The sequence below is a fragment of the Mustela putorius genome, unplaced genomic scaffold (assembly GCF_011764305.1).
Source record: "Mustela putorius furo isolate JIRA1106 unplaced genomic scaffold, ASM1176430v1.1 tig00000640_pilon_pilon_pilon, whole genome shotgun sequence".
In the NCBI taxonomy this organism is placed as follows: domain Eukaryota; kingdom Metazoa; phylum Chordata; class Mammalia; order Carnivora; family Mustelidae; genus Mustela; species Mustela putorius.
Window position 1 is genome coordinate 3,527,316 of NW_025421432.1, and position 72,089 is coordinate 3,599,404.

Consider the following 72,089-nt stretch of genomic DNA (forward strand, 5'->3'; position numbering starts at 1 on the left):
CAAATTTATAAGTGGGTATTGATAACTCCACAGCCAGGAAATAAAGACATAACACAGATAACACCTTTTATCCGATGAGATTTTATCAGTATGTGAAAGTCCCATTTTCAAATCTGTTCTCCATCTATGACACCTAATATATACATATATATATGTTTTTATGATGTTCATTCTCAATAAACAATCCCTATTTCAACCCAACAAAGAAAAGCAAACAAAATAATTATTTCCTGTCCATTCTCACCAATTGATCCTCCTTTAGGATATTTGTAATTTGAAATGTTTCAGTACACCAATATTCAATACTGTTAATTAAGAAAGAGAGTGGTCATGAATATAATTAAATGTAAACTGGACTGAAAGTATAAGATATTTCAAAATAAAATTTGTCATACACTTTTTAAGGAAAATAGTTCTTTAGGTTATTGGAATGGCTATTTAATAAACAATTTAAAGAAACATAATAGTAACAGCTCCAGAAAAGAACTCTTCCTGAATTTGGTACACATACAGGCACCTTTATATTAAGCAAAACTGATGACAAAAACAAGTTTTTTTGGAACATAAACACCAAAACTACAGCATCCAGATGTTGTACTCTATTCTTGATGAAATTCTCAGATAAATTTGGTTATGTTTTTCTGTTTGTTTAATATGCTCTATACATTTTAATAAAGTTATCACTATTCTTGTTTTTTCTTGTTGAAAGGAAGTGTGAGATTTCTCCCTCATTTTATTTGAGGCAGGATTTCCACATAACCTCAACCCCACTGGGGATCTTTCCAATTTTTTCAAAGAAATAGGTTTTTGACACTCTCTTTTATCAATTCAGTGGGACCTTTAGTTCAGATATTACTGCAGTTCTTTTATTTCAGTTCAAATCATTCGGAGAAGACCAAGCCAGATGATCAAATGCAATTCTTCCTAAGGGCATCACAGTACAACAAATGTATTTGTTTTGGGATTTGTGACTAGTAGCAGACTCTGTTTATAAATACAGATTATGCCACAGGTATTAGTGACACTCTGTCACACCATATCACACAGTTGCCACTGAATAATTTTAAGGTGTCTGATTCTCATTCTTTCTGTGACTGTTTATAAGCTGAAGATGATCATCTTTGCTACACTGAAATAAAATTCACAGCAAACATAAATTCTATCCACCCCTTGGTCATGTCCATCCCTGTTTAGTCATGGGCATCCAAAATGACATCAAGGGCAGAAATTTCTTTTCGCCTTCAGAGAATACACATTTCATCTGATTTCATCTGTTCCCTTCCTTTTCTTTTTTTTTTTTTTTCTTTTGTTCCCTATAGTAGAAGAATCTGTCTTAAAACACTAACCAATTTATTACCGTCTGTAAAGTTTTGTGGTGAACTAGGCAGAGCTGAAATCAATGGAAAGTCTTTCCTGCTAGGCTCTTTAGGGTTTGATTCTCCTCCCATGGAATTTTCCAGGAAATCTCAATTATAGTTTGAGCTTTGCTGGAGGGTGTGACTCCCTGTGGGGAGCCTCTCTTACAGAAGGGATGAAGACCCTCCCTGCTGGACTGGTTCTGGAGTAACTCAGAGGATAAAGAGACAACACGGTCTCAGGAGCCTCTGTCCAGATACACGGAAGAGGGATTTAGCAGCCACTGCCAGGTCTTAATTAGAAACAGGTGCGCTGAATCCTTCACCAACAGTTCAATTTCTGTCCTTCTTTATGTTGTAGTGGTGTGTTCATGTTTGACAATTCAACCAAAAAATGCAGATATCTGACTATAATAGAAAAGATTATGAAGTCAGGGAAAAAGATGATTCTAGGAAATAAATTCTAGGATTCAAAACCACATATAATGGAGTTGCTTTTTGAGTTCATATAAGACATTAATTTGTAAGACAAAAATAAATTATCCATAATTGTACTAAATAAGCAGACTTCCTAGACAATGAACACGTTCAAGTCTGAAGTAGTCATTAGCAAAACTCAGGGAAAGAAGATACTGATGTGTGTAGTCGTTCTCAGACACTGAGGAAGACATGAATATGTAAAAGATGCTTAAGCATGTGAACTCAGGAGGCAGGTGGCCTGAGTGCAAATCCTGATCCCTCTCCTTGCTACCTGTATGATCTTGGACATGTCACTTCACCATTGGGGTCTCAGAGTTGTCATTTGCAAACTTGGAAATATGCTAACACTTGTCCCATGGAATTGTTGTGAGGATTAAGTGAGTTTTCACAGAACTGAAGTGCTCAGGACACTCCCTGGCATAAGGTAAGTGTGATGTGTGTTACCTATTGTTTTCGTTATTGTTACTACCTTTATCTTGGATATTAACTTATCAGCCATCATGGCCTTGTTGAACATTTCCTTTTAGAAACATTTACTTTCTGGGCACCTGGCTGGCTCAGTGGGTTGAGCATCTGCCTTCCACTCAGGTCATTCTCTCAGCATCTTGAGATCGGCCCGCGCCCCATGTCAGGCTCCTTGCCCAGCAGGAGGCCTGCTTGTCCCTCTCCCTCTGCCCGTTCCCCTTGCTTGTGCTCTATCTCTTGGACAAATAAATAAAATCTTTAAAAAAAAGAAAGAAAGAAAAATTTATTTTCACTTGATGTCCAAACCACCACATTTCTTTATTTTCCTAATACACTGTTCTTTTTCTGTATCCTTTGTTGGCCTTTTTTCATCCAGTTGCAATGTCTCTAACATTGGATTCTTCAGGGCCTCTACATTTTGAGTGTGCCTGAGGGATCATTCTTTGGACCTCTTTTCTATCTGTACTTACTCCCTTGGTAATCCATTCTGATTCATAACTTTAAATTCCCTCTGTATGCTGACAATTCCCATGTATATATATCACCAGCCCATACTTATTTCTTAAACTCCAGGCGATCGCTATTTCAGTGTTAGTGGAATCTGCACAAAGCAGGAGCAAAAACAGATTTTGTGATACCTTAAACATGTAATTGGGGAGAAATTTATAGGAATATAATATTATATAATAAAACAACATTATAAATAATATAGTATTATAAATACAAAAACTAGGCATAACAGTGATTTTTCCTCCACATGTGCTGTAGAGATTCACACTACTTTTTCCTGAAATATCTTTTGGCATTTCACCATGAATGCTCATTCTTTAATGTTGCCTGTAGGCAACTTGATTTTTCCTCCTCACTTGGAACATTCTGCATCCCACAAATCAGTATTCATTGAAATCTATACAAGATAGGTGTTAGAGCTTATCTCTCCCTCACTAAGTAATTTAGTAAATCTGCTTTAGTAGAGGTATATTTGCATTGATTTTAATATATTCCTCCCTCCCCATGTCTAGAGAATTGGAAAGCTAAAACATGCATTATGGAGATTCCCTTGAAGCCAGGGTTCTGAGTGTTTTTCTTTTTCTTCTTCTTTCCCCCTACCCCCCAGACAATTAGATGTCTTTGAGCCAGTCTTGGTAGAGAACAGTGGCATGCAGATCATTTTCCTGGAAGCCTTGGCTGTTGTGTCTAGCGATGTAGGTCAGATAATACAAGACTCTCATATAGTACTTTCCAATGTCCACTTTCCAGTTTTGTGGATGAGAAGATTCTATTGTCATGGCAGGGACTTTTGACCTTTAATCACTGGATCACAGATAAATGTACCTGTTATTTGGCTTCTTGGTGAGGATAGGAAGTCAGTGCAGCACTGAGAGAAGAGCTATTGTACATATCTTATTTCTGGGTCCAGAAAATTATCTGGAAAAGGATCCAGTGTAGTGGAACAACAGAAGGGCTTCAGACACATTTGTTGAGTGTGCATCTAGAGGGTTTGCCTTTGATTTTTTGATTCCTGGGTAGAATCAGTGGAGAATGCAAGATATCAGTGGAGCATAGAAGGAAAGGGGCTAGTGAGCCAAGTAAAGTTCTTATGTCTCAATATTCTAAAGGAGGAACAGGAATATTCCATTTGCCTGAGTGTGACATGAACTGATCTGAGGAAACCCAATGTCTTTCCCGCAGCTTCGCCTGGAAGAGCTATGACAAAAATTACTCCCATTCTTAAGAGAAACTGAGTAGTTGAAAGAGAGTGCCAAATGCAAAGGAGTCATGAGGTTGACAATAAGACAATTTTGTAGTAAACTTTAGACCTAAACTGCAGACCACATAAGAATGAGGAGCACTCAGAGAAACCAGTGTGGAAAGATGGTGTCCCAGACAAAATAGCTCCCTGTAATTTTGCTAGGTATACCAAGGAGAAATAAAAACCTTTATCCGTAGGAAGATTTGTAAACGATGTCTCAAAAGGCATTACTCATAATTGCCAAACATTGGGAAAAAAAACTTAAAATACCCAAAAATAATAGATAAACGATGTGTAGGTTCCAAATACAGATTAAAAAGTCAGCTGAAGCAATGTTGTCTCCCTGGGAAGTATCATTAAAATGCAGAGGTTTGTTTTTTTATTTTTAACTGTCATAATTCAGGTAGATATTGGACGAGTGAGTAGAGGCCAGATAGAGGTTTTGTTAAACATTCTAAAATGTACAGGATACCTTCTATGTAACAAAATATTACTCAGCAAAATATCATAGTGCCACTGCCGAGAAACCTTGCATATGAAGTACAGGAATATGAATATCAGAAACTAGCAATGACTTTCTCAGAAATACAGATATCTAATGTGTCTTTTCTTAAAGTGTCCCAGTTTTATAAAGGAAGTGGTCCAGCTTTTTCTATTGGGGCTTTGATCTCTAAAGTTAGTTTCTCTTTCTTGGAAATGAAAAATTCACCAAATTGTCTATTAGGAAAATAGATTTTCCTTCTAAGTGGCGAAATAAATCTTTTCCAATTCCCAAACACTTTGCTAGTCTTCTCACTATGTAACTAGTACTATTGTGCATAACTGAAATCCCAAGAAGTCACTTTTTGTGCTATTTTAAACGAGTGAGTATTTCTGAATAATTAGGTATACTATACCAAATAGAGAAAAATCAATATGTCATTTTTGTTTGGCAGTTTAGACTTTAATTACATCATTTTCCTATTTATGTTTGCCTTTTCAAGTCTAAATAATGTCCATTAGCTTTTTTTTCTTCTATATTAAAGTATTACTTTTCTCATATTGAGATTTTAAAATATATCTTACATGTATGTCATCAATATCTTAAGTACTGGAATAAAGGGACTAGTTGGAATTACTGTAATGTCAGCAATAGCCTGTATCTATTGCTTTGCAGAAGAATAAAGAGCTTACATTATAAAGATCTATACCCACCAAAATGTTTGAAATATAAAGTTAATGGACCAAATATCTGTTTAAGAGTATAGAAAAATACATAATGATATTCAAACAAAACCATAGTTGATAGTAATTCATAAAAATTAGTTAATAAGATAATTCATTTTGTCGTAAACTAGTGAGTTTGTGATCTCTGGATCTTTTTTTCTTACTTATATTGAATGTCATTATTTTGGTCTTATACCTACCAAATATAAAAACAACATTTCAGAAAGAAGAATTTCATATATTGATCTGTGGATGAAAGATGAAGAATATGTCAAGATCTTTAAATGCAAAACATTGAAAAGGTAATTAAAGCATCTGAAAAATGATTTGCTGTATATATATATATATGTTAAATACATGTATATATATGTTAACATATATATATGTTAAATACATGCCTGTATTTAACATATATATATAATATATGTTAATTAAATACATATTTAATGTATAGTCAAAAAATATATGCCCATTAATTAAAATATTTAGTGACAATAAATAGTTTAATTTTAAAAAGTTAAAAAAGAAAAATTTTAATAAACCGGCCTTGATTGAGAGGAGTGTTATATTGGCTTCTCCTGTGTTACGTAATTCGATTTTTCCAAGTAAATTTGGCAGGAACTTAGAAATTTTTACTGTCTGACTTTTTTCTTTTTATTCTATCAGGATGTAAATCTGATGGATCAGGATGGAATGACGTCTTTCATGCGGGCAGCTTATAGAACACAGAGGTAGGTAATCATTATAAAATATTTATTCAGATCATTTTCAACATATTAAAATGTAAAATAAATGAGGATAAAAAACAGTTAATGTTCTATTTGTTAATATTTAAAATGCTTATTATGAATATATACTGTATAATAAATTACCTTACAAAGATGAATTTAAAATAAGTTTAAAAAGTCAAAGAACTCCTGTTCTATTTAAGAGATAGATGTCTCAGGCATATAGGATAATTAGTCCAAACTGGAATTAAGAGAGAGAATTTTAGGGAGTAAAACTGATAAAATCCGTGATGCATCAGGATGTCTTAAAAGGAGATCAGGATAACTAGGGAAGAGTTTTGATTGAATAGATGTTAGTTTTAATTGTAATTTGTTAAAAAACAATTTGGTAAGCCCTGGATGATGAAGTATGAAATTGTTAATGACTATATATAAAAGAAGCAGATTTTTGCAAATACTGATGTCATTTCTAGCACCTTCATTGTGACTATAAACATGTTATTTAAAAAGAACACTCCTGGGACACCTGGGTGGCTGTTGGTTAAGCATCTGCCTTTGCTCAGGTCATGATCCCAGCATCCTGGGATCAAGTCCCACATCAGTCTCCTTGCTTGGCAGGAAGCCTGCTTCTCCCTCTGCCTCTGCCTTCCACTCTGTCTTCCTGTTCTCGCTCTTGCGCTTCTCTCTCTCTGACAAATAAATAAATAAATAAATAAATCTTATAAATAAATAAATAAAAAGAGCATGCCTCCAGGCACCTGGGTGGGTCTGTCTTCCCTCTGGGTATGATCCTGAGGTCCTTGGGATCAGCCCCTCATTGGGCTCCCTACTCAGCAAGGCCTGCTTCTCCCTCTCCCACTTCTCCTGCTTGTGCTCCCTCTCTCACTGTGTCTCTCTCTACCAAATAAATAAATAAATAATCTTTAAAAAAGAGAGCACTTTTCAAATAAGTTATTTTTAATAAGTTATTTTTAATTGTTAAAGGGTCACAATAACTAATTTAGCTTACTATTATAGTATTAAAAATTACTATAATTCTTGATGAAGACATCTTTAATCCCATGGAAAAGGACTGCACTTTTTAGTTAACAACTAACTTCTTTTTAGGGCTTTATTTTGAAAAAAAAAAATGCTATATCACTTGCAACTCTACATGAAGATCAATCCTTTGCAATTTAACATAATGAGAGATTCCTATCTCATAGATTGATAACATATTTTCTTTTTTTTTTACTATATTTATTTTTATTTTATTTATTTATTGTGGTTAAATATACACAAGATACGATTTACCATTTTAATAATTTTTAATGGTACAGTTCACTGTCACTAAGCACATTCACATTGTTGTGTGACCATTATCATCATCCATCACAGAACTCTTTATCTTCCCAAATTGGGGACAGCTTCAATTTGGGATAACACGTTTTCTTAAGAGAAAATATGAACAAATACTGCAATTAAAATACGTTAAACATAAATATTCTATGCTTTAAAATTTTCCTGGTTCAGCTATTGAAACATTTTTAGGTATAGAAACACTGAAATCATTTCACAACACTTAACAAAATTTTTAGTGTTTCCTTCTTTTGTTTCTCCTAATATTCTAAATATCTGGAACATCAGCAATTACTATTTTTCCTCACTAAATGGTAAGCATAAATTATGGAATGTGTTGATGATTATTATACAAATTTGGAACAAAATCAGACTCCAAAAATTGAATTACATTAGGGAAAATTGGGAGAGGAAACAGGGACTAATATTTACCCAAAGCCTGATGTGTGCCAGGCTTTGCAAGACTTATTAATATGCATAAAAAGTGACAACTTTGTAGCTACATCATTATGCCTGTATTTAGAACTGAGAAATCTGGGATTCAGAGGGATTATGTTCTGTCCCTGATCCTCACAGTCGGTAAAAGCCTATTAAGATTTTATCTAAGTTTGACTCTAAAATTTGACAGCTTTTGTTTTTGTCATTTTTTTTTTTGATGGAAGTTTTCATTTATTTACTTTGTTGAAATTTACTGTAAGAGTTGCTTAATAGTGGGGCGCCTGGATGGCTCAGTGGGTTAAAGCCTCTGCCTTTGGCTCGGGTCATGATCTCAGGGTCCTGGGATTGAGCCCCACCTCAGGCTCTCTGCTCCACGGGGAGCCTGCTTCCTCCTCTCTCTCTGCTTGCCTCTCTGCCTACTTGTGATCTCTCTGTCAAATAAATAAAATATTTTTAAAAATAAAAAGTTTAAAAAAAAAGAGTTGCTTAATAGTGACATGGAAAAATTTGTATATTCTTAATGTGTACAACTTGATGAATTTGGAGATAAGTATACATCTGTGAAATATCATCACCATAATCAGTGCCATAAACCTATCCATTACTTCCAAAAGTTTTTTCCCTGTCCTCTTTATCATTATTATTTCTATCATTATTATCACTATTAATTTATGATAACACAACATAATATCTGTCCTCTTAACCATCTTGTACTTATACAGTACATTATTGTAACTAAGCACTGTGCTATAGCAGCTCTTTAGAACTTATTCATTTTGGGGCGCCTGGGTGGCTCAGTGGGTTAAGCCTCTGCCTTTGGCTCAGGTCATGACCCCAGGGTCCTGGGATTGAGCCCTGCATCAGGCTCCCCGCTCATCAGGGAGCCTGCTTCCTCCTCTCTCTCTGTGATCTCTGTCAAATAAATACATTTTAAAAATCCTTTTAAAAAAAAGAACTTATTCATCTTGCATAACTAAAATTTTGCTCCCTTTGACTAATAATACATTTCTCTCTACCCCTAGATTCTGGCAACTGCCATTCTCCTCTCTATTTCTATGAGTTGACTATTTCATATTTCTTATATAAGTGGTATCATATAGTACAAAATGCGTAGGGAACTCAATAGCAAGTCCCCCAAGTAATGTGATTTTTAAAAGGCAAAATACTTGAATAGACATTTCTATAAAGACATACAAATGGCATAGGTAAATGGAGAGGACCCACTAAACATCACTAATCATCAGGGAAATACAAATCCCGTGATAACCTATCACTTTACACCAAATAGGTTAGTTGTCCTCAAGTACTTTTTTTTTAAATCAAAAAAAGAAAACAATTATTGATGAGGATGTGGAGAAAAAGGGAGCTTTGTACACTGTTGGCTGGAATGTATATTCTTAGCCAGTACGGAAAACAGTATGCAGATTCCTTAGGAAATAAAAAAACTAAAACCACTATATGATTCAGCAATCCCATCTCTGGGTACATACCCAAAGGAATGAAATCAGGATATCAGAGATATCTGTACCCCCATGTTCATTGCAACAATATTCACAACAGCCAAGACACAGAAGCCTCATAAATGTCCATCAATAGATAAATGGATAAGGAAAATTTGGTATGTGTACACAATAAAATGTTATTCAGTCTTAAAAAACAGAAAGAAATTCTGCCATGTGCAGCAACATAGATGAAACTGTAGGCTATTATACTGAGAAAAAAATCTGACTTTCTGCTCATTAGAATATAGTATTAAATTTAGTGTTAAAAGATGGCATTGGTATTGGACCTTGTAATAGCAGTTCACCTGAGAATAGCCGTAGTAGTAGCAATAGTAGTAATTGACAAAGGAGAAAGAGAAAAAGAGCTAGAACTATTAAATATTTGCGATATGCTAAGGACTTTGATTGGATTACTTACTTTAATCCTCAGAACACCAAAATGCAGTGGACAGTGCTACTTTTCACATTTTAATAGATGAGAAACCTGAAGCAGAGTTAGATTAGTTGTCCAGGTAACATACTAATAAATTACATAGTTCAGATTCTAATTCAAGAATCTAATTTCACAATCCCTGTTACCACCTGACTGATAACTTATTATGGTTCATAATATTACAACTAAAAAATGTATTAGATGTAACACAGTAATTCTTCTCTGATCTACAATGAGATAAAACATGAAATGGATAGGAAGGATCTTCAATGAACAAAAACAGAATGAAAATAACACATGCAGTATAATCAACTATATTCAAAATTTTGCAAAGTGTATAAAAGTTACTGATTATTTTCCCTGTGTTGTGGAATCATCGTCATCATCATCATCATTTGATTTTGCTTTTTGTAAATTTTCCAAAGTTTCATAAGTTATAATGTACAACTTTAACATTTTCATTAGATAATAAACAACATCTGTATGAGCTTTTACAGATAAGGAAACTGATGGGGAAAATATTTAATGATTACTCAATATCAATCTTTGATTTAAATGAAGAATAAAATCAAATAATATTATGAAAGGATTATTACTTCTATGCTTAGAGCAGGTACACACAAAATATAGGTGGGAAACCCTTTGTCAAGCTTTAAGGAGTAACTTTAATAACTGAATAGATAATTTTGTTGCTTTTCTTTGGGCAACAGCAAAACCATTTTAAATTTCATCTTTAACTTTCAAGCTGTTACAATTGGGAGGATTCTGTGATTTGTCCTGCTGTACGTAAAAACTGGTTTTCCTACTGAAATTTACCATTAGCATATTATCATGTGAAGAAATAGCTAAAGAGAAGTGACTATAGTATCTTTTGAACTGCCAGATCAAATTCTATATAATGAGGGTGTTCATCTGCTTGGAATAATTTGAATAAAACATGTATTAGAGGATTGTTAATGAACAAGAAGAATATGAGGTTTTATTCCATTTATATTTTAGTTTCAGTTCATGACCACATAACAGTAAATGAAATATGGCAATAGAGAAATGAAAGGCTCTATTTTTAAGATGCAAAACTGAAAGATAACATGACAATTTGAGAGACAAGGTTTGAGGAGAAGCAGTTTAATCTTAACCTCAATTACACATTAATTTTTGTTCAGAACATAATCTTTCCAGGGTTTAGAAACATTCCCACATGGACTGTTTTTATGACAGTACATCTTCAACAATGGAGTTAAAGTAGTTGTAAATCAGAATTTTAAAATAGAATTATTTATAATTATTAAAGAAAAATAGATACCTTAAAGATGAAAATCTGAAAAAAAACTTTTTTAGTTATCTAATTTATGAAATAACTTATTTTTGGTAATTTTAGAATGTTGAGACCTGGATTTTTCAGGAAAGCAATATAAAAACTAGGATAGAAACAGCATGTTAAGAAATTATGGCATACCAAATACATCATCATCCTCTCTCCATACACGTCATTTCATTTTACTTTCAATTATTAATTACATTAGGAATTTTTCTCTATATCAAAGTATGATTTATCTTAATGCTTTTATAATAAAATAATTTATCCACAGGAGCCATGTAAATAGCAGCTAGTTGGGTTGTTAAAACCTTGATCAAATCCTCTATACCACATTCCTAAAATAAAGTTTTAACTTAATCTAGAAACATTCTAAATTGATTACTTAGACTCTTATAAATAATAGATCATTGAAGAAAATATGAGGAAAAAGGAAACAATTTTGAAGGAGAAAAAAGAGAAAGGTAAACCATGAAAAATAATTGTAAAATTTGCCTTATACTAGGATAACAACTGCCCTGATTTTTCTGCTGAAGATTAAAGTTACGAAATACAAAACTATCAAAGAACACTAATCACTTGCACACTAATCACTTGTAAACTTCATCTCCATTATGTTCACCATTCTCTTTTCCTTAGAAGTTTTTAACTTGGAAAATCTAGATTTCACTACTTATTATCACAGTCATATAGCAGTGTTTACAACAGTAATGACAACAATGTACAACTAGCATATTATAATAATATCACTATTGTGTATTGTGTTTCTCTTGATGCAAAAGGTTTTTTTGTGGGTTTGTTTTGTTTTGTTTTGTTTTTTGAGTAATAGTAATCATCAACTTGAGATGAGGAACCCTGTTTAAACATTTCTATGAATAAATTCCAAACAGTAATTTCCTGATGATGATGGAAAGCAAAAATATTTGCAAAATGGCAGCAATGACTTTTGTAATATATTTGACAGAATAACAGTAACAGTATAGCATTTAAAAATAAAAAAGGATATTAGGAGGAAACATTGTCTCAATAATTTTAAAGTCTTTGCTTTCCGGAAAGTAATCTACCTTTCTTTCTCTTCTTTAGGATCAGTATTTTAGGTTCTTTTCCAGCTTGTCTGCCTCACTTTTTTCTATGCCAAATTTCTAATTGTATGGGTCAGTACTCTGTCAATCTCTCTTATTTTAAAAAACATTATGAAATTTTAACTCTTGACCTCCTTAATGGGAGTATTGTCAGTTCAAATTGTGGGTCCTTTGGCACTCAACAGTTTCCATCAGATACCGAGTTTAAAACTACTCTGCCACATTTCAAAACGTAAGTGCCAAAGAAAATACTGAACGAATCCAGTGAAGGATGTGGAGTTTAGATCAATTCTTTACTACAAGAACAAAAGCCCAAGTCTCTATAGTGATGAGTTTTGCTCTTGGAAAAAACCAAAGTTTAGATAGTTATAACTATTATATATTGCCTTTTTATTGATGCATTTTTTTAGACTGATAATCATCATCAAATTAGGATGAGGAATCCTGCTTGAACTCCTCTATGAAAAAAATTCTGGGAAATTATTTCCTAAGATGAAAGAAGGAAAACAAAAATATTTGCAGGGTCTGATTTGCATTATGCCCTCGGTTAACAAGATTGACTTTTTCTAGTATGTTTATTATAATAATAGGAAAAAAATACAGCATTAGAAAATAATTTTAGGAAGGAAAGCTCACTAATTTTTGCCACTATTTTATTCATCTTATCTCATACATATTTGAGTCACACTTTCTGTTTTTATTAATCATTTCTTTGTGCTTATATGATTTTTAAAAAGTTGAAATAAATGTAATTATAAAAGAATTTAATGCAGATTTTATATTGGATTAAATAAGGAGGGTTTTCCCCCCCCTTTTTTTCTTCTTTTAGTGGTAGCACTTTTAGAAAGGAGAACAGTCCTTCAGAGAAAAATAATTTAAAAATTCAGAGAAAAATCTAGCAAGTAGTATTTTCTGATATGTAATACTCTTCTTTAGAGGGTCTCTAAAAAAATTACCATGAGCTATTTTTATCCACTTGGTAGGCAGGTCTATTAGCTCCATTTATAGATAAATAAAAAGAGATTAAACAAAAAAAAAAAATTAAGTTACTTGTCTGAGGTCCTGTATCTGGTCAAGGATGGCACAGTTTCCTCAGCTGCCTGACCCTGGTGACAATGCTTTCATCCACTACATCTGTGTTGTTTCTTTGTATAGTTGCCAGGTCCAAGCATTTTATCAACTCTGAAGAGTTGTTCAAAGCTTTCTGTCAAGAATGATCATATAGGGGCACCTGGGTGGCTCAGTGGGTTAAAGCCTCTGTTTTCGGCTCAGGTCATGATCCCAGAGTCCTGGGATCGAGCCCCGCATCGGGCTCTCTGCTCAGCGGGGAGCCTGCTTCCTGCTTCCTCCTCTCTCTCTGCCTGTGTCTCTGCCTACTTGTGATCTCTGTCAAATAAATAAATAAAATCTTTAAAAAAAAAAAAAGAATGATCATATAGACAAATTATGTGTGTGTGTGTGTGTGTGTGTGTGTGTGTGTGTGTGTGTTTAAAACAAGTTGTGGCCAGTTTTATTAAAAATTCTGCGTGGTTTACTTTTCACCAGTCTGTTCTGGCAGGCTTCTTCTGATATCAGAATCACCTGGATCAATGATAGCCAGCGTGCACACTCTGTAGTATTTGCCACAGGCTGTACCCAACTCAATATTATTGCCACTGTAGTGATGGACACCAGTTTTGGCCAAATGGTATAGTATTCTATTTCAGATTTCCTCAAGGCTGAGCAGTTGTCAGAGAGGATGACTAGCTTCACTTTGCCATGTCTGATCATTTTCAGAATCTGCTTGTACCCCAGCACACACTTTACACTTTTCATAGCGAGCTGGAGCCTGGAGTTGATCGACTCCAGCGAATTTTTCGTCTTCTTTGCGGCCATCATCTTTCTGCCTTAGGTACAGGACAGCCCCAACCAAGAGCCGCCACCAAAATGGATGGGAGAGAGAATGGAAAGAGCTTATAGACAATTTTTTTAAAACATGTATGCATGTATTTTTTCGATAGCATCCAAATACTTCAATATAATATCAGAATATTACTGTCCTTTAGACAAGGGTAAATAATGATCCAATTACAGAAAATATAAATAATGGAAAACAGAATAAAGAAGGAATGCTTTATATAGATAAATAGAAGAAGAAACCAGAGTGAGAAGAAAATTCTCCTTAATATCTCACTGTCTAAATAACAAGTGTACAAAATTTGACTTCTCTCAAGATATATCTTGATATTTTAAGTTTACAAACATGACAGCATCTCTGTTCATTGTTTAATGTGTTTAATAAAAACTCTTAGTTCTAATAGAATTGAGTGAAGTTTTAAAGTTTTCATCTAAATATAGACATTTAATTAATATGAATAGTACAGCATGTAATATGGTATAAAAATAGGGTTATAATATAGCTCTAATTATTAACATTATAGATCTCCAACAGTTTCCCCTAAGAATGATGATACAGTCTTCCAAAACAAATGTTTTTTAGTTTTATTGCTAAATCAAACATTAGATTTATAATTATTTTATGCAGTTGTCATGGGTTCGATCTCAAAGTTTAAAAGTAGATGAGTATTTTCAATTTCCTTATTATTTATAGTCCTCAGTGAAATCCAGTTCTGAACATCAGAAAAGTTAAATGAAAGACAAATCAGCTAATTGGTATAGGAATCTCTTTTTCAGTTTCAGTGATATGAGAATGCTTTATAGTCTCCCTAGAATGGTGAAAAATGATGTGTTCATGCTATGATTAATACATGTAAAAGACCTCAACCTGCCTCACAAGAAGAAAATATATAAATAGCTTTCCTCTGCAAGATATTTTAGGCACTATTTTAATGTTAAAACTAATTGAAAGAATAATATATTAAATATATAAAATATGCAAATTAAACATCTTTTTTTAGATTAAGATAAATTTATCTTCAACATCTGCCTAACACATTTATTCAGCTGGTTTTTGTTCAGAAGTAGTATTTTTTTTAAGGATTTTATTTATTTGACAGAGAGGGACAAAGTGAGAGAGAGAGAACACAAGCAGAGGGAATGGGAGAGGGAGAAGCAGGCTTCCCCTCGAGCAGGGAGCCTGATGCGGGACTTGATCCCAGAACTCCAAGATCATGACCTAGCCGAAGGCAGATGCTTAACGAGCACCCACGTGCCCCCAGAAGTGGCATTTCCTTATGATGATCAATTTTATATAGGAAGCCACTCTCAAAAACAATTTGTTATGTCACTATTCGTATCTTCCTGACTGCATCTCCTAAAACATACATAATTCAGAAAAGCCATCATTTTGGCTTTTCCAGTGATTACTGTTATTATATTTTTCCCTCTTTTTTTTTTTTTTTTAAAGGAGACTATCCCTATACCCTCTTCAACTGCAGCCCTTTATGTAAGAAATATGTAGGGGTTTTTTGGTTTTGTTTTTCTGTTTTTAGGATAACATAATATATTCAGCTATTCCAATTAGCACATTTTCCTCCACCCCCACTGTGATTTGTTATCTGTGGTCTTTGAATTTTACAGTCAGTTACAACAGAATGTCTACAGAGATTTTCTATAAGGTCATCTAAGTGTCCAGACTTCAAACAATATAAATTTCACTCAGAGTGACTATATCTAATGAAAGTGAAATTTATTATCATTTAACTTCATTTTGCTAAACAGTTACTAGAAACAAATTCCCTTACACATGAACTTGCTTTAACAGTTGATAAAAAGAAAAATCAAGTCCCCTAAGATACTATAGCTTCAAATCATACTGTTTTATTGCTATTAATCTGTTACTGTTTTATACTGTTTTTATACTGTTTTATACTGTTTTAATGCTATTATTGCTAATAAATTTGTTTTAACAAAATAGTGTAGGAAATTTAACAAAAAATCCCATTTTTCAGGTACCTAAAAAAGATGCAGAAGAATGAGTAATAGTTCAGGACTTGGATAAATAAATATGTATGTCATTATAAATTTATACCAACAATTGTAAGTGTCTAATCACATCTCATCAATTAAACTACATATATTTTCTAATAAAAAATGTTTTCTTTTGTGGATAGGTAACACATAAACTTAGTTGTTAATACATGAAGTACTTTTTCATTACTTATGCAGAAAAAATCAAAATTTATCAGTCAATAGTCATATGTTCATGCACACATATTTTCATGATGTTCACATATCATGTAACCTTTGTGGCAAGAAAGTTAAGTATCATATTATACTAAGAGCTTCAGTTGAGGACTCATAACTCACATTGCAGTCCATTAGTCTCAGATAAAGCTTACAACAGCAGACATGATTACTTAAACAGTTCAGGAATATATGATGAAGGCATTATTCAGTCATCTACTATAAGTAATCATAAAAGATATGTCACAATTTATTACAGTTAGATCAGCCAATGGGTCCTGAAGCACTAGCAAAATTATTTCCCTTTATTGTATATCCAACTCATCTTATAAGTAGGTTCTCATGAAGACAACAGTCACTGAGATTAAAACAGACCAAGGGAAAAAAATAATATGTATCTGCTGCTTTTCATGTACACTATAATGTAAGGTCAGCAAAAAACAGAGTTTGACTTTCTCTTTTCCCCTATGAAGAAGTAAGATGCCAAAACATCTTAGAACTTGGCTTTGATTCACCTGCAGGTGCGAAGAGTTGAATATGAGTAGTCATGGTGATTGAATAAATAAAAAAGTAATGTGGAAAAAAAGTATACCTTTGAGATTTGAAATTTTACCTCAGCCAAAATGTACTGTAATATTTTAAAGACAGATTTTTTTAAAAATCAGAATTAAGGATACAAAATCTTACATGTGAATTCATTTGATTTTACAAAGTAATAGCTTATATTTTTTGGTAAATAGTCATGCAAAACTTTTTATTTCTTAAAGCATGAGAATTTTTATGTGCTTTAAAATTGCATATTCTGGAAAGCACTAAAATCCATGAGCTACATTCATTTTCTAAGTAATGACTAAGAAATGATGATAGATACTCAAATATTTTCTCCAGAATGAGCTTACAGACAGTGATTAAAAATGAAATGACTGATTTCATAGGAAATTATTTTTACAACCATTTAATCAAGTCAGGTTTATAGGAATCTCTGTTTATTACCAAATATAAACACATCTAAACTTAAACCATTTTTTGAGTGTTGTTTCAAGTATAGTCATCCTTTGATTGCCAGAGAATACAGTATCTAGAATACAGATTTTCCTAAACAGTTTACGTTAAAATGTGGCTTTTCTTTGCTATCTAACTTGCTTCTAACTTCTCACTATCACCAAGAAATGTCTCATTAGATGCTAACTTATTTTATTATTGTTTACAATTCGTGATTTAAATCACAAATTTGTGACTCATAAACAGTTAAGAGAATCCTATCTTAAACTGAACAATGTTTTCAAACACAAAAAAGAGTTGTATGTAAGTGTAACTTTGTCATAGAAGTGACATTAGCTTTATAGTTACCCTTTCTATTCAAAAACAGTAAAAAAAACTTTATATAGAAGATATTATAGATAATAATGATAGTGTCACATAATTATTATTCTTAATTCTTTTGATGTTTTTACCTAAGCTCAAGTCCGTAATGCTGATGTCTACCATCCTTCCTCTTGATAAATCTCCTGTAGGAAGGCTTTTGATTGCTAGGTTCATCATGCTGAAACCTGACTTGTCATTTTTTTTTTAAGATTTTATTTATTTATTTGACAGAGAGAGATCACAAGTAGGCAGAGAGGCAGGCAGAGAGAGAGAGAGGAGGAAGCAGGCTCCCTGCTGAGCATAGAGCCCAATGCAGGACTCCATCCCAGGACCCTGAGATCATGATCTGAGCCAAAGGCAAAGGCTTTAACCCACTGAACCACCCAGGCGCCCCGACTTGTCAGCATGTTTGCCCTAGTCTGTGGAGTAAGAACCTACAAGATCTAGTAGGCATTCCAAAGCCAGATATTTATCTGAAATAAAATGTAAACCTGCTCTCTATCTTTCAATTAAATATATTATTATTATTATTATTAATTATTGCATGTATTTTGTTTCCCAAGTTCTACCCTTTACCTCCCCTTCAAAGCCCTGACTCAGTCCCCAAAATATTGACACTTTGGAGGGGTCCACTCCTTTTTTCAATGACCAAGTTTTAAACCAAGTGAGAATGACACTAACAACATTGTGCAGGATGATTTTTTTTTAAGTATTTCCTGATCTTGGCGAGGTCCTCAAAGTTCATTTTTGCTTTTGTTTCCTTTGCCTTTGGAGACATGTCTTGAAAGAAGTTGCTGTGGCTGATGTTGAAGAGATTACTGCCTATGTTCTCCTCTAGGATTTTGATAGATTCCTGCTTCCTGTTGAGGTCTTTTATCCATTTAGAGTTTATCTTTGTTTATCGTCGAAGAGAATGGTTGAGTTTCATTCTTCTACACATAGCTGTCCAATTTTCCCAGGATCGTTTATTGAAGAGACTGTCTTTTTTCCACTGGATATTTTTTCCTGCTTTGTCGATTATTATTTGACCATAGAGTTGAGGGTCCATATCTGAGCTCTCTACTCTGTTCCACTGGTCTGTGTGTGTGTGTTTGTGTCACTATCATGCTGTCTTGGTGATCACAGCTTTGTAAGAAAGCTTGAAATCAGGCAACATGATGCCCCCAGTTTTGTTTTTCTTTTTCAACATTTCCTTGGCAATTTGAGGTCTTTTCTGGTTCCATATAAATTTTAGGATTGCTTGTTCCAGCACTTTGAAAAATACCAGTGGAATTTTGATCAGGATGTCATTGAAAGTATATATTGTTCTAGGCAGTATAGACATTTTAACAATGTTTATTCCTCCAATCCATAAGAATGGAATGCTTTTCCATCTTTTTGTGTCCTCTTCAATTTCTTTCATGAGTATTCTATAGTTCCTTGAGTACAGAGCCTTTACGTCTTTGGTTAGGTTCATTCCCAGATATCTTATGGTTATTGGTGCTATAGTAATAGGTTATGCACAGCAAAAGAAACAGTCAACAAAACAGAGCCCACCATGGAATGGGAGAAGATATTAGCAAATGACAATACAGACAAAGGGCTGATATCCAAGATCTATAAAGAAATCTCAAACTCAACACACACAAAACAGATAATCATGTCAAAAAATGGGCAGAAGACATGAACAGACACTTCTCCAAAGAAGACATACAAATGGCTAGCAGACACATGAAAAAAATATTCATCATCATTAGCCATCAGGGAGATTCAAATCAAAACCACATTGAGATACCACCTTACATGAGTTAGAATGGCCAAAATCAACAAGATAGTAAACAACAAGTGTTGAAGAAGATGTGGAGAAAGGGGAACCCTCTTACACTATTGATGGGAATGCAAGTTGGTGCAGCCACTTTGGAAAACAGTGTGGAGATTCCTTAAGAAATTATAAATAGAGCTGCCCTATGACCCTGCAATTGCACTACTTGGTATTTACCCCAAAGATACAGATGTAGTGAAAGAAGTGTCATATGTGCCCCAATGTTCACAGCAGCAATAGCCACAGTCACCAAAATGTGGAAAGAACCAAGATGCCCTTCAAAAGACAACTGGATAAAGAAGATATGGCCCATATATACAAAGAACTACTATGCCTCCCTCAGAAAGGATAAATACCCAACTTTTGTATCAACATGGATGGGACTGGAAGAGATTATGCTGAGTGAAATAAGTCAAGCAGAGACAGTCAATTATCATATGGTCACACTTACTTGTGGAGCATAAGGAATAACATGGAGGGCTTTGGGAGATGGAGAGGAGAAGTGAGTCGGGGGAAATCAGAGAATGAGACGAACCATGAGAGACTGTGGACTCTAAGAAAGAGAGAATTTGGGGCGGGGGTTGGATGAGCCTGGTGGTGCGTAATATGGAGGGCATGTATTGCATCGAGCACTGGGTGTGGTGCATAAATAATGAATCTTGGAACATTGAAGAAAAAATAAAGTAAAATTACAAAAAATTAAAAATAAATTTTTAATAAAGTATGTCCTATACATTTTAAAACAGTGTTTCTTTTTAGTAATATAAATACTACATGACATGGCATGCAGTGTAATAAAATGGGAATGGAATGAATATTGATGCTAAGAGAATATACCAACAAAAGGAGAAATAGAATATAGGACCTCATGTTTAACAGAGGTGAAGAGAAATGAGAGTTCATTCTAATTTTCAGTAGGATATGTGCTCGCTTCGGCAGCACATATACTAATTTTCAGTAGGATAGATATGGTCAATTCAGTTGAAAACACATTATTTTGAGAGCTTTCTCTATCCTGGTCACTGATTCATGCACTACGTTCATCAAGTGTTTATCCATGATCTACTGTCAAGGTACTGCAACAGATATATTGTAGAAAAATTAAAAGACACATTTTTTGTCTTGAAGGTTCTTTTAGTCTACTAAAAAAAAAGAGAGAGAATTAAGGGATTATTGCAATACAGTAAGTACTGCTATATTAGAAAGTGACTATGGAAACATTCAATGATCCTTTGTGTAGATTAAAAGATGAAAAACCATTTTGGATGAGATTTTGCCAAAGATTAGTCTTTTTTTTTTTCCCCAGAGTTACAAAATTTATCATTTATGCACTACTCCCAGTGCTCCATGCAATACGTGCCCTCCATAATACCCACCACCAGGCTCACTCAACTCCCCATCTCCTTCAGTTTGTTTCTCAGAGTCCACAGTCTTTCATGGTTTGTCTCTCCCTCCAATTTCCCCCAACTCACTCCTCCTCTCCATCTCCCAATGTCCTCCATGTTATTCCTTATTCTCTACAAGTAAGTGAAACCGAGTAATTGACTCTCTCTACTTGAATTATTTTACTCAGCATAATCTCTTCCAGTCCCTTCCATGTTGATACAGTCTTAAAGAGAGAGTTCCCCCATGTCAAAGAAAAAGAGCTGATTCCTTTTTGTTACTTATTTTTCATATAATCTACAATAAGAACTTATTCTGTCAATTTGCTTCCTCATTCCCCCCAGCACCATGTTCTTTTGTTATGAACACATTGAAAGTTTGTTTTTGTGTTGTTACCTTTGTTTACTTGTATATTTTGTTGCTAAGAGTTACTTAAATGTCAGGGTTGGTAAATGGAACCATTTTTTACTGATTGGAAAGTATTAATAGTCTCTTCAACATTAGAGAAATCATTTGTTTAAAAAAATAAATTAAAAACACTTTTCCACTCCATATAGCTTCCAGAATACCTTCATTCAATACAGACTGGGGCTTGTTCACTTTAAATCCTCCTCTTAATCCAACACTATTTCTTTCAGGTTGTTGTAGGCAGAAAACCTGGAAGACAGCTCCAGTTAATGTCCAGTATAGTTGGGGGGGGTGGGTGGAGTGAAACTTCATGTAAGCCACAGAATTATAGACTATTGGTATACATTTAGTGTCATAATTTTAACTATTTTTAAAATATATCCACTTAATTAATTTTTCATATTCATTACAGATTATGTCAAAATATTTGTATTTTTATTCCTTTAGTATTTGTGTATATAATTCACACTTTTTAATATGATTATTGCTATTATTTTTCTTATGCTCTTTTTATTAGCTAAACTTTATATTTAATAGCATTTGTAGTTTATGAAACTATAAATTATGATTATCTAATTTTAGTATATCTATACTTCCTAGTTTTTCTAATTGGTATAAATAATTTTTACCCTATTGCATTCTTATTATATTTTTCCTACAGTTTACCAGTCTATCTATTTTAAAAGACATGGAAAAAAATATAAGTTTTAGCAAACTGTCGCGGAAATATTTATGCTTTAATCAAGGAAGGGTTTTTATATCCCTAAATGGTTGTTCATGAATTAGCCTTTTCATGCTGTGTAACATCCACCCTTAAAAGTAGAGGACCACAAACTCAAAGATCCCTATCTTGCTGAATTCAATTATAAATCAATTACTTCAGGCACCTGGGTGGCTCAGTTGGTTAAGTGACTGCCTTCGGCTTAGGTCATGATCCTGGAGTCCCAAGATTAAGTCCTGCATCCAGTGCCCTGCTCAACAGGGAGTCTGCTTCTCCCTCTGACTCTCTCCCCTCTCATGCTCTCTCATTCTCTCTCTCATGTAAATAAAATCTTAAAAAAAAAAAAGAAATCAATTATTTCACAGGCAAAAATGTTTCTCTGTATATCAAATATACTTCAGGAACACTCAGACAAATAGCCAGGATGTTACCTCCTAGAAACTCAAACTCATATATCCCTATATGAGGAGACCAATGGGCATGAGTCAAGGAGCAGAGAGGGAGAAGCAGACTCTATGCTGAGTGTGAAGCCCCACATAGGGCTCATCCCAGGACTGTGAAATCACAACCTGAGGTGAAACCAAGAGTCAGACGCTCAACTAACTAAGCCACCCAGGTGCCCCAGATGTTCAACCTTAATTTAAAGCAAAACTGCTAGCAATAAAAACCAAAGACTCCTAAAATGTCTATAAAAACACTGTGGAAGTTACAGCAGAGTATCTGTTACCAAACTCAGAATTCTTGTCATACTCTGAATTCAATCTGTTTTCGTTGTAGTTGTCATTTCTTCCCAATTATCAAGAGAATGTTTTTCATCTTTTGTTCTTGATAGTAAGAGCTTAAAGGAAGCGCTTAAATCAACATTTATTCTCATGTCATTTTTACATTTTTATTTGCAAGTAGTGTATAAAATACTTTATTTCTAAACAAGAAGCTAGGGGTGCCTGGGTGGTTCTGTCAGTGAAGCGTTAAGCATCTGCCTTCCCAGAGTCCTGAGATCAAGCCCCCCCCATGTTGGACTCCTTCTTCAGCAGGGATCCTGCTTCTCCCTATCTCTCTGCTGCCCCTCCTGCTTGTGCTCCCCCTGTCAATTAAAAAAAAAAAAAATCTTAAAAAAAAAACCAAGAAGCTACCATCACATTTAATGCACAAACAGGACTATCATTAATAAGCCCAACCAAATTAAATAATTAAGATTCTCTTAAAAAAAAAAAAAAAAAGGAAACCTAGCTTTGCGCAGTGGTAGTATGGTAGCCAATGAGGTTTATCCGAGGCGAAATTATTGCTAAAAAAGGAAACCTATGCCATTTCTCAGCTATACATGTCTGTTAAAAGGAAAACATTTCCTTTTGACAACGAATTTGAGTAGATATTAAAAGCTTAGAGGGAAATCATTGCAAAGATTCCCTGACTTAACAGAGGAGTAAGATGTTGTAGGATTCAGAAGTAATATCAAAGACAATTTATTATGGTAAAAAGACTTACTTGTTGATTTTTTTTTTCTTTCTAGCAAACTAGTAGAAGCACATAACCAGGATTTATACTTCTACACAGTTGTTTTTGATCCAGGATTATGTAAGAAAAAAAGGGAGTGGGATATGGTACTTAACCAAAAGAGAACAAACAGTTGATGGGGTCTGGACGTTAAGAAGGTAAGTTTTGACAGAAAACAGTACTGATTAGGGAGAAAATAAGAGTTGATAGAGCAAATGGTTGGAGGAATACAGAAAGAGTAGAAAGTAGTAAAAAACAGTGGAATAAGCTTCGAATCAGGGTTTTATTAAAGGAAAAGCCATTTTTCTGGAAGCAGCCTCAGGGTTAGGAGTGAGATAATAGGTAAGCTGTAGGAAATGGATATTCTCAAAGGAAAATATATTGGCAGCGAAGGACAGAGGTAGAGAATTTATCAATCATAGAATGACTAGAGTTTCAAAGGACACAATGGGAAAATTTGAAAGAAGGTGTCAATTTAGGTCACTAGAGAGGAAGCTTATAGCTTTCTGTGTCTGTAGATAATCAATCAAGGTATAGATAATGTTATCAGTTTAGGCATGGAATAAGAAGAATGGAATAACTCTCATGGCAGACATCATTGACTGATGAGTGGCTATATATTAAATCACATTGGTCCCCAGTGTCACACTGAAAGCTCAAAACGAAGTAAATGCCTTCTCAATTGGTCTAAAGGCTATGGTGCGGTCAGGATAAGTTATCACACCAGGTGGCTGAGAGCAAATAATATGTTCATTTGGCACTTGTTCCTTTCCCATAAAGCCCTGATGCACAACGATGGGCAGAGAAGCCTGGGCTGGTACAGCAAGATTTGCAACTTCTGTCAAATCATATCATCTCTTGCATGTGGCTTCTCTGCTTTGCACTGCTCGAGGGCATGTTCCTTGAAATGAAATTTCGAGGGACCAAATGTCTCCTTCCAAATGTATTAGGATGGTGATACATATTTGAAGTAGTTCTGCCAGCTATATTCGGAATTTTCAAGAAACTTGGACTTGGAAAAGGTAAAGCCTTATTTCTGTGGTTCTTGTCATATTATACGGAGGGAAAAAAGGAAAGAAAGTGAGCAGGGACAAAGTTGACCACGTTTATTTGGTGAAGCAACCAAATTCATGTAATAAAAATTTCTTATTTCTTTCATTTAATTTAATGTTCAATGATACAAATATATTATGTCCTGGTGTTTATATCTTTGTACAGGATGTATGTGGGTTGTTTATATATCTGAACTAAATTTGACATCATTATGACTTCTGCCTCTTGTAGGTGCCCAATGATTGGAAAAAGTATTTCTGAAAATTTAAACAGCAGAACTAGAGACAACATTATAAAATCTCTTGAGATTAAGTGGACAGAGATTATTTCATCATTTGTCAGTATCTTATGGATAGTTAGATAAGGATAAATTCTAGAGAATTTCTTTTGTAACTATAACCTGGAATTAATGTTTCCAAGACATGGTTCTAGGAAAATGTATTAATAAGTACAATGTTTTGATTATAGAATTAACACCTTCTCATTGACTGTTACCAATCCTAAAGTGATTCCTTCAGATTATCTGGGAATTTATTTTTTAAATCCCATGTTTACCACAACTATTTCCTAAATGTGTTTTGAAGTGATAAGATCCAGAACTTAAAAGGCTAACCTAAATGTATATAGTTCTTATTCTTCCAGTAATATTTAGCTATGTATATAACTTTAAGTGATTATCCTTTTTCCACTGGGCTATATTATTAATAGAGTCAGCTGGATTTATATCTCCTCTGGCTAAAGTCAGACTAAAGTGAGGCTAAAGTGAGACTCACAGAATTTACTAATTTAAAGAATCTGTCAAGAGGACATAAAGAATGGAGAGATAAGGGAGAAAACACACACGAAAACATACAGACACACACCATACCTCCTTTTCTGGCTATATTTTTCCCTTCATTTCACCTTTCCAATGAAACATAAAATCTGCTTTCTTATTCCTGCAATTCCAATACTTAGAATCTCTCTGCTACTACAGGTTACCAATATGATTACATCTAGGGCACTGTTTTTGATACTAAGATAGTGGATCATGATCCATTAGTGGGGTTGTAGAATTAATATAGGGTTTAAAATTAAGTAGTACAGAATTGAAAATTTAAGTGTATCAAATGCAGAATACACTTGCAGAATAAGAATAGGATTATTTCATGAGGCTTTAGTTTCAGTAATTATTGTGAATGTGTGTTCATGTGTACATATGCGCGTGTCCCTGCACGTAGCCTGCTTTGCAATGTCTGCTGTACTTATAACTCAGGTTCATGTTCAAAAACATTTGAAAATAATGTCTTAGAAAGCAGATATTTATCCTTAAATATTTGATTTTTACAAACCCATGACTATGAAACTTTGGGTGCTACCACTTTGGGTAGCTACCGCTTACCTCTATAGGAAAAAAACCATTATACTATTTTACATCCTATAATGTCATGTTGCCTCTATTTATATGCCTGCATTTCTTTGATGAGGTATATTACTTTGATAGAGCATATTGATTTGTTAATTCATCTTCATAACTAACAATTTTAACTGACTGGCATATAATAGACACTTATGCATGTCTTTTGAATAATTGTATAAACTGGTGTATTATTAATTAAAACATGTTCTATTTGAATGAATTAGTACTTATTTAAGGAGATGCAATTTATAGCTTAAAGTCAAATATTTTATAGTTATAATCGAAGTTTTATTTACCATTGGACGTAGAAAGTACATTTGTTGGTGCTACCTTACCAAATAACATTCTTAAAATGAGTAGATGTTATTACTCAATTAAAAAAAATAGGTGGAACGATATTAATTATAATCATCTGGAAACTTTCAGCTCCAATTAATCTACACAATGAAGAATGGGCTCATTTGAAATGTAGATGTAATGTATCTGTGCCACAGTGTCTACAAACAAAATTTAACTACTCTGAAGAAAGCTTTATAATATCATTGCTAATATTTGCTCATGTCAGGGATCTGCTGTGTTTTCTCTAGAGGTCAGATGCTAATACTAGCAGAGCTGGTTGCCTAGGTACCACCACACTCATCCAGCCTTCTTAAGCTAAGCAGCAATTAGTTCCGTGAACAGAGAAATAATGGCTTTCTTCTGACATTCCTAAAACAACTTTTATTTGAGCTGCTTCATGGGTGTTTTCTTTACTTTTATACCACTAAATGATAATTAACATTTTCATTAAGTGGCAGATGACATGAAAACAGACACTTCTCCAAAGAAGACATACAAATGGTTAATAGATACATGAAAAAAATGTTCATCATCATTAGCAGTCAGGGAGATTCAAATCAAAACCACATTGAGATACCACCTTACACCAGTTAGAATGGCCAAAATTAACAAGACAGTAAACAACATGTGTTGAAGAGGATGTGGAGAAAGGGGAACCCTCTTACACTGTTTGTGGGAATGCAGTTTGGTGCAGCCACTCTGGAAAACAGTGTGGAGATTCCTTAAGAAATTAAAAATAGAGCTTCATTAAATAAGTATTAAAAATAGCAAATGAAGTCATCTAGAAAGTTCTTGCAATGGACTAGATTGATTTACTAGTATTATTGTGATCATCTTTTTCTAACATGTCCCAATCCACAGAATGAAATTACTCTCTAATAATTACTCATGGCATTATTATATGTTATATATGAAAATATTATATGAGATCTACATATTTATAATAGAACATATAGCACCAAAATAATACAATTATTTTTATTGTGAAAAAGTTTGCATGTATGTGTATTTATATATAATATATATACATATATAAATATACACAAATCAATAAATAATTTTCCCTCTTTAGTATGCTATTCATATGGAAGACTGTTTTTCAAAGAAAAACAAGAGGGAGTGACACTTGGGTGGCTCACGCCTTGTGTCCAGCTGTTGACGTCCCTCAGGTCATGAGCTCCTGGTCTGGGATCCAAGCCCCCAGGCAGGCTCTGTGCTCAGCAGGGAGTCTCCTTGAGATTCTCTCTCTCCTCTCCCTCTCTCTCTCCTCCTTCCCCCATGTGCACTCTATTTCACTCTCTCTCAAATGATGGATAAATATTTAAAAAAAATAATAATAAGAGGGAAAGTGTCCATTGTTTTGTAATTTCTTATATATAATTTATAGCTTATAATTAAAAGAAGAAATGGGGAAAAGTCAATGATCTTTTAAAAAAATAACTGACTAAATTTTACAGAAAAAAATGATACCAAATTCATTATTTCATTGCCTATAAAACTCACAAACCTTTGTATATTTACATATATTATTCATAATGTAATATTGTTGTTCATTCTTTAATTACTAACATTTTATTAACAGTGAAAAATGAACCCCCCTCTTCCCGGCAACTAAAGGAATTTCATAGGCATAACAAACAAGCCTGTAATGGGGGGGCGGAGATCTATTTTGATGTAATTTGGTTAGAAAACATATCGACACAGTTGAGATTTAGAGTCAATATTTGCCCAAATAATTGAAAATAATCGTTTAGCAAGATAAGATAGTATTTTGATGTGAAGTTGAATTATTCTTTTCAGAGCCACTGTGTTCCTTTTGTCTCTTTGTAAAGCTAAACCACAATTTTAATTGCTTTTATCTCTAGCAATATAAAATAAAATTTATTTTTGAACTTTAAGAACTAATTAAAATTGGACAAAGTGATACCCATCTTTTACCTTTAGCTTTCAGCATGTATAGAAAACATCAAACTGAACATGTATATTAAAAATTGCTAATCATTGGAAGTTAATGAATAAATACTACGTTAGTAATTTTTTAAAATTTTACTTGGCAACTAACATTATGTTTATGCAAATATCTTACGGTTTTTATTAATTTTAAAATACTCTGGTAAGCTATTGTGTTATTTTCACTAAATTCAGTAGGAATTTAGCTCATCTGAACTCAAATAATGTCAGTAGCGAAGTCAAACCAGATTACTTTGAAATTTTAAATATGACTCAGCAAATTTTTCAGTCTTTCTCTTTTGTCATATCTGTGGCAAATGGTTAATTCTAAAGATCAGTTCCGTCATGTCTGGCCAATTCAACAGATGATGAATGAAATCATAAGAAGTAGTTCAATAAGCATAACCCAGCTTTATTTCTGATTAGAAAGTAATTATTTATAAAGGGAGAAATCTCAATTTCTTACTGACAGTTTTAGTAATAGAAAATTAGTTGCCCTGCATATAATTTGTGATTTTTTAATCTTTCCTCCTTGCCAAGGAAGAAACTAACCAAATTAGGGAATTTTTTATTCTTGATAGGTTTGTACAAAGAAATGCAATCACTTCTCAATTCATAAACATTTCTGAATTATCTTTTCTAGAAGATGACTCCTAAAAATTACGAAATCAAAAAAGATGAAGCATAATTACATAATCTCATAATATGAGGCTAATAATGGGAATATAAATAATTAGATATATTCCTGGCTCTTGGAATATGTGATAAAGCCACAGGGGAGTTGATGTATCTCATATATTTAGAAACCCATTCTTGGAGACATTTTCTAATATTTGCAAAAAGTAAAATAAAATCAAATTGCTTTTGCTAGAGTTGCTAGTAAGAGGTAACTAGTGCATGAATATGACAATCATTAGTGCTTTTTGCAAAGTATTTCCGGTATTCACCATTGTAGAAATAATTAAGATCCATCCCCCAGAACTCTCCTTCTCCTCTGGTGGTGTGAGGTGGCTGCTGCTTCATTATTAGCTTGATTCCCTGAGTTATCCACAGAGCCAAAATCCCTCCCCAAGTTGCAACGAGTGGTAGCATGAACAAGAAGGAGATAACATTTTGTAGGGTTTTTTTTTCAATATTATAAATTTGCCTTTCTCAATTGATAGAATGTAAGTAAAACCTGTGAACTTGGATATTTTACTCCATGTCCAAGGCTTTCATTTTCTTCACTATTCATCCTGTCATAGTGTGTTAGTAATCCTTAGTGGGTCATAACACCAACAGAATAGGTTATATCCAGTATCTTCAAATAAAGAAATTAAAATAGCAGAACTAAATGATAAATTCATCAGAATCTGTCTATCTATATATTGAGATGATCAGTTCATTTATATATATATATATATATATATATATATATATATGGTAGAATGTAGGTCACAGTCTAAAATATGATACAAGAGGGACACCTGGGTGGCTCAGTGGGTTAAAGCCTGCCTTCAGCTCTGGTCATGATCCCAGAGTCCTGGGATCAAGCTCCACATTGGGCTCTCTGCTCAGTGGGGAGCCTGCTTCCCTCTCTCTTTCTGCCTGCTTCTCTGCCTACTTGTGATCTCTGCCTGTCAAATAAATAAACAAAGTCTTTTTAAAAATATGATATAAGCAATAAGATATTTGAAAAAGGAAAATAAAAACATAATAATATATCATAATTTATGTGTTATAATCAAAGAAGTGCTCAGAGGGAAATTTATAACACAGAATAGTTGTATTAGGAAATAAGAAGCATCTAATATAGAAACCTAGATAATTGATATGAGGAACATTAATAAAATGTCTTTAGCCATCAAGGAAATACAGTTTTGATATTCAACAAAATATAGCTCAATTTTCAGAAAATAGTGTACATGATAAGATGTTATAAAAATAAGAAATACTGATGTGACAGAAACTTTTTTTTTTAAATGTGTTTTGTGTTTTTTTTCTCCATTACCACACTTAGCCAGACTATTTCTTATCAACTTGGGTATGGCTATGGGAGTAAGTTCTGGCTGCGGACTGCAAAAGCAGTGTTGTTTGCCCATTCCAGGCCTGGTTCATGAAAAAGACCTCTGTATGAGGTCCTCTGTCTTCTTTTGCCAACTAGATGAAAATAATCTAGCAACTTCAGATTATATGTTTTGAAGATGGTATAGTCTTCCTAAGTCTGAGCATCTGAATGGCTATATACATCTTCCCTTAAGGTATCAGTTAATATACACAACTAGAAACATCTTGAACAGTTCAAATGAATGAACAAAATAAATTTATATTTTTTATAGTCTCTATATCAGTCAGCCAAGCTAATAGCATTTGGTATAAAATTCTGCAGAAAAGATTCTGAAATATCTACACATTTAATCGCTTAACAGACTGATACCTTGGAATAAAAATTAAACTGCTGACTATTGGCTTACAAACATTTAATATAACTTGGCCTTAGGTAGTCTCTGAGTTTACTTTCTATCATTAGCTCCCTCTTTGCATATATTTCAACCTCAATGACTTTTTTACCATTATCCAAACATACCAGCATGTTTTGTACCCAGGACTTTTGCACACGCTATTTCGTTTGTCTGGAAACAATATTCCCAGGTAATAGGACAGCTCTTAACATGACCTCACCATTTAATCTATTACTAAAATAAGAACCTACTCCCATTCTATCATTCTCTGCCTTTTGATATGGCTTCACTTTTCTTCAGAAAGTTATTACTACCTTTCACTGTATCATACGATACACTTACTGTTAATCTGTTGATTTCTTATATCTACTACTGATTCTTGTTTATTGCCAGAATATAAATTGCATGAGAGTGTTAATAACAGCTACAGGAGTACATACTAATTATTCAGTAAGTCTTTGTGGAAGGAATTAATTAATATATGAATATAATTATTGAGAATTTTGATCTTCTTAGAAATCAATGAGCAGAGCAGCCAAGCAAAGAAAACGAATATGTTAACATGAGTAACTCATCCTTTCATTGTAAGGTGCTCACTTTCCAGTTGGTCAAAACACAATTATTGTGCTTATCTTCTTTGATTTCTGTCTGAAAATCAGGAAGAAACATCTAGACAGCTAACATCAAAGAATTAGCATTTCCATAAATATGACCAACTAATGGATTTATTATTTAAAGGAATTGTCTGTGTTTAGGTAAAGTGTTAGGATGAAAAAATTGCAGATGTGTTTTAGATATTTGAGTATGTTGTTAATTAAAGCAATAAATTATGTACAAAGAAAGGCACACATAAAGACAGATATATTGATTTTCTTTAAAAATTTTTTTGTTTACTTTAGTATGCTTTTAAACTCTTTGGTTGCAGGGATGTATTATTTATAACATTAAATAAATATAAAATACTGTATACTACCTGATAAAGTTACAGGTGAAGCTTTAGATACAGGTTAGCTAAAAGTCACAATTATTTATCCAAATATTATTGGATAAAAAATGTATGTTAGTTAAAACATAAGTCCAAAATTAGAAAAATATTTCACAGTGGGTTGTATGTAATGATTTGCATGCCTATATCTTTTATTAGTTTTTGTCTTACCCAAAAGTAAGTATCGTATTCTTGCCATCATTATATCAATAGTACTAAATAGCTTCTTATTTTTATTTATTTAAATGCAATTAGCTGACCTGTAGTACATCATTAGTTTTTAATGTAGTGTTCAATGACTTGTTAGTTGTATATAACACCCAGTGCTTGTCACATTACTTGCATTCCTTAATACTCATCACTCAGTTACCCCATCCCCCTACCTACCTCCCCTTCAGCAACCCTCAGTTTGTTTCCCTGAATCAAGAATCTGTCATAGTTTTTCTCCCTCTCTGATTTCTTCCTGTTCAGTTTTTCCTCCCTTCTGTTCTGATCCTCTGTACTCTCTATTATGTTCCATATATGAGTGAAATCATATGGTAATTGTTTTTCTCTGATTGACTTATTTCACTTGGCATAATCCCCTCCAGTTCCAGCCATGTCGATGTAAATGGTAGGCATTCATCCTTTCTGATGGCTGAGTAATATCCCATTGTATATATGAACCACATCTTCTTTGTCCATTCATCTGTTGAAGGACATCTCAGCACCTTCCACAGTTTAGCTATTATGGACATTGCTGCTGTGAATATTGGGTTGTAGGTGCTCCTTCTTTTCAATACATCTGTATCTTGGTGATAAATACCTAGTAGTGCAATTGCTGGGTCATAGGGTAGCTCTATTTTTATCGTCTTGAGGAACCTCCATACTGTTTTCCAAAGTGGCTGTACCAGCTTGCATTCCCACAAACAGTGTAAAAGTGTTCCCCTTTTTCCATATCCTCACCAATATTTGTCGTTCCCTGTCTTGTTAATTTTAGCCAGTCTAACTTGTATAAGATGGTATTTCATTGTGGTTTTGATTTTTATTTCCCTGATGACAAGTGATGTGGAGCATTTTTTCATGGTCTGTCAGCCATTTATGTGTCTTCTTTGGAGAAGTGATGGTTCATGTCTTCTGCCCATTTATTGACTGGATTATTTGTTTTTTGGGTGTTGAGTTCGAAAATGTTCTTCATAGATCCTGGATACCAGCCCCTTATCTGATATGTCATTTGCAAATATCTTCTCCCATTCTGTAGATTGCTGTTTAGTTTTGTTGGCTGTTTCCTTTGCTGTGTAGAAGATTTTTATCTTGATGAAGTCCCAATAGTTTTGCTTTTCTTTCCCTTGCTTTTAGAGACATGTATTGCAAGAAGTTGCTGTGGCCAAGGTCAAAAAAGTTACTATCCGTGTTTTTTTCTCTGGCATTTTGATGGATTCCTGTTTCATATTGAGGTTTTTCACCCATTTTGAGTATATCTTTTTGTATGGTGTAAGAGAATGGCTCAGTTTCATTCTTCTGTTTGTGGCCATCCATTTTTTTCAGCACCATTTATTGAAGAGACTGTCTTTTTTCCATTGGATATTCTTTCCTACTTTGTCAAAGATTCACTGCTAAATACAGATTCTTAATCAGTAAACAGTAAGTGCTGAAGGGATGTTTGTTTAATGGAAGATAGAATAGTAAGTGAAAGATTGATATGTGAGTTAGCGTTTCTGGTACACTTAGCCTTTTGGGACTCAATTCTAAGTAGGAAAGTGTAGTCAAAAAGGTAAAAACACATGTGTTAAAGTACTGTATTTCTTGGGTGAGTAGTTTCCAATTTTAATGTATATAAGAATAATCTGAGGACCTAAAATATTTTGTTTCACCTGACTCAGTAAATCTAGGGTAGGGACCAGAATCTATGTCTTTAAAGACATAAGAGCTACTGATATTCTACATTTTTATGTAGGAGGCCCTAGAAAGAGATTTTGGCAAATTCTCTATTAGGTTTTTTCAAAAACTTCAATTGCTTCTCATATGATACTTAACAATGTAAGTTATCTGGCTTTCTAGCTCAAGGGAAATTAGCTTTATCAATTCACAAAGAATCATAATGCACAGGATTTTTAGGAATCTACTGAGTGCATTTAGCTCAGAAATGTATTTTCTTCTCCATAATTATGCAATAAGGTGATTTTATCACAACATTTTAAAGAATGAAACAGAACTATTAAAGAAAACTACAAGGCCAATTGATGTTGTCCTCACTAATGCCGACTTGTATAATCTTGGTTAGACCTATAGTTCTACTAAATCCTGTCCTTCTGTTCTACCTCTATCATCTTATTTTGACTTAACAATTTTTTCTCACATCTTTTCATTTCTTGGGTGGTTTCATTTCTTGGGTTTTCATTTCTTGAGTGGGTTTGGTAGATCTGGCATCATAACCCCATGATTTTACACTCTCTAAACTATATAGTCCCAGCTGCCAAACTGGAGCAAATGAAAAAGACAGGAATTAATTTGTAAACACAACCCTCCTTTCAGAGAAAAAATATGAAAAACCATAAAGAAAATAAATGCCATATCCTTGTGATCTCTTATCTTTGTGACTTTAGAGCAAGTAACCAGCTATGGAGAAAAGAAATGATGCTTACTATATGATTTTTCCTATTATTTTCCTGACAGATAATTTAACATTTAATCTAAGATTTTCCCTCTTTCATAATCCATACTTTAGCAGCATGAAATAAATTATCTTTCAGGACACCTGGGTGGCTCAGTTGGTTAAGCCGCTGCCTTTGGCTCAGGTCATGATCCCAGGGCCCTGGGATTGAGTCCTGCATTGGGCTCCTTGCTCAGTGGGGAGCCTGCTTCCCTCTCTGCCTCTGCCTGCCACTTTGCCTGCTTGTGCTCTCGCTCTCTCTCTGATAAATAAGTAAAATCTTTAAAAAAAAAAAAAAAAGATTGTTTTTCATTGATTGGAGTCTGTCACCAGCTATAACCATTATTTTTGATAATCATTTTTAATTAGGTTCTGAAAATTGCATATTGCATATTGAAAATTGCATATACTCATAAAAAGGTAACATTCTGGCAGCATTTTGTCATATGTTTAAAAATTGTATAACCCTGGTAAATATGCTAAGTCTTTGTAGAATTTAGTTTCCTCCTCTAGAAGAAACAGCAAAAATACCCCTTATGTGGCTATTATGAAGGTTGTATCACATAATGCACAGAAAGTATTTATTACTGTATCTGGAAATCAAAGTTCTTAAGATCACTTTTGTACTCATACTGTAAAAAAATTGAAACATTTTTGTCAATAAATGACAAAATGTGACCATCAGGAAATGAACAGAAGTCTCAAAATCAGGACTGTCTGTGACAATTGAAAATAATGTAAAACCTTACTGGCAAAGTGAGGAACTGATTATACATAAATAACAAAAGATTCCATATTCTGTTAAAAAATAATATATATAACTTAAATAGTTATACCAGAATATCCTTTACATCCAGTTCCCTGAACTTAATTTTAGTGTATATTTAGGCGCATGTTCTTTTCACAAATATATTTCATTTTTTTTCATACTATAGATTTTCATTTTTAGATATACATACAATTTGGTGGTAAAATTTGTAGTGAAAAGCTCTAAAATTGAATATACAATATATGTAATACATCTGTGTTCAAATAATTCATTAAATATAATGTTTAATAGTTCTTCCATAATCATATTTATGTAAAATACTAATCAAGATTTATTTCTTGTGTTTAACATATAAACAGACCATCTTTTGACTTAAGTTAAAATGTTGAATAAGGAAACAGATTTCATATCTCTGTATATTTTCCTTAGTAATTATTTGAGACAGTGGCTAATTATATTAGAGAAGAATTCAATACTGACTGATAACTTTCAGGTGTGTGTGCAAATGTGCATGCATGAGTGTGTGTTTGTATAATTATATTTGTATAAATATGTGAGAAAATCCTGATACTTTGATATCACTAAAACTCTGGGGCACACGCTGAAAATTACTTTTCTAAATATCAATTTCTACAAATTTTTCAGATTGTTTTTAAAGCCGTTGACCAGCAAATAACACATGAAAGCTTTTTTCTTTTTTTCAGAAAAGATTTAGAACATCTTTACATCTAGCCTCTCATACATAATCATCTAAATGCTCTTAACCAATGTAAATAAAATGCACATTGAAGTCCAAAGGGAGGATAAATTCTCCCTGGTTTTCTGAGTTTCCTAGGCTTATATGTGACTATAGCATTTCATTTTCCCAGGAAGCTGTCAAATTCTACATACTTTGTACCACACTGATACTTGTATGCCTTGCCTAAAGGAGGTAGAGAATTTGATCAGTGATCTCAATTTTGTCAGTATACAGTCACCATGAAACAGATGCAATGCTAGAGGCAATGATGATATATGGGAAAGGACTCAGCATATTTTCTCCTTTTGTTCTTCCTCTAAGCATGAGGGGGGTTGGACTCATGCAAAAGATAAATGTAGTTTCTTTTTACATTAAGTCATATATAGAGATATGACTTTTAGCTCTTCACAAAAATCCATGGTTGTAATTCTGAAGAGATGAGATTTGGGCTCTCAAAAGGGCTCTTAACTAGGGATCATGACATATAAATTATAAAAAGCTTTGTCACTTTTCAACTTCAAGATCGGACATTCACTGCAGTGTCTCTGTGTCCCAGCCTTACTGTCAGTGTTTACACTAATAAAAAGGCTTCATTTTATATAACCCATTATGCTATTGTAAGGATTAAGTTAAGTGATATAGTGTATATTTAAACTGCCTTGTAAAGTATAATGTATTACAAAATCATTGAGAAAAGATTTGATGATTTATTCAAATTAGCAAATATTAATGAGAGGATTAGAGATTTAAATGCCATTAAAAATCTTAAACTCCTAACTGTTTCTGGTTTGATTAAAAAAAAAAACCATAAATGGATGGTGAGAATTATCAAATATGTGTTTTTTTCACCGATCAACACTATCATATAGTTTCCCTGTTAATATGCTGAATTTCATTAATTACCTTTACAATTAAATCAACATTTTATTCCTAGACTCTCCAAGATAAAATTTAAAAGGCCATGATGGGTTGCCTTATTTAATACTTTTCTGGATTTAATTTGTTAATGTTTTATTTAGGATTTTGACATGTATAGTAACAAATATGATTAGATTGAAGTTTATTTTTCTTGCATTATTACTACCAGCTTTTAGTAATAGTGATCCTAGTCTCACAAATTAGTTGGGAAATGAACCTTATTTTTCTGGTCTTTGAAAGTGTTTATGCTTGATTCTAATTTTCTGTTCCTTAATGCCTGGAGACACAACTTTTGTGGAGGGTGTGTGTATGTGTGTGTATATGTGTGTGTGTGTGTGTGTGTGTGTGTGTGTGTGTGTATTTCTCTGTATCCATTTGTTTGTCTTTCTAATTTTGGGGACATTTTTATTTGCTACCTTTGTATTGTTTTTTGGTGAGATGGCTGTGAAGGTCCCTTGTTCTTTTTCAGTTGATTTGGTTATTTTCTTATTGTTGAGTTTTAAGAGATCTTCGTATTGAATACAGTACATATTGTATATAAAGGATAGTACTTCTTTATCAGATAGGTGTTTTACAATAATTTCTCCCAGCCTGGGGGTTGTCTTCTCATTCTCATGACTGTGTATTTCCTAGAGAATTTTTTTTCTTTTTTCTTTTAGTAAAAGTCAGATTATCAATTATTTCTTTCATATATCATGTGTTTAGTGTTGTATCTGAAAAGTTATCACCAGACCTAATGCCATCTAGATTTTCTCCTATTATTTTCCCAGAGTTTTTGGTTTTTCATTTTACATTTAAGTCTCTGACTCATTTTGAGTTAATTTTTGTGAAGGATGTAAGGTCTCTGTCATTTTTTTACATGTGGTTGTTCAGTTATTCCAGCACCATTTGTAGAAAATATTATTGTTTTCAACTCTATGGTATTTGCTCCTTTCTCAAAGATCAGTTGAATACATTCATGTAAAATCAGTTTTGGGACTATTTCTCTGTTCCATCGAGCAGGTTGTCTATTCTTTTGTCTATTCCACATTTCCTTGATTACTGTATATTTTTGGTACATCTTTAAGTAAGCTACTGTTGGTCTTCTGATTTTATACTTCTTCAATATTGTGTTGGCAATTCGGGGGGAGTGTTTCTCTATATAAAACTGTAGAATTGTTTTCTGATATCCTCACAAAATCATTTGCTTATTTTACTGGAAATACGTAGAAGCTACAGATCAAGTTGGGAAGGATTGACATATTAACAATACTGAGTCTTTCTACCCGTGATCATGGATTATCTGTCCATTCATTTAGTTTTACATTCAATATTACATTCTTCAAAGTTTTGTAGTTTTCCACATATGGACCTTGTGTATGTTTTGTTAGATTTATACCTAAGTATTTCTTTTGAGGGAATGCTAAGTGGTAGTGTGTTTTTCTCTTAAGTCCTTTCGTTCATTGTTCATACATAAGAAAGTGGCTTTTGTATGTTAAGCTGGTATTCTGCAAATGTACTTACTATAATTACTTATTCGTTCCAGGAGATTTTTTTTGTCAATCCTATGTAGATTTCTACATAGGTTTTGGATTTTCTATATAGACAATTATGTCATCTGTAAATAAAGACAGTTTACTTCTTCCATCAGTCTGTATACTTTTTTTTCTTGTGTTATTACATAAGGACTTATTGTGAAGGATTGCTAGTATGATGTTGCAAAGAAGTGGGGATCTCAATTGGGAAGCTTCTAGTTTCTCACCATTAAGTATGATATTGGCTGTAGGTTTTTTGTAAATGTTCTTTGTCAAGTTGACAAAGCTCCCTTCTACTCATAGTTTTCTAGGAGCTTCTTTATTTTTACTATTATTTTTTAATCATAAATATGTGTTGGATTTTGTCAAAAACGTTTTATCTGCATCTATTGATATAATCATTGATTTTTCTTTTTTAACTTATTGATGTAATGAATGGCATTAATTGGTTTTTGAGTATTGAACCAGCCTTGCATATTTGGGAATCCTACTTGATTAAGATGTATAATTTTTTTGTGCATTACTATATTCAATTTGCTAATAATTTGTTGAGGACTTTTCCATTGATATTTATGAGAGATTTTGGTTAATAGTTTTTCTTTCCTTATAATGTCTTTATATCTGGTTTTGTTATTAAGGTGATTTTGGTCTCATAGAATGAGTTTAGGAGTATCACCAAAACCTCTGTCTTCTAGAAGACATTACAGACACTTGGTAGAGTTTCTCCCTTAAATATTTGATGCAGTTCACCAGGGAAGCATTGTAGGCCAGCTGCTTTCTTATAGAAAGTTTAAATTGCTGATTCACTATCTTTAATAGATATAGGTTTATTCAGACTGTTTCTTCTTGGGTGAGATTTAGTAGATTATGTCTTTCAAGGAATTGGTCCATTTCATCTTCTTTATCAAATTTGTGAACATAGAGAATATCCATCTCCCTACTTATATTACCCATCTGTTCTTGCATGTTGTCTACCTTTTCCTTAGTGGTCCTTAGCATATTAATTACAGGGTTTTTTTTAAGATTTTATTTATTTATTTGACAGAGAGATCACAAGTAGGCAGAGAGGCAGGCAAAGAGAGAGGGGGAAGCAGGCTCCCTGCTGAGCAAAGAGCCGGATGCGGGGCTCGATCCCATGACCCTGAGATCATGACCTGAGCTGAAGGCAGAGGCTTAACCCACTGAGCCACCCAGGTGCCTTTTAATTACAGTTTTAAATTCACAGTCTGATCATTTCTACATTTATGCCATATCTTTGGTTCTGATGCTTTCCCCGTGTTTTGTCAGTGTTTATTTTTCTTTTTCTTTTAGTATGCCTTATAAATTTTTTTTTGTTGAAAGTCAGTTGCAATATACTGAGTAAAAGGAACTCTGGTAAAAAGACCTTTAGTGATGTGGCATTAAGGTGTTGGTAAAGTGTGTATTCTATAATGCTATGACAGGATCTCAGTCTTTTAGTGAGCTTGTGCCTGGGGCTGTGAATTTCACAACTACTTATTTTCTCCCTCACCTAGTAGGGACATGATGACTAGAGGGACTGGAATGGGGAATTTCCTTTCCCAAAGCTGAGTTAAGCTCTGATATAATCGTAATAGATTGTGTTCTGGTAAAAATAGTTTTTCTTAAGGGCAGGTCTTGTTAAGAAAAATACTATGTTCTGACTATTCTAAAATCATTTTTCTCTCCCTCTGCCCAAAGCCTGAGGGGATTTTTCTCTGAATTTTACTGTGAGAACCCAGTAAAGGTAAAACTTACAAAAGTGTGGGGACCTCCTCACCTTTTAACTCTAAGACTTATCTACACTGAGCCTTCAGCAATTCATGAATTATAGTTAGGGTTTTCCTATGAATAGTACTAGTTCCCAGGGAGGTTTCTGCTTAGGATTTCTGATCCAGTGAATTGTAATTCTCTGTATTCATCTGTCTGTCTTTCTAATTTTGGGGGCAGTGGTTTGCCCTGTGGCCTCACTTCTCTAATGGATCTAGGAAAAATTACTAATTTTCTGGTTTATTCAGCTTGTTATTTGCTGTTAGAATAGATTAGCTCCTTATACAGCAGATTGCACACAAGAAGTCTTAAGTCAGTTTTGATATGTTGAATTTTAGAAGAGATTTAGCCACATCCTCTCAGTTTTCAATTAACTTTCATAAAATTGACAATGTACTTTTTAAAATCCCAATATTTTTATATTCTAATATGAATGCCTTTTTTCCTGGTTTGTTTGTTTCTGGCAAGTGTTACCAAAGATTTGTCCATTTTATTAGAACAAATATATAATATTAGGAAACAGGACAGAGAGATAATATATGTGTGTGTGAAGGAGGGAAAATTGAAGCATTTTCAGACCATTTTAGCGACTTTGGCTTTTACTTTGACTGAAACAAGGAGACAATGGAGGCTTCAGAAGGAGGCAATGGAGGCTTATCAAACTGCCCTCTTATAGACTGGGGAGGTGGCAATGGTGAATACAGGAATATTGATAGGAGGATAGAGTCGCAACATTATGACAGATACTGGGTGCTGGTACCATATTGGTAGCAATGAAAGTGATAAGATACGGTTGGATTCTAAATATAATTTGAAAACAGAATTAAGCATTGCAGACAGATTTAAGGATTACCATAAAGTTTTTGGCCCAAGAAATAGAATGTGAGTTAGCTGAGATAGGGTCTCTACTAGTTGCTGGGAGAGGGTTTGGTGATCATGATGGCAGTTAAATTAGAAATTTAGTTGCGTTAGTAACACACACACATGCACACACACGTTTCAATCCTCATGAAGACATTCTGCAAAAATGCATTTTTTGGTGTGGGAGAGAATGATTTTTTCCCTTTGTCCACTTGATAATTTAGTATTTTTCTTGGACATGAGTGTTTCATGATCTTCAAATTGTTTTAGCACTTTATGTTTTGATCCTGTGTTACTTTTGCCCTTTTGGTATATTTTATCCAGAGGGGTAACGTTCACATTTTGGTCGAAGTTGCAATAGATTTCACTTCATCTTTGAGAAACACATATGCATGACATTTCTTATTTTATATTATTCCTCCCCCTCCTTTCTTTCCTCCCCTTCCTCCTCCTCCTTCTTCTTTAATCTATCAGCCATCCATACATCCTAATATTTTCTTTTAGATTCCCATGTTCCACTCAGATATAGGAGAATTATATTAAACCGGCAGTAAGTTGATTAATTTTACTGTGGAAAGGCAATTGCTTTAAACATAAGATTAACTCCAGCCTCAAACTCCTTTCCTTACTCAATAAATGCAGATTTCTTGATCATATGAGACATGAAAAATTTAGGTAGCATTTATAACTTACATAGTTTGGCATCACTAAGTAAAACATTTTCATGTATACCCTGTGGCATTTCTAAAACCACTTCCACAATTCACTAGCTGATTTCAATTCAACTCTTTTCACTTTAACTTCTTGCGAGCAAACATAGCTGGCACTTGATTTGGCTCTCTCAGTGTGCCTTCCCTCATGTCTATTTCCACCTCCTTCACAGATACAGAAATGCAATTACAAGGCATGGAAGTACTATTCTGCAGCCTCCATTATTTCTCAAAAGGTTATATTTTATAACACATATTCCCAGTTTTCTCTCCAATTCACCTCTAGTGTTTCTTTCCAAAATTCTCTTCTCTAATTTTCTAATTATTTTGAACAAACTACACATTCATTCTCCGGACTGTGGGTGTATTACACAAATAATCTCTCTACAGAAATCCTAAACCAAAATTCAATCCTATTGGGGTTGGGGAATTACTTCAGTTGGATATCAGAATAAAATTACTCCTCAGGTGATTCAGAAGTTTAATCTTATGGTTTCAAGCAGACATAGTCTGAATGTCTGACAGTTTTAAGTAGAAATGGGAATAAAACTATTTTCCTGGATCAGATCAGCCTCCAGTTAACCATGCCAACTTTCATTAATAAATGTTCTCAGAGTTTTGCTCTCCAAGCTATTTTCATTGTTTTTATTTCCTTTTTCAGACAATATACATTAAACAGGTGGGATTTTGAAATATAAAGCCTAGGACAATTTAAAGGTGTCCCAGGTGAATAAGACTACAACATTGTAAGAATGTCCCCAAACTAGGTCCTCAGTATTATATACATACTTAAACAACTTTATAGATTTTCAATAAAACTTTTGATGAATACTAATTTTAATAAAAGTCTTATATTATTAATATCAAAAATAAAAGTATAAAGCCTAAAAGATTATTTAAAATAAATTATGAACAGGTGTTTTATTACACAATTTTATTAAGTGTTTAATCAATGAATTATTAAAACAGTACAGTTTGTAATGCCACCTAGTGGATTTCTAACTGAAAAATGTCCCCTGAGTATAACGGATATATAATATGAAACATATGCAAAAAAAAAAAATGCTAATCCAGTCTTCCTGTATGTTAACACTATTCTTTCTCTGTGTCTGTAATATAGTATATATAGTATTTTACTTGAAAAATAAAGGATTAAAATTTTAAAAACATTAAATTAGAATAGAAAGGAAGAAAATGTATGTTTGAGAAGTTTATTTTTAAGTTTTCTATAGGTAGATAATGTTTAAATAGAATCTGAGAGACAATAGATAAATTCTTGGCACAATATGTTATAAATAACAGCCTATAAAGATGACTAAAATAAGTAAATAGCAAAGTGTGTGTGTGTGTGTGTGTATAAAATTTATGGTAATATATATTACATATACACATCAATGCATAAATTAAATTATTATTGGTTAATATCAGTTAAGTCTTTGATTTTTAATCCCATGTAATATGTTTGGATAAATACAAAGCTTTGGTTTGTAAATATGTCAGTGTACCAAAAATCTTCTGATCAAAATTCTTTAAGGAGGAAGCCCAAGAATGTCTGCTTCTGCAACCTCCCCAAGTTAATATGATACACAATAAAAGCTGATAATTGCTACTATAAATCATTATCTAGACTCAGTGACTAGTGTCCAGATTGCCTAAAACTAAAAAAATGAAACCTTATACAAAATATTGTCTTAGAATGGTTTTTATGTTTGGATATAAAAGTAGCATGACAATATTCACTAGTTCCAATTATCTATTGATTGATTTAAATACTGGCCTAGCCTACGATTCTTTGTTCCATCCTCTTTCCTCTCTTAACAATTACCCTGGCTCATATGCTTCATTTCCATGGTTTCAATACCACTTATATGCTGATATCTTCAAAATATATGTAATAAACTCATGTCTGTATCTTGACTCCAAAATCTATATGCAAATTCCTCCTAAAATAGCTCCATAGAGTTGCACAAATTTCACAGCATCCAGAGTTAAAGTCATTTATTCTATCTCTAAACCCCAAAGAAATTCATCAGATTTTAACTTCCCTATTTTAGTAATATAATCATCATCACAAAGAGAAGCAAAACACAAACATTTAAGTCTGATTCTTCCATTTACCAGAGTCTCATAATTTAGTCCTTAGAGCACATACTTTATACTTCATAGTCTTAAATCTACTTAATTCTTTCTCTCCACACTGGGATTACCTTAGCTAAACCTTCCTAATTTCTTTCTTTGATATTAAACTCAGTTCTGTTTCCCTCTAATCCACCTCTCCCCTTCACCCTATAGAGTGATACCAAAGTGATCATTCTAAAATATAATACTTTAAACTGTTCCTAATATTCTTAAGTTCCTTTAAATGGCTTTTGAAATAAAATTTCTAAATTTTAACAGAAGTATCCCTGAGAGGCTCTTCCATAATCCAGTTGAACTAGAATCACCAAATGGTGTGCTTGTAGAAATGTGGATTCTAGGGTTTAATACTAAACCATGGGGTGTGGGAAATAGTTTAAGGGACCATCCACTACAGAACAATTAGATGCTAAAAGGCACATTTTTTGAGGCTTTGCTTGCATTACAAGAATTAGGGAAATTTTTAAAGAATACCTTTTAAAACAAAAAGAAGTTGGTGCGAGATCTAGAAATACAATCACAAATTGCCTACAGTGTTACAAAGTAGTGCAATTGCTTGATTGTAGGGTAGTCCTATTTTTAAAGTTTTGAGGAAGCTCCATATTGTTTTTCACAGTGTCTGTACCAGTTTGTATCCTAACCAACAGTGCAAGAGTGTTCATTTTTCTACATATCCTCATCAACACTTGTTTCTTGTGTTTTTTATTTTAGCCATTCTGGGTTGTGAGGTGATATCTCATTGTAGTTTTGATTTGCCTTTCCTTGATGAGGAGCGATACTGAGCATCTTTTCATGCCCTGTTGGCTATTTGAATGTCTTCTTTGGAGAAAATTCTGTTCATGTCTTCAGCCCATTTTTAAATTGGATTATTTCTCTTTTGGGTATTGAGTTATATTAGTTCTTCGTATAGTATGGATACTAACCCTTTGTCAGATATGTTATTTGCAAATACCTTCTCCCATTCAGTAGGTTGCCTTTTAGTTTTGTTGATCGTTTCCTTTGCTGTGCAGAAACTTCTTATTTTGATGTAGTCCCAAGAGTTTATTTTTGCTTTTGTTTTTCCCTCCCTTGAAGGGACATAGCTAGAAAAATTTTACTACAGACAATGTTAGAGGGATTATTTCCTGTGTTATCTTCAAAGATTTTTATGGTTTCAGGTTTCACATGTGGGTCTTTAATCGATTTTCCAGTATATCTTGAAGTCTGGAATTGTGATGCCTCCAGCTTTGCTTTTCTTTTTCAAGGTTGCATTGGCTATTTGGGGTTATTTGTGGTTCCATTCAAATTTTAGGATTGTTTGTTCTAGTTCTGTGAAAAATGCTGTCAGCATTTTGAAAGGGATTGCATTAAATATGTAGATTGCACTGAGTAGTATAAGCGTTTTAGCAATGTTTTTCTTCCAATCCATAAGCTTGGATTTTTGTGTGTGTGTGTTATTGGTTTCTTTCATTGGTGTTCATAGGTTTCATAGTACAGTTTTTTGCCTCTTTGGTTAAGTTTATTTCTAAGTATCTTATTGTTTTGGATGCAGTCATAAACGGGATCTGTGATCTGTCTCGTGTCTACTATCCATAGTATATTAATATGCCTATGGAAAAGAGAAATTTGAAGCTGTTTAATTATAATTAAATTAAAAATCAAATTTTCAAAAAACTAGGACTTACCTATTCATTCTCTCTCTTTATCTCTCCCTCACTTTTCTTTCTGTCACTTCTATGTTTGTTTTAGTACTTTAAAAATTGATTTACCAGTCTCTCTTTCTGGAACTGGAAATCAAGTCCCTCTTAGAATACAAGAGTAGAAGACAACACTTACATAAATACCACCCACTTGCTGTGTCCCTAGATGGATGAAGCTTATTTATCACTTAGAGCAGAATAAAACAAAACTATATTATCGGTATTAAATAAATCGCCAAGGGAGAGAATGGGTTATAGAGCAGACCTTGAATAGAGCTAAGGAAATTAGAAAAGGGAATTTAGATCCATAAGTTATACCAGAACAAGACAATCCTTAAAATGTTGAGAGCAATTTTGAATCCATCCCAATATAAATACAGCTTCAGGGGAATTGTCTGAAGAGGATGAGAATGATGTGTTCCTGTTTCCTTATCCTCCTCAAGGCAGAAATGCACAGCCAGAAAAAATATTGTCAATCCAAGCTTTAAAAGTCACTGCTAAATATAGCACGGACTCATCTAAAATGCAAAAAATAGAAACAATTGTCGTGTTTTTTGCACAGTGAGCTTAACTTTATCCTACTGACCTGTATTGTCCCTAATTTATAACTTCCTGCATGCGTTTAATCAGTGTCTATCCTTATTTTCTTTTTTTAAAGCATGTATTAGCAATAAATTTTCAATGCAGTATACTTATCTGGGGAAAACAGTTTGGATTTAACTAATTTTGACTTATTTTGAGCAATATCTTATTGTTAACTAATATATCCTCTCCAGGAAATAATTTAACCAGGAAAGAAGGTGGCAAATTGATCATTGAAATTTTTTGAACTTATGTAAAGCTATTAGGTTTACTTGATTCCTAATATAGATAAGTTTATTTTATGCAATGATACATATGCATATTCATTTAAGTGCACCCTTCAATTCATTAAAGGATGAAGAATAATTCAATACTCTTTTTGTATTTGTCATTGAAAAATTATAAGCATAAATTAATAGTTATACCTAACTGAAGATAACAGGAGACATAATAATTTTCAAATTATCAAATCTCAAAATAAGAAGTTGACACAACTAATCCAAATTTGAAATTCCTGAGGGGAGGGGAAAACATTTACCTTTTCCTTTCCCCATTGAATGTAAAATAATAGTAGTTTCACCTGATGTAGAATATGTTCTGGGATTAAAAGCTATTGAGAGTTACCTGCCTTTAGATTATTTTTAGGCATCAGGGAATTTATGACTATTAATATTGTCTGCTTCTTATTCTTGAAGTCATGTAAATGTTTTTGGAATGAATGAGTTATTATACAAAGAGAATGAATAAATGTCCCTGACATTGAGAATTGCTGTTGTTTATTTGTCAAGACACACTTAAGTCAAAATAAATTTTTTTTTTTACATATATATTTTTAATTTGTCAGAGAGAGAGAGAGAGAGCGAGCACAGGCAGACAGAGTGGTAGGCAGAGTCAGAGGGAGAAACGGAGCAAGGAGCCCGATGTGGGACTCGATCCCAGGACGCTGGGATCATGACCTGAGCCGAAGGCAGCTGCCCAACCAACTGAGCCACCCAGGCGTCCCCAAAATAAATTTTATATAGCTTCTGAGAATAAAGGTGAGAGCTATTGGAGAAAGAATGTCTGCATTGTGTGAATGGTGTTCTGGGTCCTTGGATTCCCCAGGAGAAGGTTTAAGTGGGGATCTGCACTCAGAATAAAGACAGCCATAAACAAAGCAGTTTATTAAAGCAAAAGGACACACTCCAGGTGGGAGAGCTAGTAGGGTCCCAGAGGTGGAACCAGTGTCTCCTTGTTTTGGAACAGGATATTATTGGATCTCTCTGAGCTGGGAGGAGATGTGATGCCAGTGAGGTGATCTCTAATGGAGGAGGCTACAAACCATTTGGGAAATTCTTCCCATAGTTTGGGAGGGAGAGTTTTCGACCCTATAAAGTTTACACGGGAACCACAATGGCAGCCTTTGCCAGTGAGGGAGGGGGCTGTTCCCGCAATGCAAATACATTATCGTGAGTCAAGGGGTTACCCTGGGACAGAGGTGGAAGATGAGAGTGCTTGTTCTGAACCTGTGGCTCTTGATCTGTCAGGCACAAGGTCTTGGAAGCTACAGGTCAGGATGTTGAGCTCCCAGGCTTATAATGTGTAGTTATTTGTTGTTGTTGTTGTTTTATCACCTTCCTCGCACCCAGCTTCTGTCTCTATCATTTCCCCTTCAAGGACTTGGGACTCTGTCTTGAGCCATGCCTTCCACTGCTCTTGTCCAGCTTCTACCTAATGGAAAGATACTGGAATATTTTTTGAAAGTTTATGAGAAACAAGAATGTTCTGAAGCATTCCCATGGATCACCCTTCCATCTCCTGCTTTTCATTTTTTGCCTATGAACTCCCAATTTCTCCACTCTTCTTCACAAGAAATATGGTCAAGGATAGCTTCCAAAACTTACATATGAAGACTACGACCAGGGAAGGACTCTCCTGCTCCTTGTCATAGGTTGGAAAATCTACTACAGATTTCTAATTGACTTAATTTGATTCAGGCACACAGCTCAGACTCACACAAGTGTAGTCAGGACTGACATGACTGGCTCAACTGGGTCAGGTTATGCTGCAGGTGAAGGAGATAGGGTAATGTTAGATCAGAAAAAGCCAGTTGAAGCCCAGTAGCATGTATCAGGCCTAGTCTTAGAAAGGAAGCAACTCCTTTGAACTAGGAACTATTTCAAGTTTTTTATCCTTTTGGTTGGCAATTTCACATTTTCTCTATTTCCAAACATTTCTTGATGTTAGGAATAAAAAATAATGTACTAGCTATTGTTCTGAAGAAAGCAAACATATTTCTCTGCAACACATAAGAAAATATAATTTAAAAATAATATATGTATGAATTAACCTTATTGTGAGAATCACTTCACCATATATTCGTATATTAAATCATCACTTTGTACACCTTAAGCTTACATAATGCTGAATGTCAAATATAGCTCAATAAAACTGGGAGAAAAAAGAACACTTATAATTCAATAGTAAGACACACAACATAATATAAAACTCTGGAAAGGATTTTTCCAGAACTTTTCGAACATAAACTTCACCAAAGGATACATATGAATGGCCAATAAACACATAAAAGATGCTCAGTAACATTATCATAAGAGAACTGCAAATTAAAACTACAAGAACACATCCACACATATACATAAATTAAACAGACAATGCCAAGTTTGGGGTAAGGTGAGGAACAATTGGACTCTTACATTGCCAGTGGAAGTGGAAAGATTACAACCACTTTGGAAAAGAGTATGGCACTTTTAAATAAAGATAAATATACAATCACCATATGACCCACAATTTCCAGTTGTAGGTAGTTACCTAAAGAAAATAATATACCATATATTCACAAAAATATTTGTATACAAATGTTCTTAGCAACTAATTACTGATACATACAATAACATGGATAGAGCTCACAAGCTTTATGCTGAGCAGAAAAAGGCAGAAGGGTACATAAACTGTATTTGTTTATTGTACTCTTTTCTATTTATATGAAGTTGTGAAATTGCTAAAACTATAAAAAACAGCAAAAAATAAGCTATAATATTTTATAAATCTGACGTAGATGAGTTAATAAAATCACAAGAAGATCTTCTACTAAGGGTTTCATTCATAGTTTATATTCAAACAATACATTTAAGTTACAGTAAAATGTCACTTTCTATACACCACAAAGTACTATCAAAGGGAGCCAAGAGAAAAATGTTTTCTTACTTTTTTCAGGTTTTTTTTTGCTAACATTCTAAATCAAAAGACATTCAGATAACAAATGAAATATATGAGGGGAAAAAATAGCTCAGAAAAAGTAAGAGAATAATTGTGAGGTTTTCTTCTTTTTTAACAATTTATAATTAGGAGGAAGAACATGGAATCCTGCCAAAAAAACAAAGTCCTGATTTTTTTTTTTACCACTTACTTGATACTTATCATAAAATCCTTAGTGAATAATGCATACAGAAGGTCTAAATGTTTCAACTGTGTAAAATTAAATGTGAAGAAATGAATGTGTAAGAATTTCCTATTTGAATGTATTCCTTATACTCCAGCTAAAGAATCTGCTTTTGTTTGTAGTGATTATCAGATATTATGAGACATGAAGCTTGCCATTTAAGAAAAAAGTATTCTTTTAATAGATATATAACATAAGGTCTGCAAATAATTATTGTAAAAAATATGTCTGCTGGTGATAGATTTGTTGCACAATATCATTCATTTTTTTCCATGGGTATACTCAACGTTACACAATTAGTTGTTTCTAAAGATAGAAACAAAGAGATGTTTTCCCAGATTTTCCTCTAAACAGTTCTAATTTTGATAGAAAATGCCAACCTATTACCTAGGAACACAAATGTCCATGACACCAACCCAACATCTAAGTATTGTGAATGATTAGTTACCAGTTATCTGAATAGTTATCTTGGTGCTTCAGAGAGGTAGGGTTGGCAGATATAAACTGATTTTTTTCCCCCAAAATACTGGCTCAGCCTTTGTCACTAATGTAAGTACAGATATAAAATTATCTACTGATATAAAGTATGGAATGTAAAATTAGACCTTTTTATTTCCTTTTGAAATTTTTTTTTAAAGATTTTATTTATTTATTTGACAGAGAGAGATCACAAGTAGGCAGAGAGGCAGGCAGAGAGAGAGAGAGGAGGATGCAGGCTCCCTGCTGAGCAGAGAGCCTGATGCGGGACTCGATCCCGGGACGAGAGATCATGACCTGAGCCAAAGGCAGCAGCTTAATCCACTGAGCCACCCAGGTGCCCCCTTTTTGAAATTTTTTAAAAGATTTTATTTATTTATGTGACAGACAGAGATTACAAGTAGGCAGAGAGGCAGGCAGAGAGAGAGGAAGGGAAGCAGGCTCCCCGCTGAGCAGAGAGCCTGATGCAGGACTCGATCCCAGGACCCTGAGATCATGACCTGAGCCAAAAGCAGAGGCTTTAACCCACTGAGTCACCTAGGCGCCCCTCCTTTTGAAATTTTCATAGTAATTTGGAATTTTTAGCACAGTATTTTTTAACCTTATTTTAGCTCATGCTCTGAGAGCTGAGCTAACTTTTATTTCTAGAATTGATGTTACAAAGATATATTTCTTAATTTCTTAAATATGAATTCATTTTATAATATTTGGTGTGATGTGTCACAGCCCAATGACTTACCTGCCATCTCCAGAAAGTTTTTATGTGTTCACTTTAAAGAGCAATCTTTCCGGGTCATGACTCATAGGAAAAAGAACATGGACTTTGGAGTCTCAGTAAGTTAGAGTCTACCCTCAGCCATAAGGTCTACCAGTATAATGGTAGTTCTCTGCCCTAACCCTGATAACTTTTTTCCTGTTAAACGAGAATAGTATTTGTCCTTCAGATTTTCTGTGAGAATCAACTGAGTACTGACCTGAAAATACATAGGACAATAACAGGCATATAAGTGGCTCAACAACCGCTCAGTATTTCTGAATTGTTGAAATGACATCCTAGGGCCATTCAGTTAATACTCTATATACATGTCAACATTTATTTTGACAAGCAAAAATACAAATAGTAAAATTAAATTATTTTAAATTAAATAGTTTCTTTTTCGGACACCCATTATACTTGTATGAACTATTATGGTAAATATTGTACTTTCAACACTGGATCTGTTGACATGCAGTAGAAACCATCCAGAAATTCATCCAGATGAAACATGCAGAAAAGAGTAAAAAAAATAAGTAAGAGCAGGGCACCAGGAAGTGATGAAACAATCTCACATGACCTAAAATAGATGTAATATGTATAACATATGTCACTATAGTTTGTGAAGTAAAGGATGACATAACAAATATTTGATGAAATACTAGTCAAAATTTCCAAAAATACAATGAAAATATTAATCGGTAGATTCAAAAATCTCAGTGAACCCCTGACTTAATAACACAGTCACAAGCCAGAAGGAAGAGTAACTGCAAGACAATTTGCTTGTTTTGATTGTTTAATGAAGTTTATTTGAGGCAGTTTCTCAGGTTGGGTTAACAATGGTCAGCATGTCAAAAATACTGTAAATAATCAGGTTTCTATTTTTTAACTTTGAAGAAAGTGCAGATAAACAATATTGACCAATTATTTACTTTTGAGCTGTGTAAGCTTTAGCACATAATACATACTAACAAGTTAAAATTTCTGTAATATTTTATTTGCCATTGTGTTTTTAGGAGGTTAAAAATAAGTTTTGTCTCTCCAGAAATCAATACTTAGAAAGCAACAAAGGATCTTCATCCTAATTTAAATGCTCCAGGTAATTTTTTCCAAGGCAGAAAATAGAGGTTTTTGTCACTCTACTGAAGGAGAGATGCTATGATAGAAATGGGGGTAACCAGCAAGACCATGTCTATCATTCTTCTCAAACAAGAAAACTTATACTTAGCTAGAGAAAATTACCCCTTTCTAGTTGTGGGGCTGAAAAGGGGCCAGAGTACAACTTCTCTGAGCTTTCACCAAAGAAGACCATTATGGCTATAAAATCTAAGAAATAATAAACAAAGTTTGATTTAAGTGCACTCTAAAACTAGAAGAGAGGATATCATGGCATTAGCTAAATTAAGGGAAGAAAGGATTGATTTTCCATTTGTTTATTATTTTAAAATAACAGTTATAACTATCTCAACCAAAATTCTCTAAAGTTGCATTTCTAAAAAGGAAAAAAGGAAAGACAGAGAGAATACTTATTAGGCTAAATAAGCTTTTATAAGCCTAAAGATGATATCATTAACTGACTTGTTTAAATATATAGTTAAATCACTTTCTTCAGGAGTGTGAGTGAATTAAAACATTCCCTTCATAAAGCAAACTGTATGTGAAGAATTATTTTCCAGTTCAGAGCTTTCATTCTTAAGTTCAAGTTACATAGCAAATTCTCAATTATTATGACTTAAACTCTGTTGTGGCCAATAATATTTTTAATAGGTGCCAAAAATCCTAGAATATTGCACATTATGAGGATTATATATACTATTTCATTCCATGCTGTATTGGGAGTGATCTGGGGAGGCTGAAGTATCAGGATCCAAGCTTCCCAAGATTTTTGCTTTATTCTTACAGTGGGGAGTTTGTGAAAATGGGATGGGGGCAAGTAGGGCTCAAGTGTCCCCTGAAAGAGTGCCTTAGAGTCACTCAATTCTTAGTCAAGCTCCTTGGTAAACTGTTTATGTCACAGCTCTTCACCTTTCCATGTGGAGATCTTCACTAGAAAAACACTTCAAGCTCTTTACCCACCAGCTGTCCATTTCTTTCTGTGGAAGAAGTGAGTTGGAGATTAGAGATTTAAGAAAAAGGAGCCTGGACAAGCTCAGCTTAGTTCTTTCCTCTTTTAGAGTCAGGGGTCTCTTCATGCCATAAATTTTATAAGGGTAAGTTCAATATAGGAAGTTTGTGGTTTTCCAGCTATGTCTGTACCTGGGTGAGTAAGTGTAATTCTTCGATGCACTGTTAGCAAGCCATGTCTTCCAACCTAGCTTTTGTCGTAAATAAAGATGATAGATTAATCTCCATCTGTCTGACTCCTTCATCTAAGCCACACTTTCTCCTGTTGCACTCTTTGTATATATTTATGAAGGCTCCTGTTTCATTCTATTGCATTTTAAATTTATTCATCTCTTTCACGGGGCTGTCATGCCCATTTAGGCAGAGCATGTCGGTTTCATTGCCCTATTTTAACTGCTTAAAAGGTTTAAATATAGGAAATAGGCAATGAATGTTTGTGGAGTAGATGGATCAAAAGTGTAGCAAGAATCCTATATGATAAAGTTTATCTTGGATATGTTTTACATAACAAATCCTAAAATAAATGTTCAGTAATCTCGTTCAGCAGGCTTGGTGCTGTTTACTGGAGTACGAAACATAAAGGGGATAGATTAGTTCTAACAGGAGCTGCAAAAGGGAGCCAACCTCCATCCTTAACCTGCTGAATGAACTTTGTAGAATCAGAGGACTTTTCCAAGTAATTAAACAACCTCCAAAACACATAACAGTTTTCCGTTTCCTCTGTTTGATAGTTCATCCTTAACCTGTGGTTCTTTGTGTGATTCTTTCCACATAGATCAAGTGAAAGAAATAGAAGTTTTATAGAGGGTAAAAGAGAACACACTGGCACAATTACAGGAGAAAGCCTTTGAAACTACAGGTATTTCTCATTCTTTTAGCAGAACAGACTTTGTTTCAAACCAGCCGTTTGATTCTCTAGGGTCATATTTCTTAGACTATCCCAACATTATAAACATTGTGGCATGAATTTAAAAAAAAATATATATATATAATGTATATATGTATATGTATATATACATATGTGTATGTATATATACATATACATATATATGCATGTATATATTCTAATATTATATATATTCTAATACTAATTTAGAACCATAAGATTCAAATAAAATGGTCCATGTATGAATTTAGGATTATCAATATAGTCAAAGAAAAATATATTACTGGAAGTAGGGAATGTTAAAACACTTACTAATATTTATTTACTGAAATATTGGCTTATGAAATAAAAAATAGCCAGGACTTTGTAAGTATTAAATAAAATGTAAAATGCTTCCAGGTCATGTTATATGCCTCAAAAATCGGGCAAGAATTTTTCCATTTCCTTTCTTTTCCAAGAGGAAAATAATAGTAATAACTGTGATATTGAACCTCCTCTGGGATTTGGTAAAACATTATAAAAACTCCAACCTGTGCATTTTTGGTTTTCAGGACCTGAACTGAACATGACCTTATCCCATATTTCCAACTTCCTTTCCAAAATTGAGAAATTAGTGATTTATAACGTCATGTCATTTTTGGCTGAAGTAACATATCATAAATGATGTTGCACGTTGCTACAACATGCAGAGTGTTGAACAAATATTTCTCTTCTCTTTCCCTTTTCTGTGTTGTTTATTCACTTGTATTCCTAGAAGATGCCAACTCAACACAAAACTATCTGGCAAGAAATCTTTAAATGAGTGGAAAGTCCCAACTATATTTTTTGGTTTAGGAATTGTACTAGCTATAGAATCCCTCAAGCCTACAGGAAGAAGCTATTAAAATGGATTCCCTGCATGTTCATTTTAAATGGGTCAGAAGGTTACATAACAACATAAAATAGCACACTAGAGTTTTAAAAATGATTTATACTTTGTTACATTTATTAATACTAATAACTCTGAACATTTTATATAGAAAAAAAAGCACTTTGCTCTTGAAAAATATCATGTCCATCTGTGGACATATGGTGTTTGTAAAGTGTCTTTATTCACAGCTTTATATCCTTATTTCCAGATTTCCTATGAAGTGTGGTTTTTGTCTCAAATTTAGGCTTTTCTTCCATCTTCTGGAGAAAAGTGGCTCTTGATATTAGTAAAGAAAAAAGGTATATTCTGTATGAAGTCATGATATGTTATCAAGAAAATATATGCAATTAGCTTGAAGAAATGATTTTATAAAGAATAGGCATGTTTTATAATTTCTAGTAATTTCTATAAAGGCCTTTACTCATTTAATTTAGTTAAGAAAATTTTCATACCATTTAATTCATGCCTAGCATTACTATGAATACTTTTCATTACTATGCACTTCTTTCAACAAACTTAGTTACTCCCCTATCATACACTATGAGGTAGCATCTGTTACCATCCCTGTTTTATGGGTAAGAAAATTAAACCACACTGTTTTTAAGTGAATGGCTGAAGCTCAGCTAGTGTGATGAAACTGGCTCTAGAGACTGAGCTACAGAGCCTGTGATCTTGCTCCTAATGCAGTTACTGAAACCCTAGAAAATCAAGGAGAAAAGCAAGCACTTCAAAATACTACATAATATTCTTATCTACTCTTCTCTATAATCCTATGCCAAGGGAGTGAATTTATGCTTGCATATATCTCAACAGTTATGCCCACATTAGCTACCCAAAATTGTATCTCACTTAACCTACAATTTTATCATAAATTTAAGTCTGCTTTTATATAGTGAATTTGACTATCAATTTGGAAGATGAATAAAATATTACTCTATGTTTGTATACTTATCCTTTACGGAGGTTGAGATTGAATACCATTTTCTCTACAGATAATAATTGTGATTAATATTTGGAGAATGGGGCGTAACTTTTTCATAATATAAACAGCATCATGTAGGTGTAATTATTCCTATTTTAATGAGGAGGGAACCAAACACAGGATGATCAGATAGGTAATTGGATGTCACACAACTTATGGACTAATACAGGATATGGATAGGCTGTTTGACTAGAATCTCTGGTCTTGTATATATTATATTCTTTCCCATTGAGTAAACCATCGTGCCTTGGGAGTTGTCCAGGGTCAAAGGCTAAGTGAATTGCCAAGACCGTAGATGCGTTTAGACAATTTGACATTGGAAAGGCTTGTATCATTTACTTACTCAGCTAGACTGGAGTAAGTAAACTTTCTCTTCCTCTGGATCCATCTATCTTTTTATCTCTACACATATGTAGAAATATATAGAAATGTATTTGCTTAAATTATTTTAAAATAAAAAATAACAATTTAAATATACCTATACTTTAATAGTCATTTGCATTTAAATGTTATACATATGTTTGACTTATTTCATTCAGCATAAGCTCTTCCAGTCCCATCCATGTTGATACAAAAGTTGGGCATTCAATAAGTCAAGCAGAGAGAGTCAATTATCATATGGTTTCACTTATTTGTGGAACATAACAAATTACGGAAGACATGGGGAGAAGGGAGTTGAGGGAAATTGGAGGGGGAGATGAACCATGAGAGACTATGGACTCATCTAAGGGTTTTGAAGGGACGGGGAGGTGGGAGGTTGGGGGAGCCTGGTGGTGGGTATTATGGAGGGCACTTAATGCATGGAGCATTGGATGTAGTGCATATACAATGAATTCTGTTACACTGAAAAGAAATTAAAAAGTAAAATAAAATAAATATTAAAATGAAGTTATACATATGTATATATACATGTATATAGTTTTATTTTCCTTTTTTGTATATTTTTAAATAATTTTGGCATTTTTAGTTACTTTGTAATGCCTAGGATGTATTAATATAATAAAACATCATTTCTCTACCTCATTTATTTGTTTTGCCATTTTTGAAGAAGTCCTTTAGCTGTGTTGACACAGTAGCTGAATAATTTTTGTGTCCTATCTTCCTAATACTAATCCAGCAAAAGAGAAATGATACCCATTAGTTTCAACCAAGTGCCAAAATAGAGACTGAAAACTGACCGGCCCAACTTCAGGCAGGATCCAGCTCTAGAAATAGTCCCTGTAGCAGGTTAATGAGATGTGTGCCAGTTCTAACTCACACACTCCACCCTTGAGTCCGGAATTGGAGCTGTACATGAGAAAAGGATGGATTGAGAATTGGTAAGATATGGCTCCCCAAATGAATATGAAGAGGAATTAATATAAACACGGAGAATGCTGACTGACCTAAATCAATAACTATAGCCAAGTTAAGTGAATAAAGCAGATAATTACTGATCTCTTGAAGTTTATATTCTTGTATATGAAGACAGGTTATAAATATATATATAAAGCAAAGAGTTGATATAAATGAATTTATAATGTTATACTCATAATATCTGGTAGCGTTGATATCAGATAGTGCTTACTTTTATAAATTTTCTAACTTTTCTGTGAGCTAGAACATTTCTTTTAGTCATTTAAATATACTGATTTACTAATTACTCATACTGATCTTTAGGACATTTAGAGTCTGATAGGAGAGATGAGATATGTAAATACATTTCTTTTTAAATTTTTTTTGCTTATACTTTTTAAAGTTGGAATAATAAATTAAAATTATAATTAAGGCATAAAATTTTTAGGGCCCCAGGAGTTCAAGCAGATTTTCTATGAGATAAGATATACTAATGGTATAGATTTTATTAACAATATGATACACCTACCTAGCATAGACTAAACAACCCAAGTGAAGAATTTTGGTCAATATGGCATAAACATAACAGAATGATGACAACTTAATCCTGTGCTTATATAAGCAATGTGTATCTGGAGAAGGTGTTTGACAATGTGCAGTGAAATAGTTATAACATTTCAATAATTGTTCATGTATATCTTATTTTAAACAATCTTGATAGTAATTTCCTAATCTTTTGAGTTTGTATTTATATTTGAGCAAAAATTATTGCCTTTAATATAGTTGTTTCTTTGTAGTGTGTCTTCATTTATTTTAACATATACAAAACACAACTGTGTAGAAATGATGAGTAGTTTTTACTATAGTACTTTATGATGAAATTCTTTATATAATAAAAGTAAAACAATTATGATTTCAGAGGTTACAAATAATGGCGCATTTTAAAAAGAAAATTACTTTTATTGGTTATAAAAATTCCTCCTTGATATAAATGACCCCCAAATTTTCTCACTTGAGTGAGATATTTTGGTTACCTTTTTATTGATCTAAGAAATTATGGCCATATTGCAGAATTTTCCTTATTCTTAAACTTTTGGACTTTTGTATCTTTCTCCTTTCAGAGCCTTACATTTTCTTTTATGCACTTAAAAGCTCAAAGATCATTGTTTGTAATATTAGCAGAAAAGCAGAGAGTACCTGGACTTACTTTTCCATTAATAAGCCAAGACAGATGCTTGGAAAAAACTTGTGATACAGAACAGCTATAAATAACTGGAAAATGTAGAAAATATTCGTTGATGCAACACTATGCTTAGAGGAGAATTATAAAAGTCCCCAGAGCTCAAAAAATAAAAATTTAAAAAAATGAATAAATCTGAACCAAAAGTTGCAAGCTAACTTTCAAGCTATAGTCACAGTAGGGGCATTTACTAGCTATCTTTAAGAATACTGGTGTTTAATGCTGGACCCTAGAATGTATAGCACCTCAATGAAAATGTTGACAAAAAAATCCCCTAGACTAACAAAGGTAGCTGAAAAGGAAAATTGTTTATTTTGCATTTATAACATGCAAAGAAGTTCATACAGAGAAAATATTAAATAGTTCTCAGTTTGGTAGCAGCCAGGGACAACTAACAAAAAGTAATTGCAGGGGTGTCTGGGTTGCTCAGTGGGTTAAGCCTCTGCCTTCGGCTCAGATCATAGTCTCAGGGTCCTGGGATCAAGCCCTACATCTGACTCTCTGCTCAGTGGGGAGCCTGCTTCCCTCTCTTTCTCTGCCTGCCTTTCTGCTTCCTTGTGATCTCTCTCTGTGTGTCAAATAAATAAATAATATCTATTTAAAAAAAAGTAAATGCAAAGTACTCCCATAGATAAAGTTAAAGAAGGTCTCACTAGACTACAAACCCTACTAAAAATGACTAAAAATCCAAAATTAAAAAATAACCAAAGAAACAGCAAATCATGAGTGATATTCCCCAGAACTGAACATCATGGAACTTCACATGATGCAAATGTTGAGTGATACAGTCTAGCTGAATAAGAAAATAATACAAGACTTTCACATATGAAATGGACAAAATATACCTACAACTTTGAAAATTCTCTTACCCTGTGACTCGGGACTCTCTATCCAGTGTTTTATTCAGTGGGAGGGAATGCAATGTCATATAAGAGCAGAGATTCAGGTCACACTGCTGATTCACATTTTACATTTGTCCATGTGGCATCCAACTATCAACCTGATCTTCCACTGCCTAGTTTTATCCTCATTAAAATAGGAATAATTATACCTGCTCATAAAGCTACTATGAATCTGTTAGGGATTAAATTGAATCTGTAGATCACTTTGGTATATTAGCAATTGACATTTAATATTTAAACAATCCATGAATATGAACATCAGATGTGTTCCCATTTATTTATATCTTCTTTAATTTATTTTATTATTTATTTTATTTCATTTTATTTCATTTTTTTCAGTGCTCCAAGATTCATTGTTTATGCACCACACCCAGTGCTCCATGCAATATGTGCCCTCCTTAATACCCACCACCATGATCACCCACCCTGCCAATCCCCCAAAAACCCTTAGTTTGTTTCTCAGAGTCCATTGTTTCTCATGGTTCATCTCCTCCTCTGATTTTACCCCCTTCACTTTTCCCTTCTTTCTCCTAATGTCCTCCATGTTATTCCTGATGTTCCACAAGCAAGTGAAACTATAAGATAATTTGCTTTTTCTGCTTGACTTATTTCAATCAACATAATCTCCTCCAGTCCCATGTTTGTTGATGCAAAACAGGTATTCATCCTTTCTGATGGCTGACTAATATTCCATCATGTGTATGGACCACATCGTCTTTATCCATTTCTCTGTTGAAGGGTATCTCAGCTCTTTCCACAGTTTGGCTATTGTGGACATTTCTGCTATGTACATTGGACTACATATGGCCTTTTTTTTCACTGCATCTGTATATTCGAGGCAAATACCCATTATTGCAATTGCCGGGTCATAGGGTAGATCTATTTTTAATTTCTTAAGAAATCTCCAGTTTTCCAAAGTGGCTACACCAACTTGCATCCCCACCAACAATGTACGAGGGCTCCCCTTTCCCCATATCCTCTCTAACATTTGTTGTTTACTGCCTTGTTAATTTTGGCCATTCTAACTGGTGTAAGTAACTGGTGGTATCTCAATGTGGTTTTGATTTGAATCTCCCTGATGGTTAAGGATGATGAACATTGTTTCATGTGTTTGCTAGCCATTTGTTTATCTTCATTGGAGAAGTGTCTGTTCATGTCTTCTGCTCATTTTTTGACTTAATTATCTGTTTTTTTGGGTGTTGAGTTTGAGAAGTTTTTGTATAGATCTTGGATATCAGCCTTTTGTCTGTAGTGTCATTTGTGATTATCTTCTCCCATTCCGTGGGTTGCCTGTTTGTTTTGTCGACTGTTTCCTTTGCTGTGCAGAAGCTTTTGATCTTGATGAAGTCCCAAAAGCTCATTCTTTGTTTCCTTTGCCTTTGGAGACGTGTCTTGAAAGAAGTTGCTGTGGCCGATGTCAAAGAGGTTACTGACTATGTTCTCCTCTAGGATTTTGATGGATTACTGCCTCATGTTGAGGTATTTCATCCATTTTGAGTTTATCTTTGTGTATGGTGTAAGAGAATGGTCAAGTTTCATTCTTCTGTACATAGTTGTCCAATTTTCCCAGCACCATTTATTGAAGAGACTCTCTTTTTCCCACTGTATATTTTTTTCCTGCTTTGTCAAACATTATTTGACCATAGAGTTGAGGGCCCATATCTGGCTCTCCACTCTGTTCCATTGGTCTATGTGTCTGTTTTTGTGCCAGTACCATTCTGTCTTGGTGATCAGAACTTTGTAATAAAGCTTGAAATCAGGCAATATGATGCTCCCAGCTTTTTTTTTTTTTTCGTTTTCAATATTTCTTGCCAATTTGGGGTCTTTTCTGGTTCCATACAAATGTTAGGATTGTTTGTTTCAGCTCTTCGAAAAATACTGAGGATATTTCGGTCAGGATAGAATTGAAAGTATAGATTCCTCAGGGCAGTGCAAACAATGTTTATTCTTCCCATCCATGAGCATGGAATGGTCTTTCATCTTTTTGTGTCTTCTTCAATTTCTTTCTTGAGTGCTCTGTCCTCAGAAGTACAGATGTTTTACCTCTTTGGTTAGGTTTATTCCAAGGTATCTTATGGTTTTTAGTGCTATTGTAAATGGAATCAATTCTCTAATTTCCCTTTCTACAGTTTCATTGTTAGTATATAAGAAAGCAACTGATTTATGTGCATTGATTTTTGTATCCTGCCACATTACTAAATTGCTGTATGAGTTGTAGTAATTTGAGGGAGGAGTCTTTTGAGTTCTCCACATAAAGTATCATGTCACCTGCGAAGAGAGTTTGACTTCTTCTTTGTCAATTTGAGTACATTTTTTTCTTTTTGTTGTCTGATTGCTTTTGCTGGGAGTTCTAGTACTATGTTGAACAATAGTAGCAAGAATGGACATCCTTGTTGTGTTCCTGATCTTAACGGGGAGGCTTTCACCTTTTCCCCATTGAGAATGATATTCACTGTGGGTTTTTCATAGATGGATTTTATGAAGTTGAGGAATGTTTCCTCTATCTCTATAACCATAAGTGACTCTTAATCTCACAATACTCTGAATAGTTTTAATCAGGAAAGGATGCTGTATTTTGTTAAATGTTTTCTCTGTATCAATTGAGAGGACCATGTCATTCTTCTCTCTTCTCTTATTAATTTTTCTATCACATTGATTGATTTGCAAATGTGAACCACCCTTGCATCTCAGGGATAAATCCCACGTGGTCATAGTGGATAAATCTTTTAAATGTACTGTTGGATCCTGTTAGCTAGAATCTTGTTGAGAGTCTTGGCATCCCTGTTCATCAGGGATATTGGTCTGAAATTCTCCTTTTTGATGGGGTCTTTGCCTGGTTTGGGGAATCAAGGTAATGCTGGCTTCATAGAAAGAGTCAGAAGTTTTCCTTCTGTTTCTATTTTTTGAAACAGCTTCAGGAGAATAGGTGTTATTTATTCTTTGGATGTTTGGTAGAATTCCCCAGGGAATCTATCATGTCCTGGGCTCTTATTTTTTGGGTCGTTTGTAACAATGTTTCATAGTTTTCATTTAATAAATCTTTCATCTCCTTGGTTAAGCTAATTCCTAAGTATTTTATTCTTTTTGATAGTATTATAAATGGAATTGTTTTTGTTATTTCTTTCAGATTGTTGATTTTTTATACAGAGAAATGCAACTCATTTTTGTTGTATCCTGCTACCTTGGTGAATTTATTTAGTAGTTCTAACAGGTGTTTTTTGTTTTTGTTTTTTTTTTCAACTCTTTAGGGTTTTCTATATATAATATCATTTTATCTGCAAACAGTGGTAATTTTATATCTTACTTTACAATTTTAATGTCTTTTATTGTTTAATTGTTCTGGCTAGAACTTCCAGTAGTATGCTGAATACAAGTGTCAAAAGTGAGCATTTTGCCCTATTCCTAATCCTAGAGGAAATATTTTTAGTTATTCACCGTAGAGTGTGATATTCACTGTTCATTTTTAATATATGACTTTTATTATGTTGAAGTGACTTCCTTCTATTCCTGGTTTATTGAGTGTTTTTATCATGCAAGTATGTTGAATTTTGTCAAATGCTTTTCCTACATTGATTGAGCCATGTAGGTTTTTTAGTTTCCTTCATTCTGTTGATGTGGCATGTTGAATTAATCAATTTTCATGCTGAACTATCCTTGAATTCCACAAATAAATACTATTGGTTATGGTGCAAAATTCTTTTAATATGCTGCTGAATTTTGTTTACTAGTATTTTGTTGAGGATCTTTGTATCAGTGTTCATAAGAGATATTGATCTGTAATTTTCATTTATTGTAGTATCTTTGGCCTTTAAATGAGTTAGGAATTATCCCTTTCTCTTCAGGGTTTTGTTGTTGTTGTTGTTGTTGTTTATTTGTTTTTTGGTTTTTGGTTTTTGGGATTTTTTTTGAAATATTTGAGAAGGATTGGTATTAGTTCTTAAATGTTTGATAGAATTCACCAGTGAAGCCATGTGGTCTAGAACTTTTGTTTGCTGGTAAGGTTTTTATTACAGCCTCAGTCTCTTTTTACTAGTTAATTGTCTGTTCAAATTTTCTGTTTCTTTATTATTCAGTTTTGGTAGATTTTGTGTTTCTAGGAATTTTTCCATGTAACCTAAGTTAAATAATTTGTTGATATACAATTATTCATAGTACTCTTATTTTTAAATTTTTTAAAAAATATTTATTTACTTATTTATTTATTTGACAGAAAGAGCAAGAGCACAAGCAGAGGGAAAAGTAGGCAGAGCAAGAGGGAGATGCAGGCTTTCCACAGAACAGGAAGCCCAATGTGGGGCTTGATTCCAGGAACACAGGATCATGACCTGAATGGAAGACAGACACTTAACAGGCTGAGCCACCCAGATGCCCATAGTACTCTTTTATATTCATTTTTATTTCTGTAGACTTGGTATTAATGTCCTTACTTTCATTTCATATTCTAATAACTAGAGTCTTTATTTTTTTTTCTTCATCAATATATAGAATCTATAGAAAGTATTAAGATCAAACATACAGAATAAGGAAGGACATAAGAATGCCTCCTAGATTTCTAGCTTATATTACTGATGGTCCTGTTAAGATGGGAAAGCATGGGAGAAGGTACAATGATAGGATCAAACAAGGAAAAGCAAACTGAAGTCATGTTTCTATATCTCCAAAGTCTATGCTTTGCTCAATTCCTAATAACCTTCTCTCCTATTTGCTATAGAAAAAGCCCATTCTTTGTGGTCTCCTTCCTTAGTATGCTATAACTTTCAAGGAGACAGGGGTTTGCTTTATATAATACATCCACACCTCTAGAATACATTAAATAAATGTAAAATATGAATAGAATGAGAATGTTAATTATTTTGTATCAAAATGAGTTTCCTACCTCAAACATATAGTTGTTCTTTAGCATTTCTTGTAAACAAAATTTGCATCCATCACTCACAAGAATGACAGATTCACAGAGAAAATTCACTAGAGTAAGGACAGGAAGCTATACAGAGAAAGCAATGTCTTTAGGGCCCATCAAGAAATCTATTTGGTGAGTTATATGAAATTGCCAGCATCTGATCCTTTTTTACCTACAAGAAAATGCAGTCTCATATAGTTTAACCAAATAGCAGGTCCAGCAAAAGGTCAAGTAATTTTTTATTTTTTTTGAGAACTCTAATGGTGTTAATCTTATAAGTAGGTCTTCTTTTCTATTCACTGGTATCCATATTACTTGGAAAATCTCTGACTTTAGTTTTTTTTTTTTTTTAAGTATTTTTTTAAAGATTTTATTTGTTTATTTGACAGAGATCACAAGTAGGCAGAGAGGCAGGAGAAAGAGAAAGAGAGAGAAGAAGAAGCAGGCTCCCTGCTGAGCAGAGACCCTGATGCGAGACTCAATCCGAGGACCCTGGGATCATGACCTGAGCCGAAGACAGAGGCTTTAACCCACTGAGCCACCCAGGTGCCCCTAACTTTAGTTTTTTGCATGTATTTCATCTTTTGCTCCCTTACAGACTAGTGAAAACTCAATATATATACATTTATTTAATTTTTTAAAAAGAGAATCTGGTAATGAATCTTTTTACCATTGCTTTCCTTGGGACAGAGATTGCTTACCAGGTATAAAATTTTTACTCCCTATCAAAATGTATTAAAATCCATTAAGGTTGATCATAGATATTAGGTGTTTCAACTCCGTATTTGATAGATATCAAACACAAACCACCACATTTCCCTCTTAGTCTAATTACACAGACAATAAGCTTTATATTTTTGTAACATTTTTTCTATAGATAATACCACATTTTCAGTTTTTTTCACCAATATAATGTAATTACTATGCTGATATTAATTAATCAACTATTTATTAGTGCAATAGAAACAATCAAAATTTTCTAAAATATTAGATGATTTATCAATAAAATAAATGAAGTTTTATTAAGCATAAAAGTACATATTTTGTATTGAAATTTAAAGATATTAAATAAGTCAGGCCATTGAATTCCATTTTCATCATTATGTTACAATGTGATGCATACATTTTATTTTCTATTGACTGTATTAACTTCAAGTAATATTTTGTCACTATGTTTTTTTGGCAGGGGGAGTATGAATAGAGATTAGGTGACTGTGAGATATATACTAACTTGGCCTTTTATATTGCTCTCCTGTGTGATGCTGGACCCTGCTCATTATACAATAACACAATAAAAGTTAAAAGATGAAATTGCAAGATGAATAAGCTGCATTCAATTGAGCATGGTTCAGGGGATATACAACTGCTAAGAATCTCGGGAACTAAGCTGACATCCCTGAGAATCCCAGAAACTACTTGTCTTCTGTAAAGCAGAAATATGGATTCTTGCCACATCTAATTCATTCAGCTGTCATAGTGATGAAAAATGAGATAATGATGGTGAAAGAACACAATGAATAAATTGTTATAAAAATATACTTAGATATCTGTTTTTTTAATTTTTTTAGATATCTATTTTGTATAGATAAGGAAACTTAGATTTAGAAAGACTAAATGACTAATTAATTATAAACCTTCTTTTAAAAATCTGTGTGATCTTTCTTTGACATTTTATAGAGAATGATACAAACTTTAAGACAATAGTTAGAGTAATAGCTCCTGCATTTTATAATTTTTAGCCTAAGTCATTCCTGTTGCAATTTAGTTCAATTCTCTGGTCTTGCTGTGGAGCAAGGAGAGAACAGGTGTTCATCTACCCATAGAACAGATCATTGATATCACTGCATAATATGCTATTATTAGATTCTTTCCTTAGCTGTATTTTATCAAAGTCACACAAACATAATTTTTGAGGTCTTACCTGTTATCTTAATTTTATTTTGAATCATCTCTCTTTTTTCCCCTACTATGCTGCCTCTGTTGTTTTTTCTTCCTTTCTTTATAGTTGTTTTTTTTTTTAATTTGAGGCATTGAATTTGGAAACACTATTAATGACTAGGTCAATATCAGTTGTTTTTTCCATATTCTCTGGGTAATAGATTCATTTTGAATATTTAAGACTCGTGCTTGATAGTAACCTTAATTGGTATTCATTTATTGTTTCAAATAAATTATGGTAATCTGCTACACTCCATTCCTCTAAAGTGGGAAAATGTATGTCAAGCTTCATATTGATGTAATTATATATCATTTTTCTTATATTCCCTCATTATTATTATTATTATTATGCACTCAATTTAGCTTTCTTTTGAGGTTGGGATGATTGATCAATAGTATTTTAAAAGGCCTCACACTTATTTTTCACTAATGGTACATAAGAAATATATATAATATAGGCTGAAATAGAATCACATTTATTTTAATGATAACAAAACTTTTGATGAGAGAATCAATATCATTCTTATTGGTTTTAGCAAAGTCTAAGCATCTTAGATCAGTTCGAGAAAGGTAAATTGTCAGTGGAGTCATTATGTTTTCCTTGTACAGTTGTACAGTTATCATTATTATCTTGGAGTCCTTCTTGGACTTTTCTTTGGCTACAAGGCCTTTTATTCTATAAAGAAGCCAAATATTACTTATAGGTAATGAAAAACAATGGTAAACATACCATTTAACAAATTTGTAATATATTACCCAATGATAATCAAATAAACGCCCTCAGCCAATTCACACAGTCCTGTCCTTCACTCCATAGCTTATTATTGCATTGTATTTTAGACAATAAATTAAATACTAAAAATTTTTTGTAGTACTTTAAAGAACTTTCACTCCAATAATAAAATTTTCATATAGTTATCTGGAAATGTTTTTATTAGTTTTAATTCTAAAGGATTAGCAGAATAGAAAGATGTCTGCATAAAGGAATTTTTATTTGAGCATAAAATGAAATTATTATAACTGATACGACTATAAAATTTCTACATGAATAAGGACAAATTTCTAGGAAATAAAAAATAAAATGAAAAAGGAAGAAACAATATATAAAACAATAGAAATAGGTAACATATGTGCTATGGAAATACTTTTGTTGTTTTAAGTATCTCTTCTGTGGTTTTGGACCTAATATTTACTTTTAGACTTTCCAGTTTTAAGCAGCACAATTAAGAAAAAATATCCCCTTCTCTTCTCAGAAAGGTTTATATTATTGAGACACATCTGCAGCCCTAAACCATAATACATAAACAAAACAAAACAAAAAACTAGCCAAATGCAATGAAGGTTAAGTAGAGATGTGAAGGTCCCTAAGAAGTGATGACGTTGAACTAAGCTCTGAGAGTAGCAATGATAAATAAAACCTCATACACAACTTTTGTGTCCCAGAAAATGGCTTACCCAAAGAACCATCCTTCTCTGTATAGTTTCTTAGACTTGCTGTCCACTCATTCATGACTCCTAGAAGACTCACAGAAGACATACTTGTTTACCTCTGAGAAGGTAAACACAGATCTTTAAGCTGCTGCTTTAACTTAACAAGGCCAGATACATACCCTCCAGCTTCCCATTCTTTGTATCATCCATGATTAGTAAATGTGGTCTAAAGTAGACAGACACAGAAATGAATAGTCCCTGTTTTGCTGATTTGACTGAGACATGTCCTGATTACAAACTCAGTTCCAATAGTAGATCATTCCAACTATGACTCATCTACTGCTCCTTATAAAAGTATAAGAGGGTATCCTCCTGCCAAGACACTCTCATTTTCAAATCTGAGGTGTTCTTTCTATTGCAATAACTTGAATAAAATTACTTTCCTTGTTTTATTCTGGTTGTTGAAAAAGGGAACATTCAAAGATGTGCACCCTATAAAAATAAGGCAGAGGCTATTTCTCTCCATGACATTCAAAAACATTAACTCTGCAGCCATTACATCTGGATTACAAATCCCATATCTAACATTTAAAAGCTTTTTGAACTTCAGAAAATGTACTAAAATGCTTATCTTTGAGCATAAAATGAATTTATTATAACTGATTAAAATAGGCATCAGTGCATTACCTATTTCATAGTAATAGGAAAGTTAGAGTTACTGTATATCTGCATAGATACATATATCACTTAGAATTTTGCCTCTCACATGTAAGGATTATTGGAATGTTAGATGTTCTTTTTATTACTCTTTCTGCTTTTGAATATTAGCTCCTTTTATTATTATTATTGATTTTATATTTTTCTCTCAATTAAGTTGCACAGTTTAGAGAAATAAAGCAATACTCAGTTTGGGAAACTGGGATAAAATTGAGTGGGCTGGAATGGAGAACAAACATCTTGAGATGTTGTGTGAAAAAAATGTATGGGTCTAGATTAGGAACCATTCAGAAAATCATTTATGCAATATGGAGTAATTAATCAGGATAGAATAGAGAAAGAGTTCTAAATTATAAGTGTGGATTTTAGTTACAAGTACTAGGAATTAGCTTGCATTTATATACAATATATACACATTATTATAAAAACAATTTATGCTTCCTTCAAAGAAGTACTTGGCTCACCTCTATATGAACTTCATGGAAACAGCTAGTTCAAGAAGAATTAATCTCATAAAAATATGAGTAATATCCAGATAAAGACAAATATACTACTCATTTATTTATTTGTTTATTTATTCAATCAACATTTCATGAGAACTCACTAGTGCCAAGAATTTTTCTGCTACATCAGTAAACAATAATAACAACAAAATAATGGTGACTGCTCTCAAGGAATTTTCATTTTATTGGGAGAAACAGATAATAAAGCTACATTTCAAAAAATAAGCAATAAACTTTATAAGTAGGTAAAATTCGTGTTGTGGTAGATAGTGATTAAGATTGGAAAGGGAAAAAGAAAACAAGATGAAGAGAATGAGGAATGCTGAGTAGTACAAATGAGATATACTACCAGTATAATATTAAATAAGATGGTCAGGGTAGGGGGTGCCTGGGTGGCTCACTTGGTAGAGCATGCAACTCTTGACCTCAGGCTCATTAATATGAGCCCCTCATTGGGTATAGAGAATAAGTAAACAAACAAACACATAAATAAATAAATAAATAGATAGATAAATAGATAAAATATTTCTTTAAAAAAAAAGAAGTGGTCAGGGTAATCTTTGAAAAGATGAAGTTTAGACAAAGACTTGCAGAGTGTGAGACAACGGAACTGGATATGTGAAAGAAGAACATACAAAGCAAAGAGAACATTTGGAGCAAAACAAAAATGTGCCTGGTGTATTGGAAGAAGAAGAAGACCGAAGTGACTGGAGCAGAATGAAAAATAGAGTAGTATAAAAATCTGAGAAAGAGTGGGCAGGTTATATAGGGTTTGGTAGACTGGTGAAGTTTTGTTTTTTTGTTTGTTTGTTTACTCTGATTGAAATTAGAGAGTATTACAGGGCTTAGAGCAGAAAAGGGACATAATCTAACTTGGTTTTAACAGGATTACTATTTCTGCTCTTTTGAAAATAAATGAAATAGTTTTGTTGATTGTTTCCTTTGCTTTACAGAAGTTTTTCATTTTGATGGAGTCCCAGTAGTTTATTTTTGCTTTTGTTTCCCTTGCCTCAGGAGAGATATCGAAAGAAGTTGCTATGGCTGATGTCATAGAGGTTACTGCTTGTGTGTTCCTTTAAGAATTTTAATGGTTTCAAGTCTCACAGTTAGGTCCTTAATCCATTTTAAATTTATGTTTATGTATGGTGTAAGAAAGTGGTCCAGTTTCATTCTTTTGTATGTGGCTGTCCAGTTAGATCCTTAATCCATTTTGAATTTATTTTTGTGTGTGGTGTAAGAAAATGGTCCAGTTTCATTCTTTTGCATGTGGCTGTCCAGTTTTCCCAACCAACACCATTTGTTGAACAGACTGTCTTTTACCCAGTAGATATTCTTCCCTATTTTTTGTGCCAATACTGTACTGTTTTGATCACTGCATCTTTGTAATATAATTTGAAGTCTGGAATTGTGATGCCTGTAGCTTTGCTTTTCTTTTACAAGGTTGCTTTGACTATTTTAATTCTTTTGTGGTCCCATACAAATTTTAAGATTGTTTCTTCTAGTTCTGTGAAAAATAATGTTGTTGTTGTTATTGTTGTCGTTTTTTATAGGGATGGTATTAAAAGTGCAGATTGTTTTGGAATGTGCCGAGAATAGCCAGCACTCCCTGTACCAAAGGATAAAGATTACTCCAAACTTCCCAGTGAAAGAGCGGAGACGGCAAGGGGGTCAACCCTCACAAATGAAGACACTTTGCTCTTATTTGCTCCTACCTTTATTGGTTCTTCAGGATAATCATAGATATTTATCACTGTTTCTCAAGCACTCGATGTGTGACAAGGGGTTTTACTAGAACTAGGAGGATCTGTTTACAAGAAAGATATGATGTGCTAATCTGCATGTTCTACAAGTTCTGCTAAACATGGCCTAAGGGACAATGCATACATCTCTTAGATCAGAGGGTGGCTGTTTGGGTTAAGAAACTTTTGGAGAAAGCAACTCCCTGCAGCATTCCTATAGCAGAGTTGTTGCATAGGCCTCGGCATTCCAATGGTCTACACCCTTCTCAGAAACCTTCCCTGCCCCCAAGATCCCGTGTTACATTTTAGCAAACCAGGTATTATGGATGATTTTATGTTCTACGTTAACCTCAACAGCAATGGGTTAAATAGGTGATTGGGAGTTAAGGGAGTGTCCTTGTGATGAGCACCTGGTGTTGTATGGAAGTGTTGAATCATAAATCCTACACCTGGAGCTAATATTACACTGTATGTTAACTAACTGGAATTTAAATAAAAGCTTTTAAAAAGGGACGCTTGGGTGGCTCAGTTGGTTGGACGACTGCCTTGGGCTCAGGTCGTGATCCTGGAGTCCTGGGATCGAGTCCCGCATCGGACTCCCAGCTCCATGGGGAGTCTGCTTCTCCCTCTGACCTTCTCCTCGTTCATACTCTCTCTCACTTTCTCTCTCTCAAGTAAATAAATAAAATCTTTAAAAAAAAAAAGATTTTAAAAAAAGAAAATAAATGAAATAAACTACATGAATGATAGAAATAGGAAGACCTTTTAACAGCCTATTAGAGTGTAGAATGATAGTGGCTCAGTCTGGGATAATGACAGTGCATTGGTGAGATATGTTCAGATTAGATTTTGGAAGAATAAACAAAAAGTCAGTTGTGACATGTTGAGATTTAGATGTATAGAAGTTATTCAAGAGAAGTTTGTGTAGGCATTTTTATAATTTAATCTAGACTTTGGAGAAAGGTCTTTATAAATTTATCCAAGTTAAATCTTAAAATTTAATTTTAATTGTTTAGGAAATTTAAATTGTTTTGGAAATATAATCAAATGCAATAACCAAGGGATGTAGAACAGAAAGCAAAAACGTACCAAATGTGCATAGTGAAAAGTAAAAACAAACTAACAAACATGGTATAAGAATAAAAATGTTTAAGTTAAATTGCTAATGCCATTATATAGGAAAGATATTAAGAGAGCAAATCCTAGGAATACTCATCACAAGAATATTTTTTTCTTTTTTTTTCCTTTTTATTATACCTGTATGAGAAGATGCATGTTAATCTCTTGTGGTAATCATTTCAGAATATATGTAAATGAAACCATCATCTTGTATGCCTTAAACTAATATAATTATGTATGTCAATTATTTCTCAATAAAACTGAAAAAGAATCTTTAAAAATAGATGTATACCATGTTCATGGATTAGAAGATTCAATATCATTACCTCTCCTCAAAGTGATATACAGATTAAATGTAATACCAATTGAATTCACAGCAGACATTTTTAAAGAAATTGAAAAGCTGATTCTAAACTATATCCATGCAAAGAACCTAGAAAAGTCAAACAATTTTGGAAAAAACAAATTTAAAATACTTTCATTACAGATATCACAGTTTATTCTAAAAGCAGAGTAATTGATAGATATGTGATATTGACATAGACAAATAAATTGATGTAGCAGAACAACTTCAGACATCATCCAAAATGGAGATCTTCTGAAGAAATATTGCACAAACAAACAAGACCTGGTTGGCTACACTTTAAGAGTAAAACATATTGAATAATACATCATCAAAAATTAAAACATATATGATCATCACATATGGAAGCAAAAAAGGAAGTGGCTAGCCTGGCCATATAGTGGGAGAAAATCTTTCAATACATCTATCAGACTAAAGACTTAATCCAGAATATAGAGTTCCTACAACTCAAAGGAAAAAAGAA

The 72,089-nt window shown here is 33.4% G+C and overlaps 3 pseudogenes; 1 reads left to right on the top strand and 2 right to left on the bottom strand.

Annotated features, from left to right (window-relative positions):
• LOC101682954 overlaps positions 1 to 2,334 on the bottom strand; it is an 8,664-nt pseudogene extending 6,330 nt beyond the window's left edge.
• Positions 2,335 to 13,626: 11,292 nt separating this feature from the next.
• Positions 13,627 to 13,973, bottom strand: LOC101671998 (annotated as a pseudogene).
• Positions 13,974 to 23,126: 9,153 nt separating this feature from the next.
• On the top strand, positions 23,127 to 23,280 carry LOC123392865 (annotated as a pseudogene).
• The last annotated feature ends 48,809 nt before the right edge of the window (positions 23,281 to 72,089 follow it).